The following is a 72,089-nucleotide window of genomic DNA, read 5'->3' as shown; positions in this document are numbered from 1 at the left end:
GGAAAAATTGAATTTAGGAGACAGAAGGTTTGGACACACTCCAGTTTCTCAATGTCCTTTTTGAATTGTGGTGCCTAGAACTGGACACAATATTCCAGGTGGAACCTTCTCTACTCAAAGTATATAGCAAGCTAAGGCTATAAGACAGTTCAAATATATTTTAAATACAATTTATTTATACTGCATGTGGAAGACATGTTTTGAAGAGTACCTATTATTAGCATGAGGCATTCATGTCTACTATGCCTGTTTGTATAAGTTTTCAGCTTTTGCCAAAACTTGGATTTGGCCTACCTTACTGATATTTGCATAATTTTATAACTGAATAAATTGGCAAGAAAACCAACTGTTGATTCAGTTTATTTTCTGTAAAGTACAGATTTGGCTACTGTCAATGCATCAAGTCCTAATTTTCTATGGCCATTTAACATGTTAGTTTATAGTGGTCATTAAACAGTTTCTATTTTTCCACTTAATTATGGACCTGTCCAAGCTCCTTCTGAAAATGTAGTGATTTTAAAATGGCAGAGTGGTAATTTTATTTTATTTTATTTTGTGTGGTGTGTAAATTAAAGCTCAGTCATTCTCCCATTTGGATAATTTACTAGCAACAGGAAATGAACTGAGTGAAATTATTCTCTCTGTCTTTAGCAGAAGGGTTCGTATTTCTTTGCCTTAGTAATAGCTTTAATTGATACTTTAGTCAACTAGTAGCATGCTTTCCCTCTCAGCTTCACTAGAACTTCTGAACAGCATAAAAGGGTTTTAAGTGATTAATCTACAATTAGATATTCTGATATCTTTTAAAAATTGTCAAAAGACCCCTGTGGCCACACTTTTTTCCCATTTAAAGTAATACTGAATTAATAATGTTTTGCCATCTTGTCAGACCTTTAAACTCCTGTGACTGATATCACATCAGTTAGCCCACTTAAGCAAAATGTCACACGGCAAGACTTCCATTTTGAATAGGTCATTCCCACTGAAGGTTCATTAATGCTCACTGTCCTTTGGCTTTCCAGTGCTTGTTGCATCCACAAAAACGTCTCTTTAGAAAAAATGGAGGGTATGTAAGTAAGAAATCTTCCCATTCTGAAAGGATAGTAAATTATAGCATCACAATGTGTCATAATTCATTTTGAATTTTAAAAAATCACATTTCTCACATGATTTCATAATGTTTAGTTATAAGGCCATCAAATTATGTTGTGATTTTAAAGTTAAGCAACAAACCTGCTGGCAAGGGTCTCTAGCTCACCTGTAGTACTGCAGATTTTTGTGAAACAGATGCCAAGGCTTCAGTTAAAAACATAGAAAGAAAGGAAGAGGTGATATAAGAATGTGAAGGAAAAATAAACATTTTAATCTCCTGGACAGGGACACCCTGCATCTCAAGGGAGGTTACTGTTCTGTTGTTAATGGAGCTGAAATGTTATTACCTCTCTTTTATTGCCCTGGTCCCTACATGGCCCAGAAGGAGAGTTACCTCTGCCTCTAGACCCAGGGTGGTGAACTTATGGCATGTGTTCTCTCTCTGGCACATGAAGCTATTTTGGATGGCACACAGAGAGACAGGAGAGTGCGGGAAAGAGGAGGAACAGGTGTGCACCTATTCCTCCTCTTCTCCCTTCCTCTTGGGCCTTTAGTTATCTCCAAGGAGGCAGCTGAAGGCCTGGTGGGGGGGGGGGGGGGGGGGAAAGGGCCAAACCCTTTTTTTCCTCTTTCCCCCCCGCCCCCCCCCGTCCTTTAGCTGTCTCCGGTGAAGTCCCACCTCTGGAAGTCCTGCCCCTGGAAGATTGAAGTTTCACCCCCAGAGGGCAGATGGCAGAGATCCCACTCCCCTGGAAGTCCCACCTCCCCCCCCCCGCCCCAGAAGTTCTACTTCCGACACTGGGTAACACCCAGTACTGAAACACCTTTGAGTTTGAGCACTTGGTCCCTAAAAGGTTCACCATCACTGCTCTAGATCATCTTAACTGTCAACAGAAGGAACTTCTGAGGTACAATGTAGCTCTGACATTAACATCACCACTTTTCTTCTCCTGTATGGTTTTTAACATCTTTGCCTGGGGAGGAAGCTAGTGAACCTTCAAATCTTGCAATATTTATTTTATTTTATTTTGACTATTTATACCCCACTCTTCAGCCAAAAGGCTCTCAGAGTGGTTTAAAAATTGTTAATAAGACATTTCCCAGCCCTCAGGCTTACAATCTAAAAAAAGACAAGACACAAAAGGGGAAGGGAATGGCAGTGGAGAAGAGGTTCAGGTCCAACAGATCCTCTCTCCCTCTGAGGCCTGGACTAAGGCAGATGAACTGGAAGGAAGGGCCTTCTTCTTACTCTGGTTAGACCCAAGGAAGCTAGCCTGCCCTTCTCTCCCTCTGGATGATGATGGATAGAGGGACGGTCTTCTTTTTTTTTAAACAGGCCTGATACACACACACACACACACACACACACAGAGAGACTTTAATGCATTTTGTTTGGCCAGGAAGAAGAAGAAGAAGAAGAAGAAGAAGAAGAAGAAGAAGAAGAAGAAGAAGAAGAAGAAGAAGTGCAGCTCTTTTGTGGATGCTAGATTTTGTTGCATTTTGCTGCATAGTCAACATGAATACTCTTAAATATGTTTTTTTTTCCACCTCCTGGTTTTCCATATATTTTCTGATACTGTATAGACACAGTAGTGCAATAATATGACACATGCTTTGTATTCAGAATGCCTTATATATAGACTGTTGCATCTCTAATTAAAAATATCAGAGTATGTTTTGGGAAAAATTCTGTATCTGAGAGAGACCAAGGGTCAGTATTAAAATGCTAGGTGGAAAAATGGTCTGACTCAGTAGAAGGCCACTGCAAGTACCAGTGGGGTAACTAAAATCAGACACAATTAAGACTGAGCCTTCAGATACAGTATGGTTCTATTATCAAATCAGACCTGCATGCCTGTTCAAGTCAAGGCAATTGATAGAAACCCATTCTTTTCAGAATGAATCTTCCCTTTTAAAAAATAATTGTTTATTTTAATCTAGGAGTGGAGAAAGTGCAGCCCATGGGGCATATGCTGAGGGAAGAGCGGAGAGTGGAATCATTGACATAGATCTTGAATATAGATAGTCCAAACTGAAGATATTTTTCAGTATACTATAAATTGTAAACCCAGTTTAAATTATCCAGTTAAGGACGAATTTTCTTTCTTTGGATTTAAACACACATAGAGAAAGTGCTGCTGTAAAGTAGAAACAGTTAAGAGTCTATAAATACCAGGATATAAATGACATTTAAATGGGAGGGGGAGCTCTTCTTACCTCTAACACTTCAGAGGTCTTAACTCATTTCTAGTGAACTATTGCATAACAGTTAAAAGTAAAGGACTGCTTTTATATAAAATTGCCCTCTCATGTATAACAAAACAAAATCACAAATATTATTCAGGGTGCACCAAGTTCAGAAGTTCAGTGGGTTGCAGCAATTAAAGAGAGTGCCCTTTCTGTAATGATGACCCTGTTTGTGGTATACTTTCCCAGAGACAGTTGCATAGTGCCAACGTTGTTAACCTATAAACATTAGATCAAGATAATTATACTAGCCTGAGCTTTTAATTACTGATCTGCCTTCTGATACTGTAATTGTCATTATTACAATTTTACTAACAGAAATTTTGTTATTCACCAATTTTACTTCAGGAATGGGGATGCTGTTGGACTCAAACTTCCATTAGGCATGGTCAACCATGGGAGTTGGCTTCCAGCAACATCTGTCTGGGGCCAACCGTTCTGCAACCCTGCTTTAGGTCTTTGTTATCTGGCTGAAAATTTTTATAATTAAAAGTAGGATGCATGAATGAGTTACAAAGTTCTAAGGCATGACCAGGAAAGTGTTTGGTACAAGTCTGATCTTGTCTAATCCATAACTTGTTACCCTTAGCTGCTTATGTGTCTCACAGTATTGGATTATCTCCTATGGGTGTGGTAGAAATCTGGGAGAGATGAAGGGTAAATTCTAATGTTTGTTGAAGGGAAGACAACTTATAAAGTTGATCATTCCCTCTCCCTTCTTCCTCCTCCACTCTCCCAAAACATTGTGGTCATATGCGGAGATGGCTGACCTGATAATTCTGTGGTCACAACCACATATTTTGTACAAATTGAAAAAGTCCTACTTCAGTGCTGAAACATATCAGAAGGTGGCAGAAGGCATGAATGCTAAGGGCCACAAATGCAGTTGGGAGGAGTGTTGTCGGAAGTGCAAAATTCTCCCTCAAGGGAGAGTACAAGAAGTTCAGAGATAACAAGGTCAGAAGTGGTTGGGGTGCCACCAGCATGCCCTTCTACAAGGAGCTCCATGCCTTCATTAGCAAGTATGGGACCATAAGACCCAGCAGAGTATGTACCAGTGGTGAACTTCTCAGGGTCCCAGTGGGCCAGCCAGCCAGAGTTGAAACTCTGGAGGACCCTTCTAAGGCAGCATGTGCCCAGGACCTTTTTGATGCCATCTCAAGGTAAGATGTGCCAGGGCCCCTGGGAAAGGATGCAGGGGAGAGGGGAAAGACATGGCACCAGGTTGGGTATAGGGCAGACATGACGCTCACCCCTTGTCATGTAGATGACCAGGATGAACACCCTGAATCAGATGACACGTCCTGCAATCAGACAGCTGTGGACATCCCTGCCATGCGAGAACAAGCCTGTGCTGGGGAGGGTACCTCTACAGATTTTACAAGCAGACCACCATCTCGTGCTAGGGAGGAGAGCACTACATTTTCCACAATCAGTAGCTACCTTGACTGCTCGCCTGTCCCATTGACAGTGAGGATGAAGAGAGGGTAGGACAATTCACCCAACTGATGGATCAGATCAAGGCCGTATATGTTAAAGTCATTCCCTATAATGTATGCTTGGACGTAACTGGCACGACATTTTGCATAGCTTTTTTGACATATTATGCGCACATGTGCAGGTATTCCCAACAATAGTTTTGCATGCTGGCGTGCTGGGGGGGGGGGGCTACTGGAGTAATGTTTGTATGGATGTACTTTTGATAGTGTCCCTTGCATGAGTATCCAGTCTTTATACACAACCCTCCCTTGCCTGTACCTCTCCCCCACCTCTTGATTGCTGCAGGACATGTTTTATTTTGAAACTCTGCTCTCTGCCATATATGTCCCTAGAAAGCGAAGTAGGATGAGAAACAGAAGACATAATAGCGAATCCCAGAGCTGCAATGTCACCAGCACACCGCCTAGCTGAGATCCAAAAGAAGAGGGTGCATTGCTCAGCAACTGCTACAACTGCTAGTGCTATTCATCAGCTTATGGCTTACACCTCTGACCACATGAAGGGTCTCCTGGAACAGGGAGATCGTGCCCATTAGCTGAGGCAGAGAGAGAGAGAGCCATGCAGAGCACCACAGGGAGCAGAGGGAGGTGCTAGAGAGATCCGTCCAGCAGCAAGGGAGATCAGTCCAGCAGCAGGAGTGACTCAGTGCCACTCTCGAACTGTAGGCTGGTCTGCTGGGCCAGCTTGTGGAAATCATGAGGGTTTCCATTGGTGCCAGAGAAGGCAGTGTGGAAGAGGGCGCAAGAAGCAGGGGCATCCCCTTGGCCCTGGAGGAAGGGTCTGTGCAGGAGGGCAGAGAAAGGAGAGGCAGTTAGCATGATTGTGCTTGCTGGGTTTCACCACTCCAAGGCTGTGCTCTTGGATGACCACCTGAGAAGAGACATGGAGCTCTGTGTAGGCTGGAGAATCTCCTCTCTCCCTCCAGAAGCAGACAAATGAGACACCAGGCAGATATCTCTCAAGGAGGCTCTTTATTTTTTGTTTCTCTGTATAGAAGCTTATCCTAACCAACAAAGCTGCCCATGATGATGTCACTTCCTGTGACTGTGCAAAGCCCAAATTTTTAATCATCCTGGCAGCTTGGTGACTCCAAGTAACCTTGTCACTTTTCACCTGTATCTCAGCATTTTCCACAGGATCCATTTCTCCAACAGAGGCAGCCCTCCAGCCCTGGAGCAGGGGGTTGCTATGGAGGTGGAGATCTCTGAAGAACGCTCTGTAGACAAATATGCCAGCCTTTTCAGCAATGCTAGTGGCACAGCCCTCTTGCCACCTCCAAAGGTGGAGGGCAGGTAGAAGGGGGGAGGGGATGTTGTAGCCAAGACCATTAAGGAGGCTTTCAGCATCATGATGTTTCCAAATAACAACTTCTCCCTTCCCAAGGGTATCCCTTCCCTTTGCACCCTTTCCATTACCACCTCGTCCCTTACCACCTCTCACCATTCCAATCTCACTTATTCCCTACAGTGATCCTTCCTAAGCTGAACCTGCAAATCTGCACATAAAATGTCACAACTGTAAGAATGGAAAATGTTCATTGATTAAAAAAGATGGCTTGTGTCAGTCCTGTGCACGTGCGCAGACAACATTGTAATTTTTTTTTAAAAAAATAGATTTAATGGCATCTATAACACACTCCCTTGTCCTGCACCTTCCCCTTCATCTCACAGACATTGTGGAGGATGATACATGAGGTGATGATGGGCATGATGTTCTCTTCTGCCACAAGGAGTGGGACAGTAAGGCACCCCCATCAAGCCTTCAGCCGCCCAAATGACCTTTGGACCAAATTCCTGGCATGATTCAGCTTCTTGTTGAATAGTTCCTGCTTAGATTGTTGGTGGCCTAGTAGGGCTTCATGAGCCACTTCTGAATGAGGTAAGCACTGTCAGCAAGCAGGAGGGGACAAATCTACTGCCCCTCAGGGTGATAGTAGGGTTCCCTGGCACATAGATGCCAGCCTTCATGGTCTCAAAGATGATGAAGTTCCTTATCATCCTCGCATCATGTGTTCCCTTCTTCCAAGTTCCACATCCACAAAGTGTCCTGTGTGGTCGCATGTCTCCTGCGATGACAGAACAGTTGTCCTTTTGGTTCACAAACTCATTCATCCACCTCCAAGGATGGCACAATCAAACAGTGGCACCCATCTACAATGCCCACTACTTGCAGGAAGCTGAGCTCAGTGAAACCTTCCATGATCTGTGGGTGACAAGAAGGGATTAAGCAGGGGGATTAATGACAACTCTGCCATACCTGCTCAGGAATGCCAAGAGGCCACTGAATGTACAGTAAGTATGATGTCTTCTGCACAGGTTCACAGGCATGCCAAGGATAAAGGATAAGGTTTTGTGGCTTTCCTTATCTGACATGTGTCCCCAGGTACAATGTTCATGATAGTAGTAGCTTCCCCATGGACAGGGCAAAGTGCACCAACACTTCACCTCAGGGGCAGCGCCAAACCCAAACTGCTCCAAAGTCTGCTTGTAGCTATGTTTGTGTGCGAATGTCCTGATGGACATGGCCACCCTCTTCTCCACTGGGATGGCTTTCCTCATCATAGTGTCCGGATGCAGTATTTCCTCTAGCCTGTGAAAGATGGCACGGGGCATTCAGAAGAATAACCTCCATTGCTCATCAAAACAGATGTGTGTGATAAATATCTCCCACCAGTCAGTGCTTCTAGGGAGCATCCAATAGCAGTGTGACCGCCTCTTTCCTAACATCAAGATGGCAGCACTGGCAGTACACTGCAGACTCACGGAGGCACCCACTCTAGCAGTTGTCTCTGCTGTTGTTTGGGTCATCACTGCTGTCATCCATGTATGTGGCTGTTGGAGTGGTCAATGGGACCATCATTGTGGTAGCTCCTGTGGCTGTGCATTGCATGCTAGCTGCCATTGCAGGCCACATGGGCAACATGGATTCTATGATGTCGGTACCTCTTACACTGCTGTTCACCTGGCAGTGATCGCTCCTTTGTTCCTGTGTACATGTGCAGTCTCTGGCTGGAACACAAAAAATTAAAGGAGTATTGTGGCTCAAAGCTGTTTTGCTACCAGCCCGTACAGTTATTCCATCAACCTTTACAGCATCCTTGGAGCTGATGGTGTGGTTGCTGGGGTTGGAATGAGGCTTCACATGATCCACATTCACTCCCACCAGTGCAGTTGCTCCATGTGTCTTCACCATGCCTGTGGGACCGGTGGTCTAGTTGCTCAGGTTTTTGGAAAAGGCAGCTTCATGCCACTTTTCCCTGACCATCTGTATAGCCCCTCAGTAAGACACACCTGGCATTACTGCAGCCCCCTGCTCTCTGGAGAATATTTTCAAACTGTATAGGTGGCTGCAGTGATTTCATCCAAAGTGTCTAACAGATAAATGCTTGTAACATATTACTTAGATTTATACTAATTAGACTTATACTTACAGTTTTATTCCAGGTTTTACCTGGCTGCCATAAATACTTACTGTTGCTACTCTCTGTTGCAAAAATATTGCAGATTCATTTATGAAAAGCATGTTCACAGGTATCACATTTTGGGGGCTTTTCATGTGTCTCTGTGTGATGTTGCCTGTTTGTAAAAGTATTAGTGTACATGGACATAATAGGCCTGATCTAGTTCTACTCTTAGAACTTTTCAGTAACTTGTTATGGAGTTTGATTTTCTTTGAGTTAATCAAGGTTCAAAAGATAGCCCAACTGGAAATATATGGAAAAAAAATGAGAAATCCTTCAACCTATATATTGGAAACAGAAATTAAAAAGAAAGAATTTAATGGATAAAGGTCACTTTAAAAAAATTCTTTCAAAAAGCACAGAATAAACAAGCCATTATTTTCTATTTGCACAGACGAGTGTCTTTACATCAATGATGGCTAATTCATCTACTTATAATAACATGATACTCTGTGACTTCACCAAGAGAAGACACTTTTAACCTTCCTGGACTTGCTCTGTGTTTGGAGCAACTGACAACTGAGTAGCTTTTTTTCTATGCCTTTTGTTTTCTTCTCTTCCACTGCTGCTTTCCTTTGCCCTCATAGCCAGAAACAGAAAGTAGACATGGGATAAAAGGATTGTTGGCCAATAAGATTCCCAGTAATTTCCCCATCAACTGTTCTTTTTTTCCCCCTCTAGAAGTAAATTACATAATGTCCCTATAGAAGAAAGCCAGTCCAAGGTGGGCTACATCAAAGACCCTCTCCAAGCAATGATTGCCCCATATATTGTTTAAAGCCAAGTACTGTAAGAAAGATGGAAACATCCAGTTCACTGATTTTCAGTTGGTGGCACTTCACAGTATATCAATTAATATGGTTGCCAACAAGCAAAAAGTAAAAAAATGTACACAAATAAATGTGTGCTTAAATTCTAAGGTAATTGCATATGCTCTGGATTTTGACAAATCTTGAATCTTGCCAGAATTCAAAGTCATGGGCGAGGGACAGACTGTCCGAAAAAGGCGGCCTTCTGGCCGCCTAATTTCCTCTGGAGGGAAGCCGCAGCTGCCAAACCGCATGGCTTCCCTACAGAGGAAAAAGAACCCGGGAAAAAGGGGTTATTTTTGAGCTGCAGGGGCAAGGTAACAAGTGCACCACTGGCACACTTGTTACATAAGCACTACACGGCAACATGCAGATGCCACACGATGCTTATGTAACAATGGCAGTGCCCATGTACACAGAGCACCGCCATTGTTACACCGCCCGCACGTGCGGTTGCCGTGCGGTCCCTAACTCTAGAATCGGTGTGAGTATGCTGCTTGTTGGTGGTATGTACCACGCCAAAGTTGTGTTAGTCCAGAAAATCAGTATGCACAGGGATCTTGTAGCACTTTTGAGACTAACTGAAAGAAAGAAGCTTGTAGCATGCGCTTTCTTAAAATTGAGTCTACTCCTCAGATGCAAGATGTGCTCATGCATCTGAGGAAGTAGGCTCAAGTCCAACAAAGCTCATGCTACCAGCTTCTTTTTTTCAGTTAGTCTCAAAGGTGCCATAAGATCCTTTGTCATATTGTATCTTGCTGATTCACACTGATTCAAGAGATGTCTGAATCAATGGAGCATTACTCCAGATAGGACTGATTTGTTAGCAGTTTGGATAATTTAGAGAAAGTATGAGTAATCTGTGCCCCATAAGCTTATTTTCAGATTGCATGTGACCTAGGTGACCTCCTGTCCTCTCCCATTGTTTCCTTTGTATCTTTTAAGTGACTTTTCTTTTACCGTGCTAGCATGCTAAGCATCATGGTTTGTTTCCCTAAGAATCACATTATTAAAGCATAAAGTACAATTGGCTTGAGTGGTTAAGAATATCTCAAAAATCTTATTGAGAGTGAAACAATAGAATAAAATGTACTAGAGCAACCATAGTAGCATTGATAGAGGAAAGCATTCCCTACACAGGCCATAGTTTAAGATGACAATTCAATATTCTTGTGGAATTGACATAAAGGTAGAGTCCTGGAGGACTGAGGAAGAGGGCAGTTTATTGTGTGTGAGAAAAAGAGAATGACTGTGGGAGTATAGAAAGATTGGTGTATGTGCATATGGTGTAAAAGAGACCATAAGAAAGGAGTCTCCTCTCACTATATAGGGAGAGTTTACAGTCCTACTAACAACTGGCTCTGCTTACACACATTGTTGATTTGCAGCCCCTCTTCCCTCAGCCCTCTCACACATAACCCTGTCCCTGAGATAAAGAGGAGCAGCAAAGTCACTACTGAGTTTGAGGGTGCTGAAAGCTGTGGGTTGGAGCATATATTATTATTATTATCCCCTCTGTTGTAAACCGCTCGGATTCCCAGTGACTGGGCGGTATATAAATGAATCCTATTATTATTATTATTATTATTATTATTATTATTATTATTTAGTATGTACTTTTCAACTTGCACAGAATTTAGAGATAGGTGAAAAATCGGTTTTGGGCAAACCATTTATGTAGACTTTCTCTAGCATTTTGAGGGCATAAATATCCTGGAAAAGTGTGTGTGTGTGTGTGTGTGTGTGTGTGTGTGTGTGTGTGTGTGTGTTTAGGACTGGACACACCTACTTTGATCATAAAAATTCATGTGATGACTTAATGTGTCTGTGCGTTTGAGGGTCAGTGTTTAAAAAACAATTTGGGTAGGAACTAAATATTTCAGTATACCATTGATGGGAGGAAAAACAGCCCAAAAGACTATAACTGACAAAAGATCATTTGGATCACATTTTTAAGGTGGAGAGGGGCATGCAGTAACAAATAATACTACCTCAAATCACACTTGCCCCATCTGGACAGACCATTATGCTTGAACACAAGACTGAAAGAGGCCATTATTCTTGTGCACAAGAAAATGAAAGAGATAATACATGGATATATCCTTTCACTCAGTAAAACAGCAGCATGCTAGGACAAATCTGTGTACTTCTGGTACTATCTACAGATGGAGGATTCTGCAGACCATACTAATACCATAAACATATATATAAAACCTTCTAAAGGAGAAATACTATTCTTCAAATTCTTTTTTGCAATGTTCTTCAAGAGAGATGAAATATCCACACCAGTCTGGCTTGTCAGATGTAAAGACTGAGATCTACCTAATCACACAGAGATGACCTGTCTTTATCTTAAAGAATAATTTTTAGAGAAAATACAAAACAAAATTGAAATAACAAATTAGGATTATGCTTCCTCTGATTTTTGTTTTCTTGGATTTTCAAATATTGCAATTTTACCAAATGTTTCCTTTTCACTTATGGTACTATTTTCTTTTCCATTTGTCATGAGGTTTGCTTGTTGTTCTTGTTTTTCTTCCCTTCAGGATGGAGAGAATGGTTCCTGCTTAGTCAGATAATGTTGAGGAAGGCAAGGGGTTTCTCCCTCTTCTGAAATCGTTGAAGGATGTGCAATTTTGGATATAGGGGCTGCCCTCTATATCTTTAAAAGAACAGGAATTTACAAAAAGTAAAATGTTCTCTTTTGCTAGCCTTCTTGTGCTTTAAATAACCATAGATGAACATCTGAGGAGCTGTTATTTCTTAGCTTGTTGTAAGAAAACCGGAAATCATAGCTACCTTCAAATTATCCAGAGGGACTGAATTCTTTTTCTTATATTCAGCCAGCAGTTGGCACCCCTCACAGCACACTTGATGTCCAAAAACGTGCATCAAGAAAGACATTAATTAACTGGCAAATTTCATTGCCTGACTGACACATCACCAGCAGAAACGTTGCATGCAAGTACCTGTAACACAGAATGAGAAAGCCATAATAAAATATACTACTTAGTTGTTACCTAGCATAGGTCACTATTAGGAATACAGAAGCTATGAATTCCTTTTTTGTTCCCTGAAGTTCAAACTTCACATTTATAGGTTCAAAGAAGCATCCTGAATAAAGCAAGGTGTGTCCTAGATATTGCAGATTTGCAAAAGAAATTTTAGAAAGTGGCAACTTTTGCCATCAATTCTATCGGAAGATTTAAGATTGAACTTTTATAACAGCAGGGACTATTAGAATCATTGTTTAGACCAGATGGACTGCAAAACAGACTAGGTAGTATAATTTGAATGGGGAATGATGATGGGCCCTCTTTAGACTGGATATTTCTTCAACAGCTGCCTTTAAATGGAGAAAAAGGCATGATAATGTTAGGATGTGAACTAAAATGCAAGTGAACATGCTGCATAATTCAGCAAATCTCATCCTTGTGAGTCTTTGTTCTGAACAGACAGCATACCTTTTTCTCAAGGTGGATGTTTCTGTAAAAATTACAGGAGATGCTCTGCAGATTTCTAGAAATCACAACTGTTACATTTGCTTCCAGGCTATAGATGTCACTTCCTTGCAGTGATTATATTTATGAAGGAGGGCTACCCAAGTACACTGTTCTAAATAGAAGGTAGAATTCAAGATCCATGTTTTTTAACCATTTATCCACTGCATTTGTGGTCATGGGACCAATAACTTGTGTTAGCATGCTTTATATTGACAGATAGGTTTTCCCCCCTCAATCTCAGTGTGAATTGGACTTGATATACATGGATTAGGATGCACATCCAGTAGGTATTGGCATGTCCATTAGTAGTTTTCTATAAATACTAAAGCAAGCAGATGTTGCCATATGTGTTTAGCAAAACATGTTCTTCAACAATTTTAAAAGTCTTGATATTTGTACAGTCAGCCCTTCTTATACACAGATTTTTTTATTCATGGATTCAAGCATCCACAATTTGAAAATGTTCAAAAAAAGTATAAATTTCCCATATCAAACATTGATTTTCCATTTTTTAAAATAAGGGACACCATTTTGCTATGTCGTTACATTTAATGGGACTTGAGCATACATGGATTTTGTTATCCACGGGGGGATCCTGGAACCAAACCCCAGCATATAACAAGGATCCACTGTACTAAAATTCAAGATGTGATAAACCATCCAGTTTTTATTTTAATATAGGTTTCCTTGGCAGCTAAATGATGTGGCTATTGAATGGGTTTCCAGGCATTTTGAATATTAATAGATTAGGCTGCAATCCTAAACTCACATCTTGGAGGGAAAGTCCCATAGAATTTAGTTCAGAGTAGACAGAGTATATGATTGCATTAACAGTAATTTAGTCACTTTAGTTTATTCAGTATGGGTTTACTGTATAGATTCTATTCATAATTACAGGAATTTACGTATACTGTATAACGCATGAAGCAGTATTTAATTATAGCTATATGGAACAGTATATTATCTCTAATTAGTGCTGTATAATGGCTTTAAAATAAAGTACTGTTAGCAATCAGTAGTCATTATACAATAGCATGATCACATCTGTTCATATTAACAGATAAGCGGAGAAAATCAAAACAGTGTTTGATTCATCCTTGAAAACTGTCTGAGCAAAATATTGTATCTAACTCCCTCAATATCTTTCACTGACTTTGATCTGATTATAAACCAAAGAAAGTAACCACAGATGCAAATATTCTAGTGCATACGAAATTAAAAACCGTTATATTTCAACAGACTAAATAGCTGAAACGTACAGCAGCTGAAGTGATTATAACCATACTGTGAAGTTATGATAGGAAGCTTTTAAAATCTCTGAGGCTTGCAGGTGTAGGATTATAGCAGATCCATTGAAATATACTGTGTTTTCCCTAAATATACCAGTGCAAAATTAATTACGCAGTTGATCACATAATAAAAGAAGTGTTGATAAAGCTAATAGAAATAAACAACTAAGATTCAAGAATGTACTGCTTATTTTTGTTGTTTTTACTAAATGCAGCTGATTTTCAGTTCTGCTATTTGCAAGATTTGTTCCTAATGGAATATATTTTATGGAGGGGAGGTGTAATTTTAAAAATGTGAAGTCAGTTACAGTATTTATCTCTGTTGGAAACTATAATGTGTAAGCAATGTCAAATTTTCAGATAGACAAATCTGGAAGTAATTCTCTAAGATAACTGCCTGAAAAGCACATCAAAGCTCACTGAAATAATGAGACCAGCTCCAGCTGTTGGATTCCTACAGCTTTTGATTTGTGCTCTAGTAGAAGCTCCAGGTTTTGATCCTCTGTTGATAATTTCCATGGCATTGAAGTTGATTTGTGCATTATTTAAAAACAGACAGCTGACAGCAAACAAGGGTGAATTTGCAAACTGCATTTTAAGGTGCATTTTGTTTCTGTTGTACAGATTATTACGACTCCACCACCATGAATTTATGGTTTACAGAGGCAGGGTGGATTTCTCCACCTCCCATGGAAGAGGTGGATATTTCTGTTGCTTCACACTGATGCTGAGGGTGAAGTTGCTGACCATATAGAGCCCAACTACCCCAGCTCGGCTTCTTTATTGGGACATGCTTGAACATGAAGGTTGAGATTGTGGAGACTTTATGGTGGACTTCACCACAGGAAAGAGTTGTTTGGTTTGGCACAAAACCAGCAGATGGGATGAGTCATGGTAAAGTAGTTTACTCCTTTGGCCAAGAACAAGGAGTTCTCGAGTGTAATTTGGCCTGCATCCCCTCACTGCTGTCCAAGGGCTGCCCAGCCTGGTGATGGTAGCAATGCACACCCACTTGGATACAAGTTGCACATGCAGTGTTGGGGGGCCTGAGCTGGCTTGGAGGCCCTATAGTGCAGGCGCACACATAGTCAGACTGGGGTGATCATATCCTTTAGCTGGCTGTTCAGGTCCACAGTGTTTTAGGTGTTTGTTAGGTGTTTTTGTTTGTTTTGTTTTGTCTTTCTGCTGGTCCTTGTAGACCTGTATCAACTTATCTCTTTGGGCCTTTAGATCCAGTGTGGCTTGTATTGACTTGCTATTTGATAGAGGTCTGGCACATCCTCCTTCCTAGGACCTTACTGCACAAGCTCCAGGTATGGAATGAGAATGGTCCAAAAGGGGCCGGGAAGGGAACGGAATGAGTGGGGGATGCATTTTACTGCACACAGGAAGTCCGTCACTTGTTCCATTCCCTTCCATTCCCAATCTGTCCCAGAAGATGTGATTTTTGAGAACTGCTCTGACCAGTTCTCAAAAATCGCATCCTCTGGGACGGATTGGGAATGGAAGGGAAGGGAAGGGAATGGGGATTCTGTGTCCAGTAAAATGCATCTCCCACTCATTCCCCACTCATTCCTAGTTCCTTTTGTTCTGCTCTCATCCTGTGCCTGGAGCCCCTGTGTGATAAAGTTCGTAGAGTAGCTAGGCAGCAAGGAGCTGCCCCTCCCTTGCAGGGCTTGCCAGGCCATCAGCAGCTTTATTTCCTCAGGCCTGCAGAGCCAGATGTTTGGATAAGGTGAAAGTCAATAGATAAATGGAGAGTGCATGGCCAGGGGCTTGAGAATTAATTTTTTGTCATATCCAACTAGGGTTATATAGCAGTGATGGGGTCCAACTGTCTGATCCAGGCAACATGTTCATTAGGGATTGCACTGTGTTCTTAGGGCTGCTTTAGGCAGTCTTATGGGAGCCAAGGGCTAATGTAAGCCTTGTCTCTGCGGGTGGTAAGATAATGCATAAAGGGAGGATGCTTGAGTTCTTGGTGAGCACTTCTGGGACACAGGGAAAGGGATTTCCTTGGCTTATGCACCAGGTTGTGTTGTGTACAAAGAATCAACTTTTGGCCATCCTTTCTTGACCCCTCTTCAGAATTCCTAAGTCACAAGGCTTGAGAGAGGTATAAACCCAAGAGGGACTTCCTGGCCAGATTGCCCTGCTGGCTGATGTCTGATGTGGGAACATGGGGGGGGGGTCATGAGGGTCTGGGTGCTCATCCATATTCAGCTGGGGAGGGGTACAGGAAGGCCCTCTAGTCCAAGATAATTTCTGCACTTAGGAGGCTCCATTGCAGGTTCTTCCTTTTTTTCTTTTATGGGGGGGGGGGAGCCTTAGTTAATCCCATCACTTTTATCACTGGATGAGTGTGTAATAATTAAGACCCAGACTGGCTTAATGGTTTGAGCATTGGACTATGACTCAGGAAACCAAGAATCAAATCTCTGCTTGGTCATGGAAACTCCACTGGAATATTTTGAACACGTCACACACTTTGTTCCTCAAAAAACAAACAAACAAACAAAATCCTGACCATAAATTAGAAACAACTTGAAGGTATACAATAGCAACAGTGAAATAATTTTCTATTGCCTTCTTCATTCACAGCTATCCTAGTTGAAAAACTGACCTATTCACTTTCATTGTTTTGACTTTTTTTGACAGAAGCCAGGAAGAAAGAAAGAAAGAAAGAAAGAAAGAAAGAAAGAAAGAGAAAAAGAATAAAATATAGAAAAGCACTGAATGGCAATGAATGCTAGATTTGGGGTTAATAAAGATTTTGCACTCTTCCCAATTCTTTCTAGAGGATGTGTGGAGTGCAGGGTTGTGTACATTTCACTAAGGAACATTCCAGAGCATTCTTCCTCATGAAAGGCTCAAAAGGTTTTGCCTGTATATAGGGCAGAAACCTTTTATTTGCTTGCTGCCAGGTATTTAAGCCTATTACAAAATGTTTATCATACTATTAACATTTGCAAGTAACTAGACTATTAGCTAGGAAAGGTTTTATTTCCATTTTTACATGCATGTCCAGTAGGTTCATTTTACATGCCTTTCATTATTATTGCTGTTGTTGACAGATTAATATCCATTATATACAACATTTCATTGTTTGCTTGCATCAGAATTTTGTCAGTGAGAAAGAGAATGAGCATAATTGTTCTATATTCTAGCATATAAAATGCATTGTTTTTCCTGTTTTCAACTGAATAAGAATGAACAGCTCCTCTTTACGCTGACAATATGAATCAGGAGGACTAATTGTCCTTAGGGGGAATGCTCTAGTGGGTCTCAGAGGTTTCTGCCACCAATTTTCCATGTCTCTTTTGGCACACAGCAATGATCAAGACACAGGAAAGCAAAGAGTAGTATGTATATCAATTATATAAATCATTAAAATGTTTTTATAACTGGGGGGAGAGATAGGAATTTGGGTATTTTTAATGTATACCTTTTAACTGTATTTGTTTTAATGCTGTAATGCACTTGGATTTCCCATGATTAAGTGGAATTATTATTATTATTATTATTATTACAAATATTATTATTAAAATGATTGTGTCACAGAGGAAGACAGACTTTTACAGACAAGGCAAATAAAATTATTTTCTTTAATTTGGATCTCAAGTGGATTGTTATTACCACACTTGCTCAGGACAGAAGGTTCTATACGTATCTGAAATTTCCTTACACAACATAAATGACTGGAGACAATTTAGTTCTATTACTATTAAAGCCTATGTTCTCTATTATGACAGAGGACAAGCTGCTGTTAGTCTGCTACAGCTAGCCAAGAAAGGGGCACATTTACCAAAAGACAGAGGAGCTTAGACTATGTAACTTTGGATCTTTTTCTAGGTAAACTAGACGTACTGGATATTCAAGAGGGAATATCAGGGACAAGATCAGAGCTTTTACTTTTACTATAAAAGTTCAGGGTGGGGGGGGGGGGAGCAACTTTTGGATTCATTTTTGAAGAATGTCCCAAAGGTGAGAGGAATAGAAGTGAAGAGGAAAAACAGATGGTAGCAAGCAATGTGCTAGGTGACAGTACATCAGCCTTTGGAGTGGAAGGAGCAGGGAAGGAAATGGTGGAAGCAGGCAAAAGTGGTAGGTTTCCTTTCTTATGTTCAATAGGATTTAGCATGAGAGCAAGAAATCAACAAGATCAGTTTTTACTCAATTATGGCAATCTCCAGCAGCTTGTGGTCTGAAAAGTGGTGTGGCTGTATCTAATACTGAGGCATGGTGACACATGGACATGATGAGACACATTCCCACACATTCAAACTGCAGGCCACCAGTGATAGCAAGAACTTAGGGGTCCAGGATTGCAGGATGAGACTGTGCTGGTGGACAAGTACACAAATTGAGGCATTTCAGGGGGCCTACTGTACCTCACCCCCTCTCTCTGGCACACGATTTTAATGAAAACCTAAGTGCACGTTTCATAGGCTCCCTGCTTCTGGACATAAGTAGAAGTCTCCCTGCCTCTCAAAATGTCAATGCACAGCCCTTGGTGCACAGTTAAGTATAAGGGTACCTGGTATAAAGGTAAAGGAAGTAATATTTTCTCACCTAGTGTAATTTTTGTTCACATTAGGCTTCTCAAACAGTCTGCTCTGAACCAAACAGAAACTACTTGTTTCATTTCAGCCTCCATATTGTTTTATATTAGTTTAGTTATTTTCTTGGCAGAAATCTTATTTGGCTCAGCTTCATAGACAAATCTTCACAGATAAAATAAAAAGTTGTTCAATACAGCATGTTTAGTACTTTCAAACTATATCATTCCTTTGATTTCCAGATTTATAGTAACACTGGATTATACAATGCATTTGTTCACTAGTGGTTATTAGTTCAATGATATTTGAATATCTTTCAATGCCCAGCCCTAGTGTAGATATATGCCAGATTAATCTGGTATCCAAATAGAGGGTTTTAATATCCTGCAGAGCTATCCTTGTTGAAAACCTTGTTTTTCTCCCTTCACATTTTCATCTCCTGAAAGTAAAGGCATAGCTGTCTTTTTGTCTAGACACATTTACTACTCTTTTGAAAACACTACTCACGGCAGGGTAGTGAGTTAGGGAGGGCACTTATCTGCAGTGGTGGGCTATTTTCCATGAGAACATATATTTTCAGTCTCCTAGGAACTAGACATGTATTTGTTCATATTGAAGATCCAGGTTACTTTTCATCTATGCTGTTTTGTTACTCCAGTCCCCTCATCCTGACTTCTAAGCTGCTCTGCCTCTGACATCAATCGCAGAGAGCCTGCATAAGGATCAAAGAGCAAAGCTGAAAGCAGAATTTAGACTTGCTAACAGTGTAATGGAACAATTGCACAGTGGCCAGGTGCACTGTATGTCATACTTAAAGAAAACAATAATAAATAAAATATTGGATGAAATGGAAGCATCTTGGCAATTGCTGAGCATCTAAGGTGTTTTTCTTCTGTATTTTCCTGCAATTTTATTCATTCCTTTTCTCCATAAGAAATAGACCAATATTCTGCAATTTGCCCAACATTTGGGGCCAACTTTGCTTTCACTTTGATAGTTTGGTGATCAACCCATCATACATATGTTTCTCTGCTATTCCTTCTTAAAACCATACAAAGTGTTCAATAAAATAGAGCACGGAGGAAAAGTGCACACATGTTGCCCACTAAAATAGAACTCCCACATAGAGGTCCACAGTCCCTAATACTGCTGCAACAGGATAGAACAGTTGTTATCTCCTGTGTTTTCTTTTTCTTTTTTTATTGTGATGTTCACAGCAAAACTCAATGTCCTGCAGGAGCTGAAATATAGTGAGCAGCCCTTTGAACAAATAAGAATTTCCCAGTGCTATTGATGATGGCATTAAAAAGGCTCTACATGTTTATAGGAATTTTCATACACTGCACCTACAAAGTAATTCCTGATCCCTAGATAAAAGTAGGTATTTACCATTTTCATGGTATAATTAGATCTTTGAACATATGTATCAGAGCACTTACATCATGGCCCAAATGTGTACAGATTTCCATTTTTTAAGTGTTTGCAACTATTCAGTCATATTTGTATTATTAAAATAAATTTAATCTTCTCAATGAAAAAATATCCCTATATACTTGTATGTCATGTATGAGTGAACACATTAATAAGTGCATAATAATCTTAATAGCTATACAACTCACACTATACAATTAGAATGCTAAATTCTGCTGTAACTGCCAGGGTTGCATCCTATGGAATTCTAGGATTTGCAGTTGAGGGAGGAGCATTTAGAATTCTCAACCTGAGAGCAATAGTGCCCCCCCCCCAAAAAAAAAACTACAAACCTCAGGATCACATAGGATGTTGCCATGACAGTTAAAAGTTAATTATACACCCAGACAGACATTGACAAAAAGTTGTGCAGTGTTGCTAGTCTGCATGGGGAATACATAGTGCTGGCACAGATTATCTCCACATGCAGATGTGTATACTTTGCTGAAAGTGCAATGAATTGGAGCCTGAATAAGTTAACAGGAGATCTGCAGTTGGATATCTTATAGTTTATTTCCTTTTATAAAACTAAAAAAAAAAAAAACACCAGCCATAGGTAGGACCATATCATTCTGGTTCCTTAGAAAAGAATTAACTGTTTTCCTCATCCAGATATTCCCAGTGAAACTGAAATTTGCTCCACAAGGAAAAGCATAACAGGTTTGTACTGATTCAAAACTATTAGCATGATGAAAGGAAACAAAGGTAGGATGGCTATTGTTCTGTCCATTTTTCAGTACGAAACATGCTGCACAAGTAAGACAGATGTGTATACAATGGGCAACATCTGCTTTGTGAATACTGCATGCCTGTTTTTAAGTGTCTGTTATGTGAGATGCCAGTTTTCAGGAGGATGCCAATATGTGAAAATAAAGGAACAGCTTTTGCAAATCCCAGCTCTTTCAAAACAATCCAAATACATTGCCACACATGAGTGAACAGAACCTGCTATGAGCTGGCATAAAGGCCACCTGAGGGCTTCTAATACCATAGGTGAGTTTTCAGGTATAAGATTACTAGAATCTGGAGACAGATGCAAATAATGCATGTCACATTGTGCAAAAACAACTCCCCTGTTGGTAGCTAGGTTAATGGCTACTATGAGGAAAATCAGGCCCCCCAAATCATATCTGGATTTAATGGTTAAAATTATTTCTACTATCCCATAAGAAAATCGAATGTCCTTTGTTTTTCATACAACAATTGGCATTTCACACTCTCCCTGCACTGAATAAAGGAGAAGGACTGATAACATACCACAGATGGAATTATTCTCCATAAGTCTGAATTCCATTCACGTATTTTTTTCTCAGACTGAGCCTGCATCAACACTGCAGAATTAATACAGTTTGACACTGCTTTAACTGCCATGACTCAATGCTGTGGAATTCTGGAATTTTAGTTTTTGCGAGATATTTAGCCATCACTGTCAGAGAGCTCTGGTGCCACAATAAACTACAAATTCCAGGATTCCATATGATAGACTCATGGTCATTAAAGCAGTGTCAAAATACGGTACAGTACAGACCGCCCCAAAAGGGCAGCCTGCTGGTGGCTAAGCTGCAGCCACCAAACCATGAGGCTTCCCTCCATAGTAAAAAGAACTTGGTATTTCTGTGTTCTTTTTATGGCCCTGGAGTGATGTCATGAGTGCGCCACTGACGCACTTGTGATGTAAGTGACACATGGTGCCGTGCGGATGCTGTGAGGCACTTACGTCATAATGTTGGCATCCGTGTACATGGGACACCGCCATTAATACGCTGCTGCGCTGTGCTAGGGTTAGGGACTGTGTCGTTGGTAAGCAGTCCCTAACCCTAAAATCAGTGCCAGCATGGCACATTTGGCTCATCTGTTCTGGGCCTACATTCTATAGTGTGGTGGTAGCCTGAGATGCTGTCTTGGCAAGCCTCAGCGCAGAAAATATTCTTTAAAAACCCCTTAGGTTCAATGTGTTAGGAGATATAATTTTTCTTTGTTTCCCAGTCAAACACATTCCAGAGTTTAATTCCTTCCCTGAAGCTGGTGTTCTTGTTGTGTGCCTACAAGTGGTTTCCAACTTCTGGCCACCCTAAGGTGAACTTAACTTAGGGCTTTCTTGGCTTTCAGAAGAGGTTTGCTATTGCCTTGTCCAAAATTACCAAGTGGGGTTCATGGCCAAGTGGAGAATCAAAGCCTGATCTCCAGAGTTGCAGTGCGAGACTCAACCACTGTGCCATGTTGGCAGTCACTCCTTCCTAATCCAATCTTATTTCTTCATTTGTTTATGAGTCTCTGCTGCATTGCAATAAAAAAGAAGTTCTATGATGCTGTTTGTCTCAGAGTAACATAGGGAAGCCAATTCCAGGCATGAAAAGAGTGAACTGGAGATGCAGAGGGGAGTAGTTAGGCATTGGACTGATAAGGAAAGTAACAGGAAGCTTTGAAATTGACAACTCAGTTTGGAGAATTTGTAAAGACTTCTTTACTCTTGAAAATTATGCCTGTCCTTAGGTGTATTGGTAGGAGCAAATAAGAGCTACTTTTAAGGTATATAATCTGAAGGTGAAGTTTGGGTTTGAAGAGGAGAGCAAAGATGTCATGGTGGAAGGAACTCTGTATGTAGAGAAGGAGAAAAACTAAAATGCAAGGCAGCACTAGAGAGGAATTGGAAATGGGGTGGCCACCTATCCAGCCAGCTTAAATCTGAAGTATTTTTGGAAATACCACAACTCTCCAAAAGAGAAGGAAGAAAGGAAGACAAAGAACAGGGTCCCCTCAGAAATCTAGTTGATGTTTTCCCCAGCAGCTTTATTTAATTGCTATATTGCAACATCCCTCCCCTAGCATTATTGTTTGCCCTTACTAGTTTTGCCCCAAGATTGTTAGCTTAACTAAACAAAAGGGGAGGCAGAAGGCATTTTCTTCCCAAAAAGATGCTTCTCTTCTAATTTCTACACATTTTCCGTGCATCCAGAAAATCACTCTCCACATTGGACTGATGAAATGAGTGCATACCCTCTTCCGTAATACACCTGTTCACATCTGTACAATCCATTTAGGAAATCTGCCATTTAAAAGTTATTATGTTTATGTTTTGATTTTGTGGTCTAAGCGACTAACATTTATTTCAGTTAGTATCACTATACACACAGATATTTGTTTGAAAGATAATTGTAGCAAATGGTGGTGAAAACTAAAGAGTAAAAAAGCAGATTGAATTACTGAAACAATGAGCTGCAATGTGGGGGAGTATCAGTTTTCATTACTAAGCCAGTGTCATTGATTGAGCCTTATTGCTGAGGACATAGGAAGTTGTTTACTATAAAGTGTGGGCATGAATGATTGGAATTAACCCATAAATTCTCAACTCATTTGCAAATGTATTTTTCAATATCCCTCTATATGTGCAAACCTATATCTATGTTGGTGTGTGTGTGCAAACCTATATTCTTGAATCCCTTGGGCAGCTGAACTTCATTTCAGTATTTGCTACATAAGGAAATGTATCATAAATCAACTGTAATCAGAGTAAACACTATTATTTATTTATTGTTTCCACTATCAGGGAAAAAAAGTGTGTAGCTTTCTTCTTCTTATCCTTGGTTTTTCCACCCCTTTTTGCCCTGAGGATCCTATTAGTAGAGAGCTGAGCAACTCTGTTTCATCAGAAATAAATTATGCCTTACTTTTTAATATAAGTACTGAAGAGCGGTATAAAGATAAGAAATACGTTTGAACCCAGCATCACTTGATGTTATTTTCCTTGATGTACCAAGGTTCTTGTGGGGTGGGGAGTGAAACAACATGTCCTTTTGAAAGCTCAGAGCAAAGTCACTTTAAAAGAGCTGCAGCAAGTAGTTCACTTGATGTTGGAAGAAAAAAGAGCCAGGATCTATGCAGAAATATTCAACCTGCTGTATACGTTCCAGCACAAAGCGACAGAAACCCCCACATAATCCTGTATTTCTAGGTTTTTTTTTTAATGGAAGAACAACAACAACAGGAAAGTGGAAACACTGGTTGCCCTTATTTTTAAAAATGAGAAAAAACTGTAATTCCCAAGAAACAATCAGCTAATTCTCACTTTCTCTACAAAAGGATTGGTGATGAAAGGACACCTTTAAGCACTGTTGCCATTACTTTGGTAACAAGCTGCTGCAAATGAATCTGTAATTGCTTCAGAATAGAGTATTTTATAAAAGTTCATTTGACTCCTGCTATTCTTTGCTGTGTTCTTGTATCTGATAAAGAAGGTGAATCAAGTCAAACTGATATGTAAAGCTGTTTTCTGGAGTCAGTGTAGTGAATAAGTCTCACAAAAAAATTTGAAGTGCTGGGAAGATTATAATTTTAGTAATGCTGTAAACCTATAACATTATAAGAAGATTTGTATTAACACTGGATGCAATATTTGCTGAAGTAAATACTTACAGAAACACTAAAGGGAGAAGAAACAGCCCTTTTACCAAGAATATTAAAACCTCATGATTTAGCCATGCAAAATTGTTTTTACTTTGACAAAAGCTTTCTCTTTCAGCAACTAGCCTTCCAAGAGCACTGTTTATCCCCATGATGTATGCATGCTGTCTTTGTAACTGGCTCTTCCATAGAAATTAGAGCTCACTAAAAAATAAATAAATCTTTGGCCCGAAACAGATGGACTGAAAGCACCATGTTGGCGCCAAAATAAGGGTTGCAAAGTGCATGGCAACCGCACACTCTGGAACCCTAATACGCATGGATGGCAACATCTTTATGTGGTGTCATCCATACGTGGCACATGTGGCTGATGTCACGCATGTGCAGCATCCAAACAGCATGGCGCGTGCGTGACATCTCTGCACCGCCCCAGGCAGTTTACGGCGGCCTGGTGGCATCACCACTAGGAACTCTGGAACAGAGCTCCTTTTGGGAGCAGATCATTCCCTTGGCAACTGCACAGCCATAGGAATGATCCTGAGGAGAAAGGGGCCTCCTCTTTCTCCTCTTTAGCGCCAGGGTGCAGTGGGCGCCTAAGGCACAAGGACACCCCTTTTCCAGGCCAAAGAGAAGTGACATTTTGCTGCTTCTCTTTGGCCTGGAAAAACACTGGACAGGGGCCGCAGGGCTGCGGGTGAGGTTGCCCTGGCCCAATCCAGCATGAAAAGGAGCAGCTGCAGACTGCCCCTTTGGAGCAGTCTGTACTGTACATTTTAGGACTGACTGTAAAATAATACCAACAACCATAATAATAATAATGGACCTGGCCATATGATTTTGTATACTGTGAGGGCGTTGATGTCCAAATTCCAGGTAATGCTTTGAACCTTCATTTTGAACATTTACACTGATTTCACTTGTACAGTATCATGAGTTCCTACAGTATAGGATGCAGTCTAGGTAACTGTTCTGTAAACATGACCAATACTTAATCATCATTGCCACAATCACAACTGTCCCCAAACCCTCTTTACAGGGCAATGACTGTAAGAGGAGAAAGAGGTCTGGGGGTTGGTGGAGGGGTCAGACTAAGACTAGAATAGGTTACTTAAATCATGCACAGTAGAAATAATGCAGTTTTGGTCAATGCTATGGAATTCTGTGATTCATACTTTTGTGAAATATTTAGCCTTCTTTGTCAGAGATCATTGGTGCCACAGCATACTACAAATCCCAGAACTCTGTAGCATTGGGCCATAACATTTAAAGCAGTGTTAAACTACATTATTTCTACAATGCAGATTAGACCTTATTTAAGTACACATAATACTGATCATTTTTACCTTAGACAGTATTTGGCTATTAACTGGGCACTGCCTGTTTTTAAATCTGTCTCATGTTGGAACACTGGTGGGGCTAGAAATAGAATTCATTTAAACAAATTATTTTCAGTCTCTGAGTCGTTCTACTTGTGTGTTTATCATAAATTAAAATTAAAGTTTGGTCAGGGTTCACCAATCTACATCTTGAAGATCCCAGGTTTTTGGTCTGAAAATAGTACAACAAAACAAGTTTGTAATTTTTAGTGTAACCTGAAATTATTTTCTAATTCCCTACGCTGACTCCATTCCTAGATGAAATCACTCTTAATACAGTCTAAGACCATGTTAACCAATCAGAGATATGTCCTACAAGAAAAACAGCAAAAGGAGAAGTGTAATTCTGGAAGCCAAGAATCGTGGAGTTGGAAGACACCACAAGGGCGATCCAGTCCAACCCCCTGCGATGCAGGAACACACAAGCAAAGCACTCCTGACAGATGGTCACCCAACCTCTGCTTAAAAACCTCCAAAGGAGGAGACTCCACCACACTCTTAAGCAGTGTCTTCCACTGTTGAATAGCAGATACTATCCAGGAAGTTGTTCCTAATGTTTAGATGGAATCTCTTTTCCTGTAGCTTGAATCCATTGCTCTGTGTTCTGGGTCAAAAACACACTGCAGAAATAATCCAGTTTGTGACTGCTTCAACTGCTCAGGCCACTAGGGAATCCTGGGAATTGTAGATTGTTGTGACACCAGAGGTCTCTGATAGAGAAGGTTAAATGTCTCACAAAGCTACAGTTCCCCAAATTCCCTAGTATTCAGCCAAAGAATTTAAAAAGATTTCAGGCTGGATTATTTCTGCAGTGCGTTTTGGACCCTAGTCTCTGGAGCAGCAGAAAACAAAGTTTTTCCATTCTTAATATGTCATCACTTCAAATATTTAAACATGGCTATTTTGTCACCACTTCATTTCTCCTTCTCCAGGCTAAAAATATCCAGTTCCCTAAGCCACTTCTCATGGGTAATGCTTTCCAGACTTTTTACCATTTTGGTCACTCTCCTGTGGACACATTTAATCTTATCAATGTCTTTCTTGAATTATGGTGCCCAGAACTGTACATAGTATTCCAGATGAGGTCTGACAAAAGCAGAATAGGGTGGCACAGTTACTTCCCTCAGTCTAGACGCCTATCAATTCTGCCTATTAATTGTATTGTATTTTAAAGCTACTGCATCACACCATTAGCTCATGTTTAGCTTGTGGTCTACTAAAGCAACTAGATTCCTTTCACATGCACTGTTATTAAAGTTATTTTTACTTCTGAACCTTCCATCTGAGGTATTAGCTACCCCTCCTAATTGGTTGTCATCTGAAAAATGGATAAATATGCCCTCTATTCCATCATCCAACTCAAACATAAAGATGTTGTATAATATGGGGATATCACAAGGGATATGCCTTGCAGTGTCATTGGTTTCCATGTGGACCCAAAGCAAGGGTAATGGTCACTGGGCTTAACAAATCTTGTCAGCCTCTCTGTTACTTCACAGATTTTTGCCCCAGGGAAACAACACATATCTTGAGTCAACCTGCCAGGCCTGCAAACCACTGTTCTTGTTCCCCTCAGCAGGCAGTCACCTACCACCATCACCTACCACTAAAGTCCACTCTGAGGACTGGCAGGGGTAATTATGTGCACTGAATCTTCCAATGTCACCTGCATGTTATCTGAGGATTGACACTGTAGTTCATGTTGCTGCTCCTTTTCATCATTGATAAGGGAGAGAGCACTGAACTGATTATATAGCTCAAAAATCACAGAATGATCCTTGCTTCTCTACTTCTGTGTCACATTCCTCCAACTTTTTACCTCCTGTTTTGGGAATTAACTTCTCAGGGACATCAAGGACAGTCTGCTTCACTCTGTCCAAGAAAAAAACAACTCATGCTCCCTAATATGTTGAAGAGTAGATACACAGGCCTCGAGTTTCTGGATTCTCTCTTCCAACTGAACAACTAATTGACACTTGTTGCAGCAAGGTTTGACTACCCATATCATATATCACAGCTGTTGCAGGTGACTGCAGAGGTTCCTCCACCATCCATATTTATTTATTCAGTAGGCACTGGTACAGAACTCCAGGCTTCCCCCTCAAATTACCTCTGCTAAACACCCAGATATAATGCCTGTTGGCCTTGCCTGTTCGTGGAGCTCCTGTTCACTGAGCACCAGGGACTGGCATTTTTTTAATTTAGGTATTTATATCCTGCCCTTCAGCCCTAATGGCTCTCAGGGCAGCTTACAATCATTATTTTTAATCAGAGAGTTCCCTGCCCTCAGGCTTACAATCTAAAAGACACGAAACGAAAGGAGAAGGGAATGATGGAGGGAAAGGGGATGAAGTCCAGTGGTTCTTCTCTTCCTCTGAGGCCTGGACCAAGGCAGATGGATTGGAGGGAGGGCTCTTCCTTCTTCCAGGCTAGTCCTGATGAAGCTTGACCTGCCTGATGAACTCCCTCTCAGGCTGGCGGGTGGCAGTTATGGAGGGTGGAGTCTCCTTCCTTCAGACTGGTCCTGATGGAGCTGGACCTGCCTGGTGAACTCCCTCTCAGGCCGGCGGATGGCAGTTATGGAGGGCGGAGTCTCCTTCCTTCAGGCTAGCCCTGATGGAGCTGGACCTGCCTGGTGAACTCCCTCGAAGTGAACTTAACTGACATAATAACTATATAGAAAGCAAAGGATGCTACCTCGTCCCCCAACCAAATATCCGACTCACTTCCTCTCAGCAGGTAGCCCCTAACCCAACACCATATGCCCAGTCAGATGACCTGGTCCTACTCACAAAAGAACAATACAACACTAGGGAGCACACAAATAAGTCTTTACTCACCTTGCACACACAATCAGCCTTACCCTAACAAACTCTCCTAAAAGACTCTCTGGGGCTGAGAAGGTTTAACCCAACAGATACAATCTCATCTTATTCTGTTTCTTTTTCTGCACCCATGTAAAACATCCACTGGCCTTAACTATTAACAGGGCCTGTGTTCAACTCCTACCAGTTTGACGTTGGACCTCAAAGGTTGAGTTCAAAAGACTGAGGTAGCAGTTGTATAGAGCTAGGGTTGATAGGTTTCATTATCTGCCAGCAAACAAATACTTTTTTTTATTTAGACAGGCTTTTTAACATAATAATCATGACAAGGTGGTTTAATATCGGGTCTTGTGGGGCTTATTGTTTTTATTGTTCTATATTGTATAAACTCTGCTGCTACCCGCCTTGATCCTCAAAGCAGAAGAGGCAGGATATAAATAAATATTTTATTATTATTATTTATTATTATTAACGTATATTGTTAAAGGCAGGTCTTTACATTTTAATTATGGAGCTGTAGTGTGTGTGTAAAGTGGTGTGCTGTAATGTTTTTAAAATGTTTAAAATGTTTTAAATCATGTTTTTTAAATAATATTAATTATGTTTAACTTTTCCTAAACTGTAGCTTATTTTTTTTAATGTATATTCTAAGCCATCTTGAATCCCATCTTGGGAGAAAGGCGGGATATACATTCAATAGATAGATAGATAGATAGATAGATAGATAGACTTTGCCTATTTTCCCCCACTAAAAAAAAAATTAGCCAAAGTGTGCAGTTTCTGAAAACATTATTTGCAATTCAGGAGATATTCTGCACAAAATTCACACTTTTTTTTGAACAGAAAACAGCATTTTCTGCACAGAAATTCTGTTTCCTGCACAGATGGAAACACACAAAAACACAGATGGAAACACACAGAATTTACGCAGCATAAGTCCTGAATGTCAAAGATTCTTGTTAGTTTACGTTTCTCTTCATCAGTATTTTAAGATATTTGAGAAACAAGTTTTTGAACTCCCCATCAAAATATTTTAAAATATTCTTTCCATCAGTTTTGCATAGAAGTAACCTATTGGATTTTGATTTTTATATAGTAAAGTAACAGCATTACAGATTCCAGCAGTAGTGCAAGTCACTTGGTCATAATAAAAAGTTGTTTGGCCACTTTAAGGTGTGATGAAGTGGAAACAAGAGCAAGGGCCTTCTCAGTAGCTGCTTTCAAGACTTCAGAATTTTCTCCTTAAAAAGGTTGGAATGGCCTATCCTTGTTCTCCTTTTGTCAGTATGTTAAGACATTTTTATGCCATATTTTGAAACTGACTGGAGTGGGCTTTTAATGCTGTTTAGTGCTATTTTTAAAGTTTATATGTTGTCTTTTGATAAATTTTAATGCTTAATATTTTTAACTTCCTGAATTGTTGAATTTGTAATCATTTTTTGTACTTTTGTTTAATCTTTTGTATATTTTTAATCTGTACTGTTTTTAAATATGTTCTTAGCTCTCATGAATATCATTATGAAGAGAACGGTGGAATATAAATGAATAAAATAATCCCTCCTCCCCCTCTGCCCTGCTCCTCATCTTATTATTATTTCAGGCTGTGGTGGACAGTCAGATCATTTTTCTCACCTATGCAGAATGCAGTCAAAGTTTGAGTCATATCTGTGGTAGATACAGTTGGGACTCCTTATGTTCTGTATATATGCAGCATGAACATTCCTCTCTGAATTACCAAGACCTCATTCTATGCACCTGTCAAAGTGGGTTGGGTGTGCAGATACGCTCATGATACAATGAATCTGTTTGTCTCTAAAGTATCACATGACACTTTGTTCTTTGGCTTTCTTGATGAGATAATCGTAAAGGAAAAAGATTTAAAATGAAATACATACTGGAACACCTTGATTGCTTGAACAAAATGATTTGAATTCTCCCTTTGTATGTGCGTCTGTGCACACATTAGCACATAGCTCATCAGGACTAATCCAAATCCAAAGTCCCACTTTAATCAGTAGCAAAATCTGTACTAGTTTCAAGAAGAAATCTCTAAGCGTCAGGTTCATAATCATGAGTTGACCGGCATCATAAAATCTGTGACGTATACTGTCATCACTTAGGGACTTTGCTAATAAAGAAAGGCATAAACAGCTGTGGCAACTCCATAGTAACTCCTAGAATCAATTGCTGAATGTTCTAAATGGAAGTCAGGTACCAATTTTAAAATGCAATGAGACATAAACACAAAGGCGTGCCCTCAAGTGCAAGAACATCACCTGCATGAGTTTAGCAAGCTGAGTGAAGCATTTTGAACATCACCTTTGTAGCTTGTGATTAATACAGATGGCAGTACTTTCACCCTGCTGTATTATGCATTGTAGTAATTAAAAATATATGCATAGAGCAAAATAGATCTCAAAAAATTACATCTGTTTTTTTCATAATCAAAAGACCATACCTTGAAATGAGATGAATAAAAAGAAATGACTACAGCCATAATAAATCAAAATAATAGTTGCATTAAAAAATTAAGAGAACATTGTCTGGAAATGACATACTGTACAGGAATATCTTCCCCACTCAATTTCCGAGAAGAAGATTGCCATTAGTTACAGCCGAGTTACAGAACATTAAATATCCAAGAAATGCAAGAGTTCTTTCTGCTACTGAAGAACCTAAAAAGAACCTGGGAGCTTTGGTGTGGGGAAAGTGATTTACAATTTGATCGGGAAGATATACAAGTGCAGTGTTTAGATCTGCATGAGGTGCAGTAATTTGGTTCTCTGTGAACTCTGAGGCAGAGATGTCACTCTTGCTTAGCTCACATCAGGCAGCTGTTGGAAACTGAATGAAAATGCAGATGGAAGAAAAATCAATATGTAACAAATAGGGCAGGAGAAAAATTACACTGGTAACAAGGGAGAGAGAGTAAAAATACACTCCCAGATGGAGTTTGATCCTGGAGCCTTCTTCATGTGCACTGGTGCTTTCCTTGGAATTTATAGGAATCTATACCTAGTTCTTTGACAAATAGCTGGGGTATTTCTACGCAATGTTATTATAGCACTTTGATGCCATTTTAACTACCATGGCAACATCCCACAGAACATTGAGATTTACCATTTAGGGAAGGGGATTTAAAATTCACAAACACAGAATTCGAATGCACCATCCCAGAATTCCCACGGGATTCTGTCATGGCAGTGAAAGTGGAATCACAGCAATATATTTGGAGAGTGTGAAGGAACTCCTGGTTATAAGAGAGGTGAAACTTGCCATTAACAGCTTTGGATGAAATTTATAAGCTCCAAAGTAATTGTGTGTGTAAAATCTGCATTGCTCATTACAGCAGTTATTCTTGTTTCTGTGTAACATGCCAACGTGCATTTAGAATTTGAATTTTGAATAAAGAGAAGAGTTCTTAGTATGACTTAAAATGTTAGAAACATAGAATCATAGAGTTGGAAGAGACCATGTGGGCCACCAAGTCTAACCCCTTGACATGCACAAACAGACAGTTAAAGTACTCCCAACAGAAGTTGGGACCTTATCAATTGCTTAAGGAGAACTGGATTATAGGTATCACTTTTTATGTCAACTAGATAAAGAAAGTACTCTGCAGACCTATAGTACATTATCAAACATTTAATTCCGTCTGTTCCTGATGACAAAGGAGAGGGAGAGAGGAGGTCTATTGGCTTGTTTTGTAACTTTCACGTATCTTAAGGGTTGAGCATACAAATTGGTATTAACTGTTTTAAAAAGGTAACACATAAATGAAAGCATATTGTATACATTTAGGAAAGGAAGGGCTTTTCTTCATTTCTTCTGAAGATATATTCATCATATTTTCAAAGAAAGTTATCTGCAAATGGAAATGTACAATATATATGTAAGACCAAAACTTGGCAGTAAGATATTCTATACATGACTTTCGAGCTGGTGTTGCTGAACGAGTACATTGATGGTCAAAGGAAGGGCTTGGGGAGCATTCAGTTCCCAAGGATACCCAACTCTCTTCCATGCCAGCATTCTCTGAAGATGCCAGCCACAGATGCTGGTGAAACATCAGGAATCAACTCTTCTAAAACATGGGCACATAGCCCAAATTACCCACAAAAAAGACAAGGATATTGTTTTTCAGCCCAGAACCCCCTAGGCTCCCCTGGATGTCCCATTTTCTAGCAAAAAAGTAGGATGAATTGCCTCCCCTGCAAGCCTTCAAGACTAGCAATTCACCTTTTTCATAAGCAGGAGCTTCCTCACTCCCCTACCCTGATCAATATTTTTAAAATAAACAAAACAAAAACAAAAACAAAAATAACATGATTGAAAACCAGAAATGTTTTGTTGCTGGTGTTTTCATTTTTGGCAATCTTGGCAGTCCAAAAGGACCCTCTGAGGAGAAGTCTGGAATCAGAAAGCTAGCTTATGGACCCACCAAAAGTTATCTCTCTGTGAAATAAACCTATGATGGTTTCTTGCCTCTTAGATTTCTTGCCTCAGAGTGTAATGGAGTCTCCTTCCTTGGAGGTCTTTAAGCAGAGGCTAGATGGCCATCTATTGGGGATGCTTTGATTGGATTTCCTGCATGGCAGGGGGTTGGACTGGGTGGCCCGTGTGGTCTCTTCCAACTCTATGATTCTATGATTCTATGAATTAAATAGCTTACTAGATTTGTTCACTCTGATGTCACAAAGTATGAGTAACATCTTATATATTGAATCACAGTTTTTGCTTGTTTACTTAGGTCCACAATAATTTTGCAGATATAATAACTGTATTTGGGAAATGTTAGGACACTTCTATGCCATGGGAAAGATACACAATTTTTCATGCCTAAGAAGGGTGAGTTGCAGATATTTGCAGATGTTTGTGGCATACTTATATGTAATACTGATACTTGTCCTTGACAGTTGTCTCTGGATTTCCAGCATGGGCACTGTGAGAGGAGTGAATAGTCTCAAAAGGAAATGGGCAATTGACCTTGTTTAAAAATACTTGCATTTTTTCCTCCTCTTTACTCTTATAAATAATAGCTTTAGCTGCCTGGGAACCATATAATAATAAAACAATGAAGTGATTACCATCACAGCTGCAAAAATGTTACATTCTGACATTATAATTTCAGAACTCTGAAATAGTTTTTGATACACTGGAATTTAGACATGTCAGTGATAGCCTCAGATTTGACATGTTGAATGGATCCAAAGAAGGTCAATGGGGTGGCATTTTTAGTTTTACCCATCTACAACACACAAAACGTTTTCAGGATGTTCTTAATATAAATAAATAGTAAAGTACTCTTTTAACACCATGATTATATAAACTGTCACCAAGTGAAAATACCCTTCTTAAAAAATAACTTCATTCATAGTTATTCGCCTTTCAATGCAGCAATAGCTTGTCTTAAATCATCTTGAAAGCTGCTTTTAAAAGTGCTTGAACTTTGTTTTAATAAAAAAGAGAAAGAAGGTTTCTTTTACATCTGAGAGATTAAGATATGCAATCAGTTTACTTTTTTAATGAAATTCAAGTGGTGCACATATTTGATAATGCCATGAGTCAATCAAACATTCTGCACTATTGAATGATGCAAAGGGTCTTATATATCCATATTCTGTGAATAAACAACTCTGTTTTGGAACTTTGAAGAATGAGGGGGGGAGCCCTTGGTCTATTTTTAAAGAATAGCAGATCACACTTCTAGGATTATAATGCAGACTCCAGATACAGTGGGATGGATGTTTATCCACCTTCAGGTATTTCTCTAGGCTAGGATTTAATGGCATATGGTAATACTATTGCAGTATTGTGCATTGTTGTTGTTTTTTAATGTCAGTTAGTCTTGTATTTCTAAAATAAAATATTTGTGGGGGGTTTTGCTTTAAAAATCATCAGTAAGTAGGTTTTGTCAATTTTGTATTCCATTATTCTTTTCATTTTTATCCTGTGTGGTCCTCTTTACTTCTGCTTTAACATATACCTGTTTTGTTGCTGTAAACTGTCTGGAGAAATTGTCATTGGGAGAGGAAGGACAACAAATTCTAAAAATAAATACAGTAAATACAGTATGGCTGCAAACATGATTACCTAGAACTGAGGCCCACCAAATTTAATAGGATGTGATAGGCTCATCTTAGATTCACAATAAGTCAAAACAAAAATAACAAAATTGTGAATAGAAGTGCAAAGGATTGTGCTATATGAAAAATCTGATGATTGTTTCACCAGAAGATGATCAACAGATTCATGATTATGTTCATGTTGATGCTTGGATTTCTTCTTCTTAAATTAAACCAATTATTCCTAAGACATCAATGTAGTAGCCTTTATGATATCTGCACCTCAGCTAGCATGTTTCCTTCCCAGAGTGAATGGTAATGTGTATGCTAGTCATTGATTATTTGTGAACTCTATAACTCCTCTGCTTCAACCTGTCTCTGGGGATGCTTAAGTTCAGTCCACATTTCTAAGCAATCTGTTCTGGTTTGGTCCTCCAGTCAATTCAAACTAATACATGGCTTTGAATACAATTATCCTTCCATTTCCATACCTCTCTAAAATTCACACTATATTTCTTGGATTTAAAAAAAATGCCACAATCCATACAGAGTATGATGTGTACAAAATGTGTATTTTAGCACTAACTGTATAGAAAATTCTCTGTTTAAAATAAATCTATACAGAAATGTATACATATATATATATTGTAATAGCAAAATAATAAAATATGCTAAATTGGGATGGAGTGGACTTATGAATGAATACATGCAAAGTGAGAAATAAACTAATCTATCTATTCCTACTTCTCACCTGTGCAATGGTTTAGCAGATATGAGTGTGCTTCTTTGTTTCACGTCACTGAGCACTGACAATGCTGTTATCTTCTCTCTTGAAAATGAATTGTTTCACATCTTCGTATTATCCATTCTAGAGAAGTGCACTCATCAGGTAACTTGTTCACAAATGTTGTATGCAAATGGGTGACAGCAGCTGGGAAGAAAACAAGTCTGATCCTTTACTAATCCATTCTCTCTTCCCCCCTTTATTTTCTTGGTTTTTGACCTGTAATATTTTCAAGCAAGTATAAAAGATACTTGATAAATAAACACTGCAGGATGAATATCCCTTGTCCAGAATTCCAAAATCTGAATTTCACGAAAATACAAACCTTTTTAATGGGGGTCTGAGATACTGACACCTCTGATGGTTCAGTGCACACAAACTGTTTCATGCACAAAATTATTTTAAAATAAAAATAACAATAATAAAATATTTATTTGTGTTTCCCCATCTCTCCCAATTGAATCAAAGCGGGGTTACAGACTAAAAAATCACCATACATATAATTAAAATTCTCTAGCCAATATAGTGATTAGATCCAGCATATTAATTAATGGTTAAAAGATAACCATACAATACACAATACAATATAAAATACAATACAATCGGCAAATAAGCAACATCTCATTCAGGGCCATGTCAGTGATTATCTTATCACATTTCTGGGTATGCTTGGTGGAATAGTTTGGTTTTCACTGCTTTCCTGAATATCTCTAATGAGGGTGCCAATCGGATGTCTTCAGAAAGGCTGTTCCACAATCTCGGAGCCCTTATTGAAAAGGCTCTTTGTGAAGTGGAAACATATTTGGGATTTGTAGTTTCCAATAAATTCTTGCCCGATGTTCTAAGGGTGCAGGGCGGATTGTATGGGGAGAGGCGGTCCCGCAAGTAACTCGGACCCAATCCATATAGGGCTTTATAGGTCATAACCAACACCTTGTATTGTGCCCGGAAGCTAATAGGGAGCCAGTGAAGATCTTTCAAAATAGGTGCTATATGGTCAAACCTTGACGAACCGGTGACCAGTCTGGCTGACATATTTTGTAATAGTTGAAGGTTCTGAACTTGATACAAGGGTTGGCCAAATAGAGCTCATTACAGAAGTCTAGACGAGAGGTTACCAGTGCGTGTACCACTGTTTCAAGTTCCCTTCAGTCCAGGAAGGGTCGCAGTCGACGTATCAACCGGAGTTGATAGCAAGCACTTCTGGCCGTCACATCTACTTGAGATGTCAACTGCAGAGACGAATCCAGAAGTACTCCTAGACTGCGAACTTCATCCTTCAGGGGAAGCGTGACCCCATCAACGATGGGTAGACAAATATCCTTCCTTAGACCTTGGGGACCTATCACTAGTACTTCTGTTTTCTCTGGATTCAGTCTGAATTTGCTTTCCCTCATCCAGCCCATTACTACCTTCAAGCAGGCATTCAGAGGAGAGATGCCATCCATAGACACTGCGCCAGTCGGAGACATAGAGAACCATATTTGAGTGTCATCAGCATACTGGTAACACCTCGCCTCATATCTCCCAGCGGTTTCATGTAAATGTTAAACAACATGGGGGACAAAATAGCTCCTTGAGGGACACCAGATGTCAGTTCCCTCTGAGAGGAGCAGGTGTTCCCCAGCTTCACCATCTGGAATCTACCCAAGAGATAGGAACGGAACTATTGGAGCGCAGTGCCTCCGATTCCTAACTCTCTCAGGCGTTCCAGAAGGATACCGTGGTCGACGGTATCGAAAGCCGCTGAGATGTCCAAGAGTACCAACAAGGTCATACTTCCCCTGTCAGCGCTCAGACGGAGATCATCGACTAAGGTGACCATGGCTGTCTCAACTCCGTAGCCTGCTCTGAAGCCAGTTTGAAATGGGTCCTAATAATCGGTATCATCCAAGACAGATTGGAGTTGGGAGGCAACTACCCTCTCAATCACCTTGCCCAAAAATGGTAACAGAGAAACTGGTCTGTAATTATTTCTTACCAGAGGGTCCAGAGAGGGTTTTTTCAGTAGTGGTCTAACCACTGCTAGCTTTAATTTAGATGGAAATTTTCCCTCTCAGAAAGATGCATTGATTATGAATCGTAACAGTGTAGTTACTACGTCTCCTCCCTGGGCAGTCAACTAGGAAGGGCAGGGATCGAGAGCGCACGTTGTCTTCCTTACACTTCCAAGGAGCTTGTCCACTTCATTGGTATTTACAAACTCGAAGTGATCCAGTTTAACAGAGGCTACGGAAGCTCTGGATACTTCTCCTATTGCTTCTGTTGTAATGCTAAATTCGAGATCAGCCCTTATCCGAGAGATTTTATCTGTGAAGAAGTTATTAAAGTCATCACAGCAGGCTTTAGTTGGTAGTAATATAGGGTTCAGGGCAGGAGGCAGCTAAGCTCTCTTACTACCCTGAACAGCTCTGCTGGACACGACTCTGCAGACGCAATACGTGCAGCATAGAACAAATTCTTTGCTGCACTCACTGCCGCTCCATAGGCCTTCAAGAGGCTCTGATGAAATGTCTTGTCGGATAGGCACCGATGTCTCCTCCAGCTGCGTTCAAGTCGTTGTGCGGCCCGCTTCATTTCCCGAAGATCTTCCGTACACCATGCTTTCCTATTAGAAGCGGGCCGTAAAGGATGCTCGGGAGCGATACTGTTTATCGCCCTGTTAAGGTCGCTGTTCCAGGTATCTGTCAGGGCGTCAACAGAATCGTCATCAGTTCCAACCATATATCCCTTTAGGGCTTCTTGGAACCTTTTGGGTTCCATCAGCCTTTGTGGGCGGACCATTTTAATAGGTCCTCCACCCTCGGGGGGTAATTGTCACCTTCAGTCATATCTCTACAAGGAAATGGTCCATCCATGACAGAGCTGAGGTTCCTAGAACCTCAGCCCACGGATTTTCCTGGTCCGAGCTAAGGACCACATCAAGGGTATTACCTGCACAGTGCGTCGGATCTGAGACTAATTGGGAGAGGCCCATGGCAGTCATGGCAGCCATGAAATCCCAAGCTGCACTGTTAGTTCTTGTGAGCCAGCCTCGAAGGGGATGTTGAGGTCCCTCAGAACAAGAAGTCTGGGAGACTCCAACACCAGCTCTGAGACCAGCTGTGTCAGCTTGGCCAGGGAGTCTGTTAGGCCACAGGGTGGATGGTAGACCAACAGGATCCCTAGACTGTCCCTAGCCTTCAGGGTCAGCTATATACACTCGATGTGGTCCATGTCTCGGATAGGTTTCCTCGTCAAGATAAGGGTAGATTTATGGACCAATGCGACTGCCCCCCCCCTGCCACAGATTCTGACCTGCTCTTTAACAGTATACCTGTCTGGGAGAGCCTGGGCCCAAACTGCGTTGCTCTCGGGCCCCAGCCAGATGTCAGTGATGCAAGCCAGGTCAGGTTTATTATCTTCTAAAAGATCGTAAACTATATGGGCTTTATGTATAAAATTTCCCTCAGAACATGTGTATAAGGTGTATATGAGAGATAAATGAATTTCCTTTATAGACTTGGGTCCCATCTCAAAGATATCTCATTATGTATATGTAAACATTCCAAACAAACAAAAATATAAATTACATCTGGTCCTAAGTATTTTGGATAAGGGAGATTCAACCTGTAATATATTCTGCTTTAGTAATTTCTGTGTGTCTGTAAAAGTCCAGGTTTTCTCCAGCCTATTACTTGAAGGTAATTCCATATTTTGATTATTGTCGTTTTACATTTGTTATGCTAATGATTTTTTCCATCTTTTTTGCTTAAAAAAAGCATCTACCAATTGACATGGGAGAGAGCTCATTCCCATCTTCCTGATGAATGCAATTCTCTGGGTGTCAGTGACCTCAGTATGACCTCTCCTTCAGGTCTTACTAACCAGACACTTTCATAATGAGACAGGAAGACTTTTAAGATAGTTTGGTCCAAAAGCAAGAGATCCAGTAAGAGGGGAACAGGATCTAATTTTTCAGGAAACAATAGGGAAAAGGTTATGAAGTGGAACAGTATTCAGATTTGACCTAACAAAAAGGTCTGAACTGCTGCAAGAAATATTGATCTGCAAAGTAGATGACATGAGGTTTGGCCCAGAAAGATACAATCATCAGTAATATGGAAGTGCTACCAGTTGGTACAGGAGAATTAATAGGGCCAGGCTGTCTCCATCCAAATCCTGGTATAGGCTGTTCTTAAGATGGATAAAGCAGTCTCAGGCCCAAAACACACAGGCCAAATAAGGTACCTTCTGTGCACTTTACGGGCATGGCATTCAAATGGTGCATGCTCCCAAATTGCCCAGAAAGAAGCAACAAAAATCTGCTCCTGCCAGTGACCTATTAAGGACTGTGGTAGTGGCTGACTTCAGGACTGTGGCATCTGGTTGCCATGGTCCTGGAGTGATTGGGGCCAGAACAGCCTCTGACTACTCCTTTTGCCCCATCTGCTTCACCCCTCAGTCTCATATGCCAATCAAAAGACTGATTGAAACTGATCCATAGCCTGTTGCATATCAATATTCATGTGACTTGGATAACTGTATTAGGAATATTAGTGTAGCCTTGCTGATAAGGAAGCGTGGCCAGCAAAAATTTCCGTAATCTGCACTTGAAGCTGAAACAGTTTGAGTTGTAATGAAAGGATGACCACACAGCCCTCACAAAATGGCGTCCAGCATGTTTTGTGCAAACAAAATGGTGTGCAAATCCATGTGGTCTTTCTACCACATGGGAGAAGGCCTGGCTCCCACTCCACCACTGAGGAAAAAGATAGAGGCCTAAAAAGGGCATAGTGCATTGGCCAGCAGCTGGGAAGACAAGCAGGAACTGGGAGAAAGGCCGGCATGACCTCTAGTGGCCATGTAGAAAAATGGGGGGCCTAAAGAAGGCCCTGTGTACCCAGAAGGCCCGACTGCACATATCCAGGGAAAGCAAGCAGAGGATGGGAGAAGGCCTGGAGTGATACTGCCAGATGGGAAGAAAAGTCAGGGGTCGGGAAAAGGCCCGGTACACCCGCTGGTATCCAGGGAGAAGATGTGGGGGCCTAAAGAAAGCCCAACACAATTGCACACACCTGGGGAGAGCAGGCAGAGGGTGGGAAAAGGCCCAGCACAAGCACCGGCAGCCAGACAAAAGGGCATGGGATGGAAAAAAGCCTGACAAGGTTGCCAGCAGCCAGGGAAATGACAGGGGCCCAAGAAGGCATAGTATAACTGCACACAGTTGAGGACAGCAAGCAGAGGCAGGGAGATAGCCCAGAGTGACCATCGGCAGCCAGGCCAAATGAGGGGGATGCAGAAGTAGTACTGGTGCAACTGCTGGCAGCAGGGGAAGAGACAGGGGCCCAAGAAGGCCCAGCACAAATGTGCATGGCCGGAATGAGCAAGCAGAAGTCAGGAAAATGCCACAGGCTGCCACTGAATTGGATGGGCCAAAAAACAAAGGCTTGGTGGCCCGGAAAACCTACGCTGCACAGGAGGCAGCCCAGTGCAACAATGGAGTGGCAGAGGAGACTGGGCTGAATGTAGCCAGCTGGGGAACAGAAGAGCACAGTCTATGGGCTGTTCAGACAGGCCAAAATAAAACCGCTTTGGAGGTATGCTGTTTAAATGCTGCATGTGTCCTAAGAGGCCAGAAGCTGCGCCAAAGCCATCCTCCGGTCCTATACCCCCAGCATGCCTCCGAAGTGACCCAAAGCAGCTTTAATTTGGCCTGTCTGCATGAGCCCTAAGCCTCCATGCAAGGAGACCCACCAAGATCTAAGGGTAAGGATATATAGCCACTAACAAGGGGGGGCAAGGGGAGGGTGAGGGGTGAAAAGCTTAGCCAGTGGTGGTCCAACGGGGTCTCTAGTGATGTCTCTGCCTTTTGCAAAAAAAAAAAAAAAAAAAGGCCAGGGTGAGGGCAGCCCAGACTAATATACCTGAGCTCCCCCCCCCCCAATCAGGTGCCTAAGCTTGGCCTGTTGGGACATGCTTATTTTTAAAATAACTGGCCTCATCCCTGGAAGGTATCAAAAACACACCCTCCCTCCAGTGGCTCCACCTTTCATTTTATTGTGGGAACTGTTACAAAATGGACACCACCAGTAAAAGTAGTGACAGTAGTTAATTTACTAGACTCATACATGGATTTCCAAAGTTACCAGACATCTATTGCTTTCTGGGGGGGAATGTTTAATTTCACCTCAGATGACACTAATGGTGTCATGCTAGTTGTGGCAACATCAAGTAATTATGTTAAAGTCTACAGAACAATTGGTTTAACACACAAGGTAGGCTCTCTAGAAAGAAAGCATTTCCAGTTGTGATTATCTGTTTTTCTATAGTCTGAAGGGTTTACAGGACTGCAAACCACTTTCCTATCTCATGCTAGTTCAAAAATGGGCTGATTATAACTTATTTCTCCAGTTGTTGTGGCTTTGTATTTGTCTCCTGTCTCCAGCTTTTCCCCTAGATTATAACATCTTTTTTTTCTAGAAATTTCAATTTAAAGTGCCCAGGAAATATTACTTTTGATACAGCACATATCATTTCTAACTGTTTATCTAGCTTTACACACACTGTTTGAAACCTATTGTTAGTCCCTATGAAATTAAGCTTATCAGTAGTGTGTACCTATATGTTGACTCACTAGAAAACAATTGCAGTGGGTCTGTTCTAATTAGGACTAGCGAATAGGATACAGTCCATTGTGTTTAACAGTATGTAACAATGCTTAATGTATACATTCCAAACTTCTCTTTTCTGAGCTTGAACACTAGCCAGACCATAAATAGAGATCGAAATCTATTTTCTAATGTTTCTAACATTTCAAATACATGCATACATGGGGGGGGGGATTGTGCACAAAAATGTACACTAAAAGCAGCAGAAATGAAAAGACATACTTTTGGGGAATTGTCTAACAAATATTTTATTTCTTTGCAAAAAAAGTGTATACAGTTGAAAAATGCTTCAGCATGAGCATATTTTGAAAACATGTGGATCAGAAAAGAAAAGAAAAGAAAAGAAGAAGAAGAAGAAGAATTTTCAAATCAACATGTATCTAAGATGAAATCAGCCTAGTGAAAAAAATAAAATAAAACCTTAGTAAAATCAAAGTTGAGATATTTACCCATAAGTAATTTATAGTAATTGGGAATTGTTAGGACGTCAACATGACCTTATACTGCAGTTTTTGCAATGCTTTTTCAAATGAATAAAACTTTGAGAATCTAAAGGTTATCTGTCTCCTCCCTTTAATGTGTATGTTCCTTTATCCCCATGGAATGCATGTCCCCAAGTTTTCTAATGAACAGAGGACAGCTTTTTCTAAAGAGCCTTTGAAGTTAGACCACTCACAAACTAAAAACCTAATCCAAATGACAGTTTTCTTCAAAGTAAGAAAACTCCTCATAAACCAAAGAGAAAGCAAAGATAAACAGGTTTAGTTTTCATTCTTTGTTTGGTTCCAATGAAAGGTTACTGGATGGAGATGAAATATCATGGCATGTGACCTAAGGTTATATAGGCGACAGCAATAAGAGATGGCTTGGGTATGTGCCTCTAACAGGCACTGTCTTCCTTTGTAGGTGGATGGCATTCTCATCACCTAGAGCTTCACAGGATCTAGGGTCAGTGCCTCAGCCCTTTGTAGTCTGACTTGTTAGCAGAATCATGGAGGCCTCCTGTTCCAGAAGTCTGTTGTGCCATGCCTCATGATGCTCAAAGATGTGTCCTGAGTCATTTCTCTGTATTTTATTTTTCTTGGCAGTTCAGCACATTAACACTATAAAGGAAGCAGAGCTGTAGGGCTCCCTCTGAGAAGGAAACATATTTCAAAGTAGAGATAGACACAACCAAGCACTGCTTTTGTGACTAAAAATCCCTCCCTCCCACTTCAGCCTCATCCTGTTGTGTGAGAATGAGTGCCCCTGATCGCACCAGGCAGATTCATATAAGCAGTTCTAGAAACAGCAAGTTGAATGACCTCTAACCTTCAGTTTGGCTACAGATGCACACAATATATTTCCCCCTCCTTACTAAAACAACCGCAATAACTAAACAACATCTTAGCCAAAATGTAAGGCTGTGAATATGGAAATGGTCTGTCTACAACCATGCCTTCTCCTTGCCTTGTATTTTATTTTTATTTTGTATCTTTTATTCTTGAAAATATCAGAAATTAATATGACATTTTTACAAAATTGGTATGCATGCTTGTTAGTAGGCATTCACATGCCCTCATGAGAAAGATTTGCTTAGATGAGTTTCTCATTTAAGGAAAGGTAAACTGGGAATGCAGCAGAAATGAATAAAGTTAGTAGATTCCAGAAATGCTCCACATTTTTAAACAGGTTTTTCCCTAGTCTTTACTAGGGATGTAAGCTTTAATCAGTTTAATTGGTAGATCAATCAATTAAAGCTTTAATTTATTGGGCAGGTGGGAACCACCTAATGGGAGGGCAAGTTTTAATTGGATTGCTAAATATTACAAGCATACTTGCCTATTTTAAAACTAATTTGTTTTTCATGTGTGAAAGAGACAAAGAATGAAACCAAATATTGAAGTTCAAAAGTATTTGCTTATTAAATTGTATAGCTTATTTCACAATGACAAAAGAAATTAATTTAGTGGTTAAGAGGCAGACTATTAATCAATGAGAGTTAATAATGGATAGACTTTGGATAATAATCTAAGGTACATGACTAATAAACAAATACTTATCTCATACAAATTTTACAGAATCATAAAATCATAGTCTTGGAGGAGATCACAAGGGCCATCCAGTCCAACCACCTGCCATTCAGGAACTCACAATCAAAGCATCCCTGACAGATGGCCATCGGCCTCTCTTCATAAGGCATGGCTTCTAGACCTTCACCATTTTGGTCACCCTGCTCTGAATACGCTCCAGCTTCTCAACATCCTTTTTGAATCGTGGTGCCCAGAACTGAACATACTATTCTAGGTGAGGCCTGACTAAGACAGAATAGAGTGGCACTATTACTTCCCCTGATCTAGACACTGTACTTCTATTGATGCTGCCTAAAATCGCATTGGCCTTTTTAGCTGCCACATCACACTGTTGACTCATGTTCAACGTGTGGTCTGCTAGGACTCATAGATCCCTTTCACATGCAGTCTTGTTAAGTCAGGTGTCCCCCATCCTATATCTCTGCATTTCAATTTTTTTTATTTTGCCCTAAGTGCAGTACTTTACATTTCTCTGTGTTTAAATTCATTTCATTGACTTTGGCCCAGCTTTATAATCAATTAAGGTCATTTTGAATTTGGATCCTGTCCTCTAGGGGATTAGCTATTCCTCCTAATTTGGTGTCATCTGCAAATCTGATAAACATGCTCCCTATTCATTCATCTAAGTCATTGATAAAGATGTTGAATAGCACTGGGCCCAGGACAGAACCCTGTGGGACTCCACTGGTCACTTCTCTCCAGGATGAAAAGGAGTCATTACTAAGAACCCTTTGGGTTCGGCCAGTCAACCAATTACAAATCTATTTAACGGTTTCATTGTGTAACCCGCATTTGAATAGCTTGTTTGCAAGAATGTCATGGGGGATCTTATCAAAGGCCTTACTAAAATCAAGATATGCAATATCCAGTGTTCCCTTCATCTACCAAACTGGTAATTTTATAAAAAAAAAAAAGAGAGAGATCAGATTATTCTGGCATGACTTGTTTTTCAGAAACCCATGTTAACTTTTTGTGATTATGGCAATCGCTTCTAAATGTTTACAGACTCTCTGTTTAATTATCTGCTTTAGAATCTTTCCTGATATTGATGTCAGACTAACTAGACGATAATTGTTTGGATCCTCTTTTTCCCCCTTTTTGAAGAAGGGGACAATATTTGTCCTCCTCTAGTCTGCTAGGACTTTTCCTGGTCTCCAAGAGTTCTCAAAGATTATTGCCAATGGCTCTGAGATTTTATTTGCCAGTTCTTTTAATATGCACATGTAGTTCATCTGGTCCTGGAGACTTAGGAGCTGTCTTCAGCCAGCCCTTTCTGCTCCAGAAGGACTCCACAGCAGCCAAACCACGCACCATTTGTCCACACCTAAAAGAACCCAGCAAAACCGGGTTCTTTTAGGAACACGTGCCCGATGCCACAAGTGCGTCATTAGCGCACAGTGGCACATCAGTGATGCAAGCGCAGCACAGCAACATACAGGCGTTGTGCAGCGCTTGGGTCATGGACGGGCACCCTGTGTGGTGGGACTGCATAGTCATGGTGACTCCCGTACATCCTAGGGTTCGGGGGCGTGCGGTTGCTGCGTGCTCCAGAACCCTAGAATTGGTCCAATGACATCACTTCACTGAGGTATTTATCAGGCCTTAAATTCATTTGGATTAACCAGGTACAGTGGTGCCTCGGGTTACGAAATTAATTCGTTCCGCCATTCCTTTCGTAACCCGAAAATTTCGTAACCCGAAACACTTTTCCATTAGCACTGGAAAGCCTATAGCTGCACTTTGCAGCATTTGAATTTCGTGCCGAAATGAATTTCGTAACCCGAAAAATATTTCGTAACCCGAAACAGTTTTTGCCAATCCAACTTTTTCGTATCCCGGAAATTTCGTAACCCGATCATTTCGTATCCCGAGGCACCACTGTATTCCTGTATTATGTCTTTCCTAATTTGGTACTGCATTTCCCCTATTCTGTCCTCTGTTCCATTTTCCTCAGGTTGAGCACTCTTTTGCTTTTGTGAGAAGACTGAAACAAAGAAGGTGTTGAGTAATTCTGCTTTTATCTGTCCCCTGCTAGCATTTTGCCATCTTCTCCATGTACTGGCCCTAACATTTCCTCCTTCTTTTTGCTGTGAATATACCCCCCAAAAAGCCCTTTTTTGTTTTCTTAACCTCTCTAGCAAGCCTGCTTTAGCTTTTCTGATTTTACCTCTACACATGCTCACTATTTGTTTGATTTCCTCTTTGGTGACCCCTCCCTCCCGCTTTTCCATTTCTTATGCATGCCCTTTTTAAAATGTAGCTCCATTGAAAGTTCATTAGTCACCAATCCTGGTTTCTTGAGACACCTCCAATTTTTCCTTCTCATTGGAACTTTTTGAAATTGTGCTTCAGTATCTCCCTTTTGAGAAACTCCCATCTATCCTGAATTCCCTTCTCTTTTAGTATTTTTGATCATGGGATCACCCCCTGTATTTCCATAAGTTTACTGAATTCAGCTTTCTTAAAGTCTAGAATGTGTGTCTCACCATGCCTTGCTTCTCCTTTCCACTCTATAACAAATTTCAGGAGAACATGTTGAGAAACTGAAGCATGTTCAAAGCAGGGCAACTAAAATGGTGAAGGGTCTAGAAATTATGCCCTATGAGGAACGACTAAGGGAGTTGGGGATGTTTTGCCTGGAGAAAAGAAGGTTAAGAGGTGATATAATAGCCCTGTTTAAATATTTGAAAAGGTGTCATATTGAGGAGGGAGCAAGCTTGTTTTCTGCTGCTCCAAAACCAAACATTCTCTTCTTTGCAAGGGGCAGAACAATCACCATTCATGATGAAAAAGCAGCAGGATGAAAGGAGACAAGTCTCCTTCCACCATGATTGCTCACTTCACACCTTTGCTTTGAAAAACAAATGAGAATAAGAGTTTAGCAGGGAATATTTCAACTGCTCAGACTCTGGTCTGCAGTGATCTTCTGTTTATAACAATTAAACCAAAGAAAATAAAGTTCACTTAGCTCAGTTTGCCAAAGTAATAGTTTGCATGCCTGTCTATGGAGAAATAAAGGGACCCCAAGGGTCATGCTGTCCAGTCCCTTTATTTGTCAAAGCTGTGTGCAAGGGGATAACAGGATTCTTCAGCCCTGGGTAAAGCAATTAAAAAGAAAACACCATTCCTGGGGTGGGTGGGTAGTGGGGAGGGGAGGGGATATCAGAATATCCATGAATGAGAGAGTGTGATGTATCCAGAAAGGGGGTTGGACGTGATGACCCTTGGGAATCCTTTGCAATGCTAGGATTTCACCCCCACCCCCTTGTTCTCTTCTGTGAGAATTTGAATGGCAGAGCATGATGTAAAGGGGAGAAGGTCTGAAAGTATCCACCACCACCTACACACAAAATACTCTCTCCTTTTGTTCTCTTTTGTTTTTCAAAGCAAAGCTGTGGGCAAAGATGGGGGGCATCACCCTAACAAAGGAAATAGCCTCTGGTAAAACCCAGTATGAATGGTAGCTTTGCTTATGCAAAATATGCAAATCCTGGCCATCAAATTGTCACCTGAAAGGTCCCATTTCTTCACTATCTTTTGGAAATGATTAAAAATCAAAATTCTTAATCATTCATTGAGAAGTGCTCAAAATTTCTTCTCTTTAAAAAAAACTTTTGAAATCTTCGAATAACAGATATTTCTACTGTTTTTTGAATTTTGATGAATATTCTTTACATCATTAGTTGCAGTCCACTAACAAGGTGATGCTGCACTACTGTCATGAATGACATTTAGTATTGCAATTAAAGACACATAGCCTGTAGTTATATAATTGACTTGTATTAAGTAAAACTATATAGTCTTACTATGTAAATGTATTCCTAGCTCACTCTAAGAGTAAGCAGATTGATTAAACAAAGGGGGTCCATTCAGCGTCTGATCAAAGTGCAAGGAAGAGGATGTTTCAATCCCCTCCCTTCAGTGAGTGGGTTATGAAAATCAGAAACAGGATCTCTGTCATAAATTCTTGTTTTAGTCTTGCTCACTGGCAATAATGAAGTGGGAACATCCTCCTTCTTGTGCCCTGATCAGAAGCCAAATGGACCTCTCTTGCCCTTTGCAGATGTTGGCCCTTAAGGTGGACTGAGAGGGAGGGTCACACCAAGAGACATTGCTTAGTTACACAATTATAAGTAAGTAGTTGGTCTAGAATATCAGTAATCAACAATAACAATTACACCAGTTGCATTTTTATGAGCTGTCACTAGATGTGTTCTAGTGCAAAATCTTACAGTGAGAATTGCCAAGCAAGCCTGCATGCTTATCTAAATCCAATTGGAGGTGCAGCTGTACTTAACGGGACACAGATGATAATGGCTATGGTTTTTCATGCCACCTCTCTAGTGTGCTTCAGCATGACCTTGTCAAAGTTAAAAGCTCATAAAATTCCTATTTACTTTTTTATGGCATTATGCTTCTGCATAACAGTGCTTAAAACAAAAAACATGGTATAATTATACTGTCGATCAAACAGCTAAGGAAGGCATTTTCCACAAGCTTTGCACCTAGCAAACTGTAAATAATTAATAAAACCAGAAGGCATGACTAAGTGGAGGCATTTGGGGGCTAGTTAAGCATTTGTCATTGCTCTGGTTAAAGCAAGCACTGAGCACAAAGCATCGACTGCTTACTTTTATCCTGTGAGTGTGTAAAAATGGTTGTTTGTTCTTGACGTATTGCCATGCATGTGCCTAATAAAAACCTCAAGCTGTCAACAGTACCCTGAGCAGGTGTACAGTGAATGTACTCATTGTTTAATTCATCTGAGTTTCCAGCCCATTTAGCTTCTTCCAACTAACAACAAAAATATTTTCTTCATTACTTCCAATTAATGTAAATGTCAAATGTGATGAATATATTACCAAGTGGATAATGCATTAAGTTGATTGATTTGTGGGATGTGTTGCCTTAAAGTGACTTTTTCTTCCTGATTATAATCCAATTTCATGTTTTTATCTGTCACCACTCTTATAGAAATGGCAAACTTATTTCTGTCAGAAATGTTAAACCTAGTGAACTTTCCCCCTAAATTTCACATTGAGTCCTTACATTAGTGGGCTCTAAATATTTTTTGATACAGTTTCTCTGAGAGTCTGGATTAAATAGCGACCTAGTGTGATTGATTTATTATTTAGAAGATAATTTTTAAATTGTAAAATTTATGGACATCTTTCTTTAAGCAGATTCTGAAAAGTATGTTTCAGCTATATACTCATTATATAAGATTTTTATTTATTTTTTTGGTACCTGAGGATTACTGTTCAAGGTGATTTCCTGACTGGATATAACTTCTACATAGAAATGCAATGTGAACATCATATGCACATCTGCAGTTTCATTGCATCTGCATGCAAGTACATTTAGGCTTCTATAATAAACAAGATGCATAGTTTCTCTACGTGGTTGTCAAGAGGTTCTAATAAACCTATCAATATATCTGTCAAGCTTATAACATATATATATCAAATGTAAGGGTATCTACATTTACATCTACATCTATAAAAGTCCAGATCTGCAGAGGTCTTCCCTTCTTTATCTTCCCATCCATCCTGTGCCATCCATACAAGATGGAGGGTTTTTTTTTTCAGGAGGGAGTTTTTACAGCAAGAGATTAAATATTCGGGGGGTGTTGTTGTTGAAGGAAGACATCTGTCTCTTTCTTTCCTTCCTCACATGTGCAGATTTTGTGGACATGTTTTAAATTGTATGCCAGATTTCACCCAGGTTTTTTTTTTTAACATGTAAATAGCTGTCAATTTCTTTTGCTTTCTTCCCACCCAAATGAGCCCACATATAATGCATGCATTTAAATATAAATTGTATGCATCACTTCGACATACTATGTCCTCTTGAGTAATTTGTTCAAGCAGTGCTTGCATGCATTCCAAATGTAAGATCTCCTCCCTACAGATACTTCCACAACCATTCTTCAACAGGAAGATTTGGGAGAACAAGTTGCATACACAACCCACAATCCAAAAGGAGGGTTAGGCCTCCTTAATATAATAGGATATTATGAAGCCAACCACTTAAGATATGTAATAGAAGGTATGATGGATGTACCAGATTTGGATTGGTTAGAAATGGGGGGAAAAGAGATAGATATGAAAATAGAGAAAATTTTCTTTAAAGAAATTAGTAGGAAAGAAATTAAAGAAATTGAAAACCCATTTATGGAAAATATATTAGAAATTTGGAATAAATATAAAAAAGGATTAATGAATGAAAACTCAATGATAACACCAATAATAATGGAAAAATCCTTCCCAAAAATTTTAAAAGACTTATTAGATAAAGAATTAAAGGAAAGGAAAATAGATAAAATGGAAAATTGGATGGAATTAAAAATAGGAAAAGAAAATATAAAAGAAAAACTTAGGGGGATAAATATGTCTTTGTTACATGTTATGCAAATAGAACAATGTTTTAAAAATTGGAAAAAATTTATAGAAAAAGGAAAATATACACAATTTGAACAAATAGTTCAGAAAGGAAAAGAAATGGAGGAAAATGAAAATATGAAAGGTATAACTAGTAAAATTTATAAAATATTAATGGACAATAAAAGGGAAAAATTAAATCAAACTATTTTAAAAGAAATATGGGAAGATGAATTAAGATGTAAAATTTGTGATAATGAATGGAATACGATCTGGGTAAAAAGACATTTGAAAAATTTATCGGTGCGAATTAAGGAAAATTATTATAAATTGATTTGGAAATGGTATTTGACATCAGTGAGACTACATAATATAAACAAAGAGAATTCAAAATATTGTTGGAGAGGTTGTCAGGAAGTAGGATCATATCTACATATCTGGTGGCAATGTAAATATGTACAAACATTTTGGGAAATAGTAATATTAGAGATAGAAAATGTTATGAATATAAAGATAGATAGAAAACCAAATATAGTATTGTTATCAATATACAATGAAGTAGAATGGAAAGAAGAAAAAAAACCTTGTAACAAATTTGTTTACTGCCACGCGATTAATTATAGCAAGAAATTGGAAAACGAAAATAAATGTGAAATTGGAGGATTGGTATAAAGAAGTTTGAAAGTTAGCAATTAATGACAAATTAACATGTAAATTGAAAGTAAAAAAAGGATTACGGAAAAGAAATGATTTTGATGAAATATGGAAAAAATGTATTGAAAAGGTACTAAGAAAAGAAGATGGGAAATTACCTCCACAGGAGGAGTTAAAATTTTGGATGGAGTATAAAGACGGGAATGGGTCCAGGGGTGGGGTGCACTGAGGGGATATTTAGGGGGTTTTGTAAAAAAAAAAATGACTAAGATATAAAAGTATGTATATGTATGGAAAGTAGATTAATCTGTTTTGTTTTTGTAAAATCTCAAAAATACTAAATAAATAAAAAAACAACAACCCACAATCCAGGCAGTGTGAACCAAGACAAGTCAAATCTTAGATTGAAAACAAATCCCTCTCACATCCCAAATCACATCTCAGATCAAAATTTGTAACATATTTATAAAAGTATTATTAACAGTGATATAGACTGAAGTCGCTTCACTCAGATTCTAGAACAGAATAGAACAGAACAGGATAGAATCCTTATTACAGTCATAGACCAACACAGATAAAAGGGGGATACAGAAAACACAGGTTAAAAACAGTATTTAAAATATCCTTTCAGATTACACAGCTTCAGAATAGCAAGACAGCATTTGTATTAGTCTACAATGGAAGTTACTACCTGGTGAATTTTTACTGCAACTTCACAGAATCTGGCAATATTTATATGTTGAATCAGGGTTGATGTCTGAAAGCAACAGTGTAGTGTAAAACTGATTGGTGGTGTGTCCTTGGTATTTATTCAATAGTTGTGAAATAAGGCTGAGGTGAATGTCCCTGTAGTATGAGCACTGGAGTAATACATGCTCTGTTGTTTCTATTTTGCCAGAATCACAGGAGCGTTGTCTAAGAAGGGAGTCTTCTCATATTGGCTTTCAAGGACAGCTGAGAGAAGGGCATGGTATTGTGCCAAAGTAAAGGCTCTCCAGTGTTTAGGTACTTGGAATTTTGTTAAGAATGCTATAGGCGATACCAAATATCTATTGGAGTCACTAGCAACTAGTTTGAGGGCTAGCTAGATCCAATTGTTGCTCTATATCTACTACCCATTGTTTGATCATTGCTTTAGCCTTATCATATCCCATGCTGAGCAGAAGATCTGGAAAGAAGCTGGTGATAAATTTTACTTTAGACTTGATTTGAAAGTATCTTGCAAGGACTTGAGGCTCGACTTGAGACTTGAAGGTAGATATGTGAGACTTGACCTAAAACTTGGAGTAAATGAAGTCTTTGGCGAGTTACAGACCACCGCTTTGCAGCGGTCTGCCGCCGCCGCCGCCTGCTCCGTGAGGGAGCCGTAGCAGCCACACTGCGCGGCTCCTGCGTGGAACAAAAAAGGAGCTCCAAAATGGAGCTCCTTCTTGCAGCACCTCTATGACGTCGCGAGGCTCCGCTAGCGCATTCACGACGTCATAGGCGCCGCAACACGTCTGGACGCTATGCGTCCGATACATAAACATGGCGCCCCCATGTGGAAGGGGCGCCGCCATGTTGTACGTATGGAATACGTACTAGGATTACTCCTTGGAAGTAACTCCTTGGAAGTAGCAGCAACAGCTCCAGCTCAGCAGAGAGAGAGAGGTGTGGCCTGCCTTTCCCCTTAAAAGGGCACTGTCTCAGCCTTCTCCTCCCTTGTGAACACCAGCCAGCCTGCTTCCTGAGAGGAACCTCTGCTGAATGCTGACCTTCCCTCCCTTTTCCCACTGTTCTGGGACTCCTTGGAAGTAGCAGCAACAGCTCCAGTTCAGCAGAGGGAGAGGCGGGGCAGTAACCCCTCAGACATCCGGAGGCTCCCATAGCTACCCTTCTCCTCCGTCAACTCCCTCATGTCTTGGGATCGTCACTCCATCCCTTCCAGCACTGTTGGACTGTATCTTTATTTTTTTGCTTTTCTCTTTTCTACATTTTCTCCTGCCATCTGTTTGTCACCCAAACCTCTCTTCTCCATGGCTCCTCGCACCTCTCCTCCTCCCTATCTCATCCCTATCCGCCCCATCCCTATCTCCCAACTCCCATTCTCTTGCACTCTCTGGAATTGCCGCTCTGCTGCCCCAAAAGCAGCTGCAATCCATGATCTTTTTCTATCTCAATCATTTAATCTTCTTGCCCTCACTGAAACCTGGCTTCCAGCCCACGATACCGCTACCTCTGCTGCCCTTTCTTTTGGCGGTCTCTCTTTTACCCACACTGGCCGCCCTGAGGGTCGCGGAGGAGGGGTCGGCATCTTATTGTCAAAGTCCTGCCAGTTTCAGGTTCTCTCTCCTCCCCCCAGTTATTCCTTCTCCTCATTTGACTTACACTCCATTAGACTCTTTTTTCCTCTGCAACTTCGGGTTGCCATCATCTATCGTCCTCCTGGTTCAGCGTCTCAATTTTTCACAGATTTTGAATCTTGGTTGACATTTTTTCTTTCAGATACTGTCCCCTCCCTGATCTTAGGTGACTTTAACATCCATCTCGACGATCCCCAGAATTCCTCAACCTCTCGCTTCAGCTCTCTCTTAGCTTCCTTTGGTCTCCAACCCCATTCCAACTCTCCAACCCATTCCCTTGGTCACTGTCTCGACGTAGTTCTCCCCTCCAAGTGTGTCGTGTCTGACTACTTGGCTTCTGATTTCCCACTATCTGACCATCACCTACTTTCCTTTACTCTTACCTACATCCCTCCTCCCCGTCATACCATCCTCCGCCAGTTCCGCGATCTTCATTCTCTTAACCTTAACCATCTCACTCAATCCTTGGATTCATCTTTCGCTTCTCTCAATCTTGGGGACTCTGCTAACTCAGCTATGTCTTTACTGAATTCTACTCTCTCCTCAACTCTTGACAGCTTTGCCCCAGTTTCTACGTGCGTGTCCTCCTCTTCCTCTATGACTAGGCCTCAGCCCTGGATCACTCCCACTGTTAGATTTCTCCGGTCCTGCTCTCGAGCAGCCGAACGTCTTTGGAGAAAGTCCAGGGAGTGGGCCGACTTTATACATTTTAAGTTCGTTCTTTTATCCTTTTCATGCGCCATGTCGATGGCAAAACAAGACTACTTCAAATCATTGATCTGCGCCAATGAGAGGCACCCGCAGCGCTTGTTCCTGTTTCAACACACTGTTAAAACCCTCTCCTCCCTCCATCTCTCCACTATTTTCTCCCTCCGACTTCGCCAATTACTTCATTACAAAGATCACTACCATTCGTCCTGAGTTAACTCTTCTTGATTTGGCTCCCACCATTAATCTCCTCGCCCCATCCTACTAATAAACTCTCTGTGTTTCCTCCTGTTTCTTTGGAAGAACTCTCTTCACTGCTGAACTCATCCAAACCTACCACCTGTTCTCTTGACCCACTTCCTTCTCGTCTTCTAATCTCTATAGCCCCCTCTTTGTTACCCTCCCTCCTCTATATCTTTAATCTCTCTCTCTCTTCGGGTTCCTTCCCCTCAGTCTTCAAACATGCCTTAGTTTCCCCTATCCTGAAAAAACCCTCTCTCGACCCCTCTTCCTTGGCTAGCTATCGTCCAATCTCTCTTCTTCCTTTTCTCTCCAAGGTGTTGGAACGAGTCGTCTATTCACGCTGTCTTGAGTTTCTTGAAACCAACTTCATTCTGATCCCTTCCAGTCTGGTTTTCGCCCACGGCACTCCACAGAGACGGCCCTTACTAAGATCTCAAATGATCTTTTGCGGGCCAAGGTGAATGGCCTTTATTCTATCCTTGTCCTACTCGATCTGTCTGCGGCCTTCGACACCGTGGACCACTGTCTCCTAATAGATGTACTCTCTGACCTTGGTTTCTCGGGCCTTGTTCTCAATTGGTTCACATCTTACTTGTCAGATCAATCTTTTTCAGTGGTCTCGGGTGGTCAGACCTCGTCTTCTGTCCCCTTATCTGTTGGAGTTCCTCAGGGCTCTGTTTTGGGTCCCCTTCTGTTCTCTCTATACACACTCTCCCTTGGCAAACTTATCAGTTCTTTTGGTTTCTCCTACCATCTTTACGCCGATGATACCCAACTGTACCTTTCCACCCCTAATCTTTCACCAGAGCTAGAGCAGCAAGTGTCATCCTGTTTAACAGCTGTCTCCCACTGGATGCACCATCGGCGTCTGAAGCTCAATATGTCCAAGACTGAGCTTCTTGTTTTCCCTCCTAAGCCCACCCTTCACTATTCCTTTTCTATTTCCGTCAATAACATCTCGATCCAGCCGGTCCAGGAAGCCCGCAGTCTCAGTTTCATCTTTGACTCCTCTTTGTCATTTATCCCACAGATCCAGACTACAGCCAAAGTCTGTAGATTTTTTCTTTATAATATCGCCAAAATCCGTCCATATCTCTCAGCTTCTACCGCAAAGACACTGGTCCATGCCCTAGTGGTCTCACGATTAGACTACTGTAACCTCCTCCTGGCAGGGCTTCCTCTCTCTCACCTCCACCCATTAATTTCTGTTCAGCATTCAGCTGCACACATTATTTCACTCGCTCGCCGTTATGATCATGTCTCCCCTCTGTTGTTTTCGCTTCACTGGCTCCCTCTTCCTTTCCGCATCAGGTACAAACTTTTGCTACTCACTAAAGCCCTGCATGGACTGGCCCCTCTTTATTTAACTGATCTTCTCTCTCCCTACATCCCTACTTGCACTCTCCGCTCTGGTAGCCAAAATCTCCTCTCTCAACCCAGGATCTTCTCTGCCCCGTCCCGGATCCATCCCTTCTCTCTAGCTGCCCCTCATTCCTGGAACCTTCTTCCTCTGCATGCACGGCTCATCACTTCCCTAACCAGCTTTAAAGCTGAGCTGAAAACCATATTGTTTAGGGAAGCGTTCTCAGGGAATTTGTGATTGTTATCTGGCTGTCTGACAATATTTGATGTGATGTGATTTGTTTGATATTTGATGTTTTTAATCTGTTTTTTCCTTTCTATATGGTAATTTTATCTATTCCTCTTTTAATTGTTATTATCTTAGAATGTACGCCTTGGGCAGGCTTTTATTTACTCCTAATTTTACCGACTTTGTACAGCGCTGTGTATAATTACAGCGCTATAGAAATAAAGTTTAATAATAATAATAAAATAATAGGGTTAGGGGGGTGCGGAATCACCGCCCCTTCCTAACCCTAATACGTATTCCATACGTATTTTTGGCAGTCTGTAACCCGCCTTTGTCACCCACCTATTTCACACAACCAAGTATACCAGTAATTAAAAATGTTACCTTTTTAGGTTTGTTTATTTATTTATTTATTCATTCATTCTATTTATACCCCACTCTTCAGAAACAAATGCTCTCAGAGTGGCTTACAGATTGTTAATTTGACAGTTCCCTGTCCTCAGGCTTACAAACACATGACACAAAAGGAGAAGGTAATGGCAGTGGGGAAGGGAATCAAATCCAGCAGATACTGCTGGTTCTTCTCTTCCTCTAAGGCTGGGGTGATAGCCATTGGAGTGGAAATAGTGCTTTTCATCTGCCTATGGGCTAGGCATGGTGAAGCTATGCCTGCCTCTCCTTTTCTCCCTTTAAGGCCAGGGCAGTGGCTGTTGGAATGTGGGGAGGGCCCTCCGCCTGTCACTGGGACTGGGCATGGTGGAGCTATGCTTCTTCTTTTCCTCTGAGGCCGAATAATGGCATGGGCAATTGAGGGAGGGCCTTTCATCTGCCTCTGGACTAGGAATGGTAGAGTGTTCTATGTTGTTTATGTGTTCTGTGTTCAGACTTAGAATCAGTTCACAGTCATGTCATCCTGACTCCTAACAACTCCTTCTGACATATGGCAAATATTTAACTTGGAAATGGTAAGAGAACATTGACTGTTACAGAACCAGAACCAAAATTATCACTGTGATCTTGATGGTTGAAAGATACAATGCTGTGCAAACATAACTTGCATCTGAGAGAATTTATGAGCACAGCTAAGTTCCCCCTTTCTCTATAATTCACACCATACTTCAGTAAAGAGGAGTTAACACTTGCACGTTAGAGGGGATGAAGGGTTGTTTGGTGGTGTTTTATCTCTATGTGTGTGTGTGTGTAATTATGAGTTTGGTATTCCCTTCCTCCCTCTGCAGTGACCAAAGCCCATCTCTGGACTTATTATAGAGCAACTGTAGCTCTGCTTCCGTGATCATTTTTGATTGAATGAGATAGCCAGATATAAAATAGTTAATTAGTTGGTTAGTTAGTTTAAACGTTTATTGATTAGTCAGTTGACCATGTCAAAACAGTTAATGTCAAACAGGGCAAAATACTAAATAAATAAATAAATACAATGGGATAAGATGAATTAGACCAAATTAAGTAGACCAAAGTAAACCAAAGTAAGAAAATATCTGGAAAAAATATGGGGGAAATCATGAGGTAATGGTTTTATTTCTCTATTTTGTTACCTTAGTTAATGTATAATTGATTTAATAACCTCCCCAATACCACTTGGAAGCTTAATTGAAAAACTGTCAGAGAAAGAGGGATTTAGCAAGAATATGGTAGCTAAATCTAATGATAGGTTAGATAGATGAGGAAGATGTAGACAAGCTCTACAACGAAAAATGAAATAGTATTGGAACCAATAAAAATTAGATAGAATCACAATAAGCAAGAGAATGAAAGCCAGGCAAGGTAATAATGTAATAATCAGAGGTTGATAAGAAGGAAGTCAATGTGAGTGATTTATGAAGGTGATTGAATGTCAGAGTAGATGAGAAGAAGGTGAAGAATATGTAAGAAATGAAGAGGAGAAGTGAAGCGGAAGGATGGAAGAGAGTAGAGAGGGAGTAAAATAAGTAGAAAGGATTTAGGAATAGAAAATGAAAACAAGAAAGGGAAAAAAGGGAAGAAAAGATATTAAAGGAAAGTAAAGAATGATTGAAGGAAGATTGTACAAACAAATGGGGGAAGAATAATGTTGGTAAAGATTCTCAAGTGGCAACTACTGTATATAATTGCACTTGCTTGTCTGTCCACACTGCCTCTTCTTAGTTTTTTTGAATGATATTTTTGTTGTGTTGTATGTTTTTTTAATTAATAAACTTTTTTTAAAAAATTAAAAAACCAAAATAAGACAACATATAGATATTAAATATTTACATCAACTGATGAGACCTCCAGAGGACCTGAATGGATGATATAATTGCTTCATGACTGGCTACAGGGACTTTAGCCAGACACTTCTGTCATTCCTCCAGGTACAAATGGCTATTGGTGAAGGATTTCAATACCTCTACAGCAGACTCAGGGGTGGCAATCACTCAGCACAGCATAGTTCCACCATCAGAGCTATTAGGCTATAAAGAGCCATACAGGATTAGAACCTAGGGAGTACTCCAGGCCCATCTCTTTCCAGTTTTACCATCATTACATGCATAGTGATATCTAAAATGAGTGGAAGTTCTGAATACTGGAGTTACAAAGGCTGAGAAACCAAATGCTGGAAAAAATGGGTTAAAAGTCATGAAAACCCACAAATAGAAGGGTCTGTCTGCTCAGAGAGGAATAATGCCAAAGTGGGTTGTGTTACAGAAAGGTGCTTCCTAACATGTTCACTTAAGGTACTTATAATGCCTGAATAGGGCTAACTATTATTTCATTATGTAGTTCTCTGCCTCCATTCCATTTCATAGCCTAACAGGAGTGGGAAAACAGATGGCTTGAAATAAGCACTGGATTTACAAATTACCTGGATAAGTGTCTTGCTACAACTTTGAAGAATTTAGTGTTGTTAGTAGATATCAGATGAGTATCTTCTGCAAAAAATGATAAAAAATTTTCCAAGACAATAAATAAATAAATAAATAAATAAATAAATAAATAAAAACAGAGAAGTGGCTCTAAGCATCAATTGCCGGTGTATGACTGGGACCATTTTGTGGATTTTGATACACATGTGAATCTAACAGAGGGGCTACTTTGTTGTAGGGCTAAATTAGATGTTAATTAAAAGAACAGTGGTGTGTGTGTGTGTATTATGCATGAGACAGACAGAGAGAGATTTATTATCATGTGTGTGACAAATATTTTCTGACATAAAGTATTCTATGGAGCACTGGAGGGTAGGGTCACTGGCAAATATACTCTTGTCCATGTTAATTGTGTGCTTACACATCAAAGCACATCAAAATCAGTGAAGGACCTCTTCTCATCTTTGTTTGTTCTTCCCAGACCATGAATTTAGCTAACTCTCACGATTAAGAATATCTACTCAAAAATTACTTATAGTGGAGACAAATCCCTGCCAGAGGAACTCCCTGGGAAACCTAGCAATAGCAAATATATTTCGGTACTGCTTACTGATGTACTAAGTGGTTTACAAAGTGTAAGCTAATTGCCCCTACAAGCTGAGTACTACTACTACTACTACTAATAATAATAATAATAATAAATGCTTTATTTGTATACCGCCCTTCTTCCAATAAGTCTTAGTGACTTATGGAAGGATGCCAGTCTGAGTCAATTCAGAGCCCTTGACTGGTACTGAACACACAACCTTGTGGTTTGTGAGTGAGTGGCTGCGGTACAAGTATTTAATCACTGCACCACCAGGGCTCCTCTTTAATGTGAAGCACATGCCTAGGTACATGGATAAGAATAAGGTTTGATGGCACCTTCATTCTCAGACTGGTCAATGAGATCTGATAGTAGACTGTTGGGGCTTTTCTCCAAGATCAAATGGATGAGAAAAAGTGAATAGTCAGCACTATCAGATGAAGAATGTGCAGAGAAAGTATAAAATGCGAGACTTGTGCCTTAGCAAACTCATTTGTCATTGTCTGCCTTTTTGAAAAAAAAAAAAAAAGCACCTCATTTTTGACAGTACAATTTTTTACTTTGTTGTTGACAAGAAATTGAAGGAGGATAAGATGCTTGAAGCAAATTTCAAAGCAAATAAGCAAGAGAATTTTTTTTAAAAAGGCCTGATTTGATTGGTCAAGTTATCTCTATGGCATCATTAAAAAAAGTCAAGAAAACAACTAGTGATCCAGCAAGGGATTGATGAGCAGGCAAGGCTTAGCCATGGGAGGAACAGGGGAGGGATTTGTGAAGGGAATTACAAATGGAAAAATCTATTAGTTAAGAGGGCATGCTTGAAGTTATTCTATTTCCCTAGCAGAGGTCAGAGCAAGCTGCTTTGTACAGTAAAGCCTTAATGCTTCATGAGCACACAGAAAAGCTAATCCAGAGCTGTTTAAAAATGCCAGGTTCATACCACTGTAAGGGGATGCATTATGCAGTTTATGGTTTTGTAGAACAAAATAAAAGAGAAAATATAATATTGGGGGTCTGGCAAAAGTTTTCTTACACCCCTTTCTTTTTAAAGTAGAATACTGACAAAAAATTTACACTAAGTCCACAAATGGCAAGTGGGAATAGGGACACAACAATCTGAAGATGGTTATAACAAACAACAGAGCCAGTTTGATGCAATTCATAATCTTTTTGAAAATTCAGAGTGTGGCAATTGCTATATACTTAGTTGAAGCTAAGCCTCAAGAAATTACTGGAAAGCAATGGGGCAAACATCTGTTCATGCAAAGCAAAGTTATATGGATTTACATTGTTTGAAACTTTGGCTCTTTCCAGTCACAAGATAATTCATATACCACCTGATTCTGTTTTTTAAAAAAGAATATAAAATATTGAACAAAAATAGCATGGAATAAATTCAAAGTCCCACAGACCATGTCATACTTTTTCAGGGGTGAATCACTTGAATGGATTCATTTTGTTCTTGCTCAGCTGTAGATTTCAAACCTGCATAACTCATATCATCCTACACTATATCAGGCAAAAGCACTCTGGTCACTTCTGTAGCACAGACTGACAGAGCACATGCAGCTATGTAAGCCTGGTGCCCTGCTAGCCTCTCCTGTAACCAGAACCTGAGGTGCTCTCCCCATATGCAAGATAGCTCTTGACAGAAAAAGCAAAAATACCTCTATTTTATGGTAGTTTTGATTCTCTGTTTTTATGTTACATCCCTTTTATCCATCCTGTTCCACGTCACTGTCTTGGCAGTTCTTCTTGAGGTCGTGTGAGAACTACAGATAACACAGCTTACATATGGCCCCAAGAAATAAGAAAAAGGTATTGAAAAAATAAGTTTTTAACTCTATTTTTGCTACACACAAACAGAGAAAAAAAAAGGGGGGGGAGAGAGACAACATAATATTTATTAATATTAGTAAAGATACACATACAGAGTACATTAACAATTATACATTAATAGTCTCTAAGCTGTTTATTTTCTGGATATATCTGTATATGCTGTGGGGTGACAAAGAATATAGACCTTCCAGTGAAGTAATGAATACATGCGTCTTTTTTTGTTATGTTGCCTGAGAACTTTGAGATGTCACAATTTTCTATCATGGTAGGTCACATAAATTGGTCCACAAGGCAAACAACTGGGCCAGGCATCTTCTTCTGCTTGGTAAAGAGTGCTCAGAACCTTTTCCCTGTGCCATGATTCCAACTGGCAGCTCAATCAAGCACTACATTTAGCCATTTTTGCAAAAAGAAGTTATTTCATAGATCTCCCTCCCACAAATCTAGTTTCTGGCTTGGATGTTGAAATGAGACAGAAATGCTGGTGGAAAATAAATGCCAGTGTTTGTTGTGAAGTTGATCAATTAGAGGATATAATCACCCAACAACTTTCAGTAAGAAGTACTTGAACATGTACAAAAAGAAGATGTGCCATATTACGCCTATATTGATTTGCTAATGCAAATTATCTATTCAATAAAAATGTGACTTTTAAAATCAGCAACCAAGTATTGTACCTTAGGAGGCTTTTGTTTGTTTAGGTTGAAATTCCTTTTTCGCTTTCTTCTTCAAAGCTTCTGAAATTGTTTAAAGCAGAACCTTGAAGGGGGAAAAGCAAAAGCATTTCAGGGTGATATATAAATAGCATTTGTCATTCCTGCCTTGAATTTATGTATAAGCAGAGCATGTATAGGTACCAGTGTTTCATCTTAACATCATCTGTTCAGGAGGAATTTTGAGAGGATCCTGAATAAATATAACAAAATAATTTTAATTCTGACCCCAGAAGTCTCTTCCTCAGCAATTGTTTCTTTTCTTTTTTTTCTTAAGAGAACATTATCTCTCATACAGATGGTTAGGGTGATGTATTATGGGAAATCAACCACACTTAGCTTTTTTCCTGGGTTCTTTGATTAGAAAGAGCAGTATTTAACCCCCACAATGTTATTTAACATTGTTCTGGACACCATTTTAATCAACAGCAGTAGGCTTTACAATTGTTGGTCTCTAACCAAAAATGTGTTTTCTTTTTGTTGGTATTTTGAATGTTTATAAAGAGACTCTGCCAGAAGCTCAGGGTCTTCACTTGAAGCTGACTTGAATAATAAGAATGAAAGCCTTGTCCTTTCCTTGGATGACTTAAGCATCACTGGCAAAATGCTGTACAAGATTCACTAGTTCACTATCTACAAAATAATATAAATATGAAAAGTCAAGTGAATGTACTATCTGATGATTAGGATGATGTTACTATGGAAATATTTGATGAATTAGCCAACAGAAATCCAAGTTTTCTCTTGCAGTGATCTCTGATTCTAATGTTCTCCTTGCTTGCTGATTGTCCTGTTTTCCTCCCTCATACTATCAGTTCCAAAAGAAGGAGGAAAATGAGTGGGCAATGAGAACTAGTGCCCCATGATAAAAACAAATAAACAAGGGATCAGAAAGAACAGAACATCACGGAGCAGCCTTTCCCTCTATCCTACAAAGCATAGTGCTGTTTGCAGCTTCATCCTAAGCTGTCTGTTCCAGGTTCCTTCAAGCCTGTCATGGCCTCTTTCCTTTTTTAATACTTCTAGCTCACATGTATTAATCAAAAACAGTGTGTCATGCCTTTTCAAAATAGGTCCTTCAAATGTTCCACCATGCTAGCCTAAACATGTGATAAATCTAGTAAGGGACCAGTTTATTTCTTTTTTCCTGTAAAGGACCCATTTTCTGTCTTTGAAATTAAATATAAGTACTTACACATGGATAAAAGTTTCTGTCAATTTGATACATGGCTTATTTTCAAACCAATTACACTGGAGGCTTTCTCATAGAGGAGTTATTATTTTCACAGAGCAGCTTCATTATAAGAAGGAGGAAGTTGCATACCTGAGACCTTAGAATGATTGAAGATAAGAATGGCTATGGAGTATAACTTTCTTCCTGGGGAAAGATAGATGGTATATTTCTCTTTGTTTGTTTGTTTGTGTTGTGGCTCATCCTAGCTCATGTTAATTAGAAATGATTAAATCCTCAACCATTTGCAGATAATGGGATACAGTAGGCTAAATACAGAAAAAAAGAATTGAGGTTTATTTTATTTTTGGTATAATTTACAATAATTACAAAATCAAGAGATTTTGAAAAAAGGAGTTAACCTGCTACACATCCTAGAATGGACATAGAATACTGGACAGAATTTGTGCCTGGAAGTACAAACATCTTCAAAATGTTCTATGAAATAAAGAAATGTATTCAACAACTTGCACACATTTGAAATTGTAAACAGCAATACCACCACACTGGGTGCCAAAACACACTTTGAACAATGAGGATATGTATCCATTAATGTGCCCAGTTCATCTGAAAAAACGTACAAGACAATATGCCTGCATTTTATTTCTATGCAATGTTCCACATGGAACTGGTGCAGAATGAACTTCAAAAACAGGAATGAAGGAGTCTGAGGAAATGGACTTGACATATGTGTTGATCCCTAGTTTTCATATTATAAGTAATTCTATAAAGAACTATGACAGAAATCATAATTTGCTACACAGTGCCATTATTCATAACAAAGTAAATGCAAAGCCCATTCCTTAAGGCACTTTTCCACTTAAAAAACACACACACTCATACACCCCAGAATCTCTCTCTGATCATATTCTGCATTAGCAATGAGATCTCTGTTCTGAGGCAGATCCTCATCTCCAGAGATTTTTACCTATTTTTTACCATGGTATTTAACTGGGCAATACAAGTCAATATCAAAGTGATTTATCAGTACAAAAAATCATGATCAAATATACCAAAAGCAGTTCTGTACTTCTCAAGTAAATAGAAATAATCCACTTGTCAAAATAAACAGATGACCTATATTTGATATTCTACTGGATATCCAGCCATTTCAGTCACAATGAGTGTATTTTATTGAAATCATTATTATAAAATAAATTAGGTTCCTTTCTGCTTGTTTTTGCCTTAAAAAGACTGACTGGCTCTTCTTTCTCATTCTTGCTGATGCTACATATTTTTTAGGATTAAATCTTCAGTAATTTTGACTTTTAGATATACGGTTTGTTAGTTTTAATGCACTGTTGTTGTTATGTGCTGTATTTTGCTTGTACATATCATCATTAAACATACTGTGTCTCAGTGTTTCTCCTCAGTGCACATTGTGAAATATTGAGAGCACCCAAACTTGAGTGGTAAAGGATATTCTTTGTGGACCAGTCAATCTGGTCTCGGTATTAATCTGAGGGGCTTTCTAAACCGGCATTTGGGACGTCCTCCGGACGTCCCATTTTAAAAAAGGGGCGTCTCTTTTAGACGCCCCTGGGCCTAGTACGGACTCCGTCCGTACAAGATGGCGGCGCCCTTTCTACATGGACGCCGCCATCTTTGCGTATCGGACGCTTAGCGTCCAGACGTGTCACGCCGCTGCTGACGTAGCGAGCGCGCCCCTGGCGCCTCGCTACGTCGCAAACGCGACGCAAAAAGAAGCTCCATTTTGGAGCTTCTTTTTTCGGTCCGCGCGGGAGTCGGGCCGTCTGAAGGCTCCGGCTCCCCCGCGGACCTTCTGGCGGCGGCGGCAGAGCGCCGCAAAGCGGCGGTCTATACCCCGCCTGAATTCTCAAAGAGCTATCCAGTGTACAGAACCCTATCTCCAAAATAGGTTTAGCTTCTTGAATATGAACTGTTAAGTTCAGCATAAAACCTTTAACATGGAAACCATCCTCCTGCACCATCTACATGTGTACAACTATACTGCCTGGATTTTAAGATGGGCTTGGGGATCAAATCAGGAAGCAGAGCATAACTATGACACCACAGCTATGTGTCTGATGAAAGATCTCACCATTTCTATGAAAATTACATTGTTTTCTGCTAAAATATATATATATATATATATATATATATATATATATATATATATATATGGGAATAGGACAGCAAGAATATTTTTGTCTGTGAATGGATTTTTCAAAGAAGATCCCTTGTGTGTAAAATATTCATTAAATATATACAAACATTCTCTTATTCTTGCCCAGTGGGGAGAAAATTTCAAAATCAGTCATTGCATGAAAGAAGGAGAAATACAGAAAGTTTTGTATATTGATTTCCATTTACTACAGCTGTTAAAGGTACAGAAGGAGAATAAAATGGCAAAAGGTTTGTAAAGAAAAGGGATTTTGGAAGGATTCGGTGCATAAAACATCTTTGGCTGCACACTGTATTCCCTTTCATTACATGCAAAGAAACTCCTTTCTGTCTAAATAAATCAACTTTGAAAGGAGTCTTTCAGAGTGGAAAATCAATGGTGTGTGTACTGGTCAACTCTTTCATTTCTGAGTAATGGAACTTAATGTTAATGGGGGAAGGATATAGTGTTCCAGAGGGCAGGGAGACATTAACTATGGGTGACATAGCCACAATAACACAGAGGAAAATGGGCCAATAGTGCAAGAAACCAAGAGTAGGCAGAAAAAACAATAAATCAGCTGTAGATAATGACCCATGATTTTTTAAGTGTCTCTACATTAATTCACAGAGCAAGGGAAACCAAAAAGATGAACTTGAACTCTTAACACAGAAAGTATGATTTAATAGGTATCACTAAAACTCGATGGAAGCCCCTTTCCTATCAGGATCAGAGGGCCATGGCAACCACATGTCACGACCCCAATCCAGCCTTTCCAGGGTGCGAATAGCCTGGAAAGGGCACAACAGCTACAGTGGTGCAGCTGTGTGACGCTCCTTTGGCACTGCGTCATATGGATGTAGTGCCAGTGGAGTACAGTGATGTTGTTCACTGCATGGAATGGTGTGTGGCATCACAGCACCTTGTGGGTGGAGTCAGGGCATGCGTCGTGAGGATGCTACACCCAACTCCACCCCCATGTCTGCCCAAAGTGCCAGTCTGTAAAGGGCATTTGTTTCATTATTAGAAACAGAAAAGGAGGTGTATAACCTACTATACACCTCCATTACTATGGAGGAGGATTAGCATTGTATGTGAAGGATGTATATACTTGGGGAAAAAATCTGTAAATTAGAGCATGGAAAAAGTGGGTAAAAATTAAAAGGGAAAGGAACAACAGTGATGTCATTGTGGGGAGTCTCCTACAGACTCAGAAGCCAGACCGAAGATTTGGATTATCCTTTCCTAAAGCAAATGGACAATCATATAGTAATTTATGTACAGTGCTGTGTACATGCACAGCGCTATAGAAATAATAATAATAATAATAATAATAATAATAATAATAATAATAATGGGAGACTTAAATCACCCTGATATTTCTTGGAAATCAAATTCAGCCAAGAATGTAAGATCAAACAAATTCTTCACTTGTAGACAATTTTATTGTACATAAAAGGACAGGATCAACAAGGGATTCACTATTTTGAATTCAATCCTAATAGAGATGGACTTATGGAGTAGACATAGTAGAATCCTTGGGAGGGAGTGGCATATCCTCTTGGGATTTGAAATACAGAGGAAGGGGAAAGCTAAATGTAGCCAGACATGTGCTCTGGACAGGAAGCTGATTTCAGTAGACTTAGGGAAATACTAGGTGACATTTCATGATCAGAAATGCTTAAAGGGGAGGAGATTCATAATGTATGAGTAATTCTTAAAGGTGAATTATTTAAGGTGCAGTTGCAAGCAGTTCTAATTAGGAAGAAAAGTGTATGTGTGTGGGGGGGGGCCATCTAGAGAACGCAAAGTGTATGTACAAAGAATATTCAGAGGACCTGAGATTTTTTTAGAAAGAAATGTATAAAAAAATGGAATGGGGAAATCAACACAGAGGAATACAAATGAATAGCCAGTAAGGGAAAAGTCAGGGGGAAAAAACCCTAAAGCTCACAATGAGCTCAGGCCTGGTAGAGATGTTAAAAACAATAAAAGGGATGTGTGGAGGTTAACTGTGTTCAGAGGATTAGGATCAACCAGGTAATGCTGGAGACAGTGAGAGAAGGCTGGCCTATTTTATACCTTCTTTGCCTCAGTCGTCTTCAAAAAGGAAAATAGTGCTATAACTGGTGAAAACAGAACCAACAATGCAGTAAGGGGCCTGCAGCTCAGAACAGGTAAAGAGGTGATATAAGGTACTGTGCTAGTCTAAGGCTGCATTGGCACTGCAGCAACAATCCAGTTTGATACCACTTTAAGTGTCATGGCTCAATGCTATGAAATTCTGAAAACTGTAGAATAAAATACAGTCCCCAGAATTCCACAGCACTAACCCACTGGTCAAACTGGATTGTTGCTGCAGTGCAGATGGAGCTTTGCTGAATTCATATCCTTAGGCCTAGAATGATGAACTTCATCCAAGAGTATTAAAGAACTTACACAAACAATCTTAGAGCCACTGTCAATAATCATTGAGAATTCTTGGAAAACAGGAGAGGTCCTAGAAGACTGGAGGAGGGCAAATGTTCTTTCTGTCCTCAACAAGGACAAAAAAACACCATCAGTTTGTAACTGGTTGACTGCCTGAACCCAGAGAGAGATTAATGGATGTTGTTCATCCAGAACCTCATCCTAGAGAGAAGCAAGTAGTGAGGTGCCTTAGCATTCTGTCCTGGACCCAGTGTTATTCAATATCTTTGTAAACAATTATTTAGATGATGAAATAGGAGGCATGATTATGCAGCTTGCAGGTGACACCAGACCAGGATGAGGGTAGCAAGTATCCTGGAGAAAGGTTTCCAACCTAAGGGCTTCATGGAGCATAGGTTGGGAACTGCTGCCCTAGAGGATAGGATCATAAATTTAAAATGACCTCAACAGATTGGAGAACTGAACCAAAGCTACTGAAATGAATTACAATAGAAATAAATGTGGGGAACAGTACAGACACTTTGAAGGGAAATGCACATACAGAATATATATAGGTAAAAAATGAAGAGCACAAATATACAATGGGTGACATCTGGCATGAAAGCAGTACATACAAAACAATCTATGGGTCCTCGTAGAAATTAAGGAAACATGATTTGGCATTATGATGTCACAGCCAAAAAGCCAATGTAATTCTTGGGTACATCAATAGGAACATAGTTTCCAGATCAAGAAAAGTAGCATCAACACTTTTTTTTTTTTTTTTGCTTTGGTCAGACTGGAATACTGTGTCTAGTTTTGTATGGTACAATTCAAGAAGGCTGTCAACAAGCTGGAATATGTCCAGAGAAAGACAACCAAGTTAATCAAAGGTCTGAAAACCAAACCTTAAGAGGAACAACTTATAGAGCTGGTAATATTTAAGCTTGGAGACATATGAAAGCTGACATAATGGGTTGCATTTTTACCAGTGCAGAGAAAAAGAAAATTCAACATTTACCCAGCTACAGCTTTCAAAGGTGCTAACTATAGGAGAAGTCGTGTGTAGCAGTGGCCAGGAAGAAGAAAAAGAAGAATGAATTCCTATACTGAATATCCCTTGGCTTTGCAGTGATTTTAGAATGCCTATCATTCATTTTATTACTTGTAGCATCCCATCTTCCACAAGAATGGTCTCCAACCCTTTCCTTTCCACAGAAAAAAAGTGGGCTTGGGCTTCACTTTTTAAATATTCATTTATTTTTAACACAAAAACCCCACAGAAAACCTTTAGCCCAACTGATGCAGAGCAATGCCCAACAATGGTTCAAAACATTCTACAGAAATAATCCAGTTTGAGACCACTTTAACTGTCCTGGGTCACTGCTAGAGAATCTCAGGAATTGTAGTTTATTGTGGCATCAGAACTCTCTTGATAAAGAAGTCTAAATGTCTCGGAAAACTATAGTTTCCTCAGTTCTCTAGCATTGAGCCAGGGCAGTTAAAGTGATGTCAAACTGGATTATTTCTGCAGTGTATTTGGACCAATGACTCCAGTAAACAATTCAATATCAAATTAGTCATTTCTGTCACTGACTTTCCGTGTGAGGGTGGGTGGGTGCAGGGAATGCAGCAATCCTTTTTGGCTTGCAAGTCCTATTAAAAAGTCCCTTATGGGAATTTTCATGACTCAGCTGTCACAACGAAGTGAGTCTTAACAAGAATATATTTTATTCCTCGTGAGAAATCACTGTATGTAATCAGTTATGCATATAGGATATTTGTGAATAATATTTCTGTTCTGTGTAAGAATGGATTTATGCTTCCTTGATAACGAAGCCACTAAAAACAAAAACAAAATAATATAGCAAGATTATAGCTTACTTGATTCAGTTAAGAATTTGGATGGGTGGGTGGTTCAAAGCAAAAAAAGCAAACTTTTTTTTAAAATGGAATCTGGATACTTTACAGGCTAAGTGCCTGGTGAAAATCTACTGTGAAGTTGACTGAAGAAGTAAATCTACTTTCTGAATGTCTACAAAGAAGAAATCAAATGAGAAATTCAGTATCAAAAACATCAAAGACAATGATGCAGCTGCTTTCATCTCCTGCACGCTAACACTTCAAAGTAAAGCAAAATGCTTGCCCTGCCTCCACTACCCCCGAAGGAGGGCAAACTCAGAGAAGAAGATAGAAGTCTATATCTCTTCTTTGGAAGAGCACTCAAAATAAATATAAATAAGTTCTGTACTTGGGGGGGGGGGATGATGCAGAGTGGGATGCTTGGTAACACATCTTTGGTACAAGATGATTATTACTACAGACTTCTTAAGACTTTTTGCAATGAAACCTAGGATCATTGTTACTGGCAGTATTTTCACAGAATGATATTACATGCTGTTGGAACATCCAACTTACTGTGAATGAATTGCGTCCTAGTGCACACAGTCCATTCTCTCTTACTTGGCTTTCTCATTCTGAACCTCAGATTTGGGAATGAGACTGTTCCTTCACAACACAGATCAGGTTTTGTTCTTTATAAACTCTAGGTTGTCTGTTAATGATAGTGGCTGCAGTGGATTACTAAATTGAAGGGAGTGGGTAGTTCACCCAGAGATTCCTCCCCTTAACCTAAAGTTCAGAGAAGAGGAGTGAGCTTTTGAGACTCAGGGTCATGCTCTGAGATTTGAAAGCTCTTTATTATGTGTTATTGCTCTAGGAAAAGGTTAGTCTTAAAGAACAGCTTTGTTGATTTATCCAGCGTGGCAAAAGGGTCCTACCTTCCACATAGCTATTAGAGGTTAAGAGAGGCTAGCCATTTATTTCCCACTATGCATGTATTTTCTTCTGCTTATCAGAAAACTTTTACATGCCTTCGTTCTACTAATTTTATGAGAAAACAAAAGTACTGATAGTTCATACCTCTGGACAGGATCTTTGAAATTGTTACCTGGACAGTGTGGATTCTCTGTGCACTTACATCATTTAAATAAATTCCAGGCTACACAAAATATCCCCAATGGAGCTAAATTAGTTATCATTCATTGTCAACACAATCCTGTATATAGTAATTTTTAAAAGATAATTTAAAAAAAATGGAATCCCATTTGCGTTGTTATTATAGAATGTATATATCTTATGCACCGAGACTCACACAGTGATGGAGGAGAGATGTTTTTGGGTTTTTTTGGTCTATGAACATTGTGCTTGGGCCATTTAGTAATGCAAAACAGATGAAACCCTTTAAGGATTTTCTGACTGGCACAAAGACTCTTATTGTAAAAAGCTAATCTCTTGAAAATGTTATACTATTGACAATGTTGCTTGCAATAATTAAGAAATTTAAATGAGACACTCATCAAGCTGCAACTATTGTGTGCCACGGTTTCATATGAAATAATATTTTCAAATATTAAATGTTCATATTGTGGGATGAAAAAGCGCTTTGTGTCTTAAGGAAGGCTTATCTTCTAGTGGAATTAGCTCAAAACAATATGCAGTGAAGCTGATGTCTGACTCCTCATTATTGACTGTAATAATAAACAAGGCTTCCAGTCCCTCATGGAAGAGCTGGCGGCCTAGCAGAAACCTTTACAGCATCTTTTAAAGCCTTGGTGCCTGAGCTAATGCTGTGATATGTGTTTTGAATGAAAAATAAAGTCATGTTAATCACATTTACCCATAAAATCACACACACACACACACACACACACACACATATTAGGCAGCTTATTCATATACAGGTATGTCCCACCAGTACCATTTTAGTATTTTCTATGCATTTACCATTTTTTTTCCTTTTGTGTATATATGTGTGTGGGGGATAAGCAAAACTGAAATACATTTGACAGTAATAATAATGCCTGTGTTTAACTTGCAGAGCTAAGCAAAGACTTGGAAGAAATTTGCAGCCAAATATGTGACTATACATTTACCAGTTTCAGTGAGAATTCACAAAGCCTGTTCAGAAATGTATACATTTTTGTATGTACATTAAATGTTCACAAACACATCTTAATCCAGAGAAACAGAATGTGTACAAAAAATCATATACATTTGAAAAAAATACACAGAAAAACATGCATATTTTGAAAAGTGTGGAAAAAATGCATAGAAATTTCTGTATGGGAAAACAGTGGCTTGCGATGTGTATTGTGACAGAAACAATCCTAGCACTAGGTTGGAACATTTCTGGACAAAAAGAACCCAAATAAGCTCATTTTTTTTACAGACAGAAATCTCTACCAGCTAAAAGGAGTGGGATGTGTGTGCATACAATATTTGGAGAGGGCAACATAACTGGCTGTTAGCCACATACATCTA

This window comes from Sceloporus undulatus, chromosome 2 (assembly GCF_019175285.1).
Source record: "Sceloporus undulatus isolate JIND9_A2432 ecotype Alabama chromosome 2, SceUnd_v1.1, whole genome shotgun sequence".
Classification (NCBI taxonomy): domain Eukaryota; kingdom Metazoa; phylum Chordata; class Lepidosauria; order Squamata; family Phrynosomatidae; genus Sceloporus; species Sceloporus undulatus.
Note: the sequence above shows the minus strand (reverse complement) of the source record.